Source organism: Lathamus discolor, chromosome Z (assembly GCF_037157495.1).
Source record: "Lathamus discolor isolate bLatDis1 chromosome Z, bLatDis1.hap1, whole genome shotgun sequence".
In the NCBI taxonomy this organism is placed as follows: Eukaryota; Metazoa; Chordata; class Aves; order Psittaciformes; family Psittacidae; genus Lathamus; species Lathamus discolor.
Genome location: NC_088909.1, coordinates 48,186,771 through 48,258,481, shown reverse-complemented (window position 1 = coordinate 48,258,481; position 71,711 = coordinate 48,186,771). Strand labels below are relative to the sequence as shown.

Sequence of the window (71,711 nt, the reverse complement as noted above, 5' to 3'; positions counted from 1 at the left end):
TGTTTCACACAGGTGCTTAGAAGCACTTTTTAAGATGAAGAAACTAACAGAAAACCAGCATGGACACCAACCACAGGAGGGGAGTCTACACTGTTTCAGTGCACCCATCTCATTTCTAGCCATTCCTTCTAATGTTGACCTAGTAATTTTCAGAGACCACCACAGGGAGAAACAACATCTGTCATGACTTATCCTTGCTGCAGTTTAGATGGGCCTTTTCATTTCTCCTCTACCAGGGATTTTCAGCAGTATTCTCTTGTAAGGAGACAATGACTTCATTTATATTTGTTTGGTTAAATTTCTTTTCTAGGTAATTTGAAATTACAGGAGCTTCTTGTATTTACTGCAATTAGAGCTGAACCTTTTTTTAACCTTTATTTTTTTTTCTCTCTTCAGCATGCATACAATTTCAATAATGTTACTTGGGTAAATAAAACCTCCAAACGGTTCTTTAAAATAACAAACTTTTTTATCAGTGGAGCACTTTGATATTTTAATTTGAAAGTCTTTATTTTGAAATTACTTTGAAAAGTTCTAGTAAACCCAGCTTATTTCATGTATCTAAAGGGCATTTTCAGCATATGAAAGTGCGTTTGTTTGTATACCTCTTGTTATTGCCACAAGATGTCTCTGTCCTTGCATCCCTTATGAATGATCATGCTATGCTATGAGGTCACATCTGTAAGAGAGGAAATTCAGTGAAACTTAAGAAAGCAGAAAGAGCTTTCAGGTTTTAGTAATCTCTTGATCAGTTTTGATAAATTAGCAGGAGGTTTATGTAATTTGTGTCTTATTCCCTGAAATTGTTATATAGCTATCTGGGAACCTGATTTTAGTCTGTATTTTCATAATGGTGATTTCTATATTTATGCTGCAACAACAGACTTTTGTTTAAATAAACCAAAATAAAGCAACAAGGGTAAGAAACAGGAAAAAATAGCGAAGGCACTAGAGTAAAAAAAAAAAAATGTCTAAAAAGAGTAGTAAAACTAAGGGGACAAAGAGGGGAAAACTGGTGAGGTGTGTGATCAAATTCTGAGGAGCAGTTTGAAGAAAAAGCATGCTTGCACTTAGTTATACCATGAACTCTCTCCAATAAAGTCTTAAAACCTATGGCCACTGTTACACATCTGTTTTCTCTCTTTTCCCCTTCCCTCTCAAACCTGATACTTCATGACATGCTCCCTCTCTCTCGGCTGTGATGAATACACTGTAATTAATGCTCCCTGTGGGACCATGCTTGGAGAAATATAATTGTGAGCGAAGCAGAAGGTACAGTAGCTCCCACCATCCACACTTAGGGAAGCCCACTTTGCATGCACACCTGTTTCACACTGATTGTTTTCCCAGTTGTGGACATTACAGATTTATGGTTCAACGCCTTTAGTCTCATGAGGTTTAAGTTAACAATACTGTGTAACAATTTGTGAAATTTAAGAGATCTTCTGATTAAGAACTTTCTTTAAACAGTTTTAAACACTTCCTATGCTGCTTAGCTCAATAGCTTAACTTTACATTCACTGAAGAAAAATTAATCTAAGTGCCTGACTATTCCTTTTTGAATGTCAATGTTGTAGGATATATATCTAAAAGATATATAAAAGAAACAAAAAAAAAAAAAAAAGGGGGGGGCTCTATTTAAAGACCTACATGATAACGAGTGGAAAGGACCAGTGCCATTGCTGACATGGGGTCAAGGATACGGCTGTGTACAGCTATCGACAGGACCATACTGGCTGCCAGCGAAATGTATAAAGCCCCAGAACTCAACAACATAAAGAAATGGTAATGACAGAAATGTTTGTCATATCTGTTCTGTTATGTGTGACCATGGGTAATGGGCAAGTACACTGGGCACATTTGTTAAATCCCCATTATTCCGACCGGTTACATGGTGTGTAGGATTCACTGGTATGCCACATGTTATAAAGATTCAAGTGACTTCAAATCAGACTGATCTTACTGAAGTAAAAGGAATTGTAAACTCTTGTCCTGCATGTCAACAGACGGGCTTTGGCCTTGGTGTTGGGATAAATCCTCTAGGCATTTTACCGCTACAACTTTGGCAAACGGATGTCACTCATATTCAGAATTTCACGGCTTTTGCTCGCTTTGGGGTGTGAAACATCTCACCGGAATCCCTAATTCAGCCACTGGACAAGCAATTGTTGAGCGGGCTCACCAGTCCCTTAGAAACCTGTTACTTAAACAAAAAACGGGGGAGAGTGGTGTAGGACCTAGTGAACGCTTGGCAAAAGCATTGTATGTGTTAAATTATTTACGCCTGGCAGCAGAAAGGGAAGAACCTCCCACGGTAATTCACGGTAGTGCCTTAAAATCAGGGTTAACTGGCGTCCCTTACCTGCGCCTGGCGGGCTGGACCAATTGGATAAATAACAGGACGGTTTTAAATAGCCCTTTTATTAATCAGACATGTCATAGAATTTATGATTGCACTGTTCCAGAAGACAAACCAGCCTGCTGTTATGGGGAAGTGAATCAAACAGGAATGGCTGGAGCGATGATCATTAATGCCTTAAACGCCACAATGCCTTGGGACCCTCAGGAGTTAGATCTCCGGGGATCCTTAGCCGGCAATGGGTCCTCTTTTTATTTTGCAGGATCGGCATGTACAGGGGTAAACTTTCATAAGAAATACTTCATAAGAAATACTGCGCATGCTTCAAAGGCTGCCAGAAGTGATGGAGATTGTTGGAAGAAGTAGACGACCCTCAGAGACCACCACCACAATTCTGTACGCGTGCGGGGAGCTTTCTGGAAAATGATGTAATCAATACGTAGCCTCATGAATATGTATGCATGTATGCCCAGTGACTATAAAAGGACAGCGTGTGTGGCAACTAGGGAGACACACGTTAGGTGGAGCTATCCCCTGTGTCTCTCGGCGCCGCAATAAGGAATACCTGCTTGTCAGCTTGAAAACTTTGTTGGCAAGTTTGTTCCTGGAGTTTTCTCCGAATCAATCTGGCGACCCAGGTGGGACCCTCTCTGCTCGGCTGCAGGACCCGCTGAGGACAGGGCTCCCTAGGGCCCTCGGGAATTTTTCCCGGAGGGACCCCTCGACTCATTCGGATCACTGCAGGAGCAGACAAGGACCATCTTCATAAAAGGTATTCTTTTCTTTTGTATGGTCTGTAAGGTGCAGGGGGCATCTTGCGTAAAGACTGCATTGGTAATGGGGTTGGTTTGGTAAGCGTACGCAAGGTTTGGAAGCCTTCCGTAAATCGAGATAGGAAATCTCGTAGGTAAAGGCGTATACCCGGCTGCTAGCGTCCGTTTGGTATACACCCACAAGAAGGAGGGGGCATCTTGTGGTTTGGGTCCTACAAGACGCAGGGGGTGTCTTGTGGAAATGGTTTTGGATGTTGTTGGTATTTTGATTTATTTTGTGGCTTGTTACATTAAGGATTTTGGTTGCGTGATTTGGTATTGGTGACAGGATGCTATAACTGTGTTATTAACTGTTGTTTGTTTGATAGAATTTTAGTCTCTGTCTCCAGTGTTGTAACTGTGTGGAGTGTGTCTGTGGGATCCCGTGTGTGTGTGTGAATGTGAGACTGATAATGGAAAGTCAGCAGAGTGAAGAGATCTTGAAAAAGAGTCTTTTAGGGTGCATTTTGGCACACTGGAAGTAACTTGGAGGGTCTCCTGGGGGCTCGGTAAGTAAGAAAACATTGGTAAAATATTGTAACCGATGGTGGCCTTGGTATATTTTGGAAAATCAGGGAAAATGGCCTGAAAATGGAACTCTGAACTATAATACATTGTTACAATTAATGTTGTTTTGAGGTGGCAAGGAAAATGGGATGAAGTAATGTATGCAGATCTGTTTTTCACTTTAAGAAAGCACGTGGAGTGAGAGACTGAATGCAGAGTTAATATAGCTCCGCCAGATCCCTTAATTTTCGCTTTGGAAAAGGACAGGGAAAAACTGAAAGTTAAGATGGAGATGCTGTTCAGCCTGTGATATTGGGGAAAGATGTTTAAAGTTAAAAAACAGTAATCAGGAAGACAGGTTGGAAAATTATGTGTCACAGGTACCTCTGAGAGGAGCACCCTCTGCACCTGTCCTATCTGATATTGATAAGGAGGAAGAGATTGCTGTCACTGGCAAAAAGCGGCAGATTCACATTCAGGGTTAAGAAAGGGTTAAAGCAGAAGTGCTGTTGCAGAGGCGGGCATCTGCAGCCCCTGCAGGGCAGGGTGAGCAACTGTGAGATAAAAAAACAAAAGGGAAAACCAAGGGGGAAAGGAGGGGAGCTCGAGCAGCTCCTGTGTTTGAGCCTGGGAGGAGGGATGTCGGGCAGAGGTGGGGGAGTGGGCTCTTCTGTGGAAGCGGATCGGTGTGCGTGCTATGGGGAGTTTGGACGCTGGAAGTGAGACTGCCCTGGGTGGGGGGGGCAGTGCCATGGGGTGGCTCCGGTGACTGAATTGCAACTAGACTGACGGGGACCTGGGGAACCTACCCTACCAGATCCACTGGTTAAATTAAAACTAGGGACTAGAGGAAATAAAGTGGAATTTTAGCGGTTACAGGAGCAAGTTATTTGGTATTAAATCAGAGAGAAAAGAATTCGCTACAGATGTGGGAGCTACTGGCCATCCAGAAAGAAAAAAAAAAAAAAAAAAGAAGAGAGGCCTTCTTTCTGAAGCCTTTAAAGTACCTCTTTGGTCAGTTTGGGTCAGGTGTCCTGTCTCTGCTTCCTCCCAGCCTCCCCTCCTCCCTGGCAGAGCACGAGGCTCAGAAAGTCCTTGGCCAGACCAAACATTCGAGCTGCAACTGAAAACATCGGGGTTATCACCACTGTTCCAAGGCCAAAAGATCAAAACACAGCACTACTAGCTCCTAAGAAGGAGAAAAATGACTGCTGCTGCTCAAAACCAGGACAAGTACAAATTGGGAAAATAAAGAGGAATGCATAAATTTTTATGTATGCCAAATTCTCTAAAATGTTTATTAGGGTGAGAAGCAACATTTAAAGAAGGCAAAATGGAGTTTAGAGTTAAAAATAATAAATTAATTGCAGTTTTGAGTTTATCTTTAATTCAGCAGAAAAGCAAACAGGAGGACCTCCCTGAAATAGAAGAAAACCTGAATCAGGTATATCTGGGAGTACGGGCATCTGAAGTTCCAGGCAAGGCGAAAAATGCTTCGCCTCTTAAAGTGGAAATAAGAAAGGAGGGGGCTTGCTCAATTAGAATAAAACAGTATCCCTTAAAATTAGAAGATCAAAGGGAATCAAAAATCATTGATAAATTTTAAAATATAGATTATTAATTGAATGTGAATTGGAATATAACACTCCTACCTGGACAGTAAAGGAATACGATGGGAAAAGTTGCAGATTGGTTCAAGATCTCAGGGCGATCAACAAAACAGCAGAGGGTATTCGTCCAGTAGTAGCTAATTTGTATGACTTACTGACTAAATTGAAGAATAATCAGAAATGGCTTGCCGTCCTGGATTTAAAGGACGCTTTCTTTTGCTTACCATTGGACAAAGAAAGCCAAAGTTATTTGTTTTGAATGGGAAAATCCTGACACAGGAAGGGAAACTCAATTAACTTGGACAGTATTACCTAAAGAGTTTAAAAACAGTCCAACAGTTTTTGGAAATCAGTTGGCACGAGAACTAGAATCCTGGAAGCCACCTACTCAGACAGGGACTCTGTTACACTATGTGGATGACCTATTAATAGCTACAGAAACAAAGGCAGAATGTATCCAGTGGACAGTGGAATTATTAAATTTTCTGGGACTGAATGGTTCTCTGGTATTCAAATGAGAGGCCCAACTAATCCAAACCTGAGTTTCCTACCTAGGATATGAAATAGCAGGAGGACAGACAGAACTTGGAGCTGCTAGTAAAGAAGCCATTTGTCAGACTCCATGACCGCCGACCACCAAGGAGCTCCAGGCATTCCTGGGAATGACCGGATGGGTGCAGACTTTGGATCCATGATTATGGTGTTCTGGTAAGACCACTATATGAACTGTTGAAAGGAAACCCTCCCTCTTTAAAACGGACTGATACAGCAGAGGGGCTTTTAAAAATTTAAAAACGGAGCTAATGAGAGCTGCAACTCTGTGGCTTCCGGATGTGACTAAATCCTTTAGGCTATATTCCTATGAAGAACAGAGAATAGCTCTGGGGGTCCTTGCTCAGAAACTAGGACCATACAGAAGAGCAGGGGCGTATTTTTCAAAACAACTGGATGAAGCGAGCAAAGGATGGCCCGGATGCCTAAGAGCTGTGGCCGCAGTCATCATAAATATTGAAGAGGCTCGCAAATTCACCTTGGGACAGAAGATTACTGTGCTAGTGTCCCATGCGGTATCAGCAGCCCTGGAGCAGAAAGGAGCCCACTGGTTATCTCCTTCACGTTTTTTAAAATACCAGGCCACCCTTGTGGAACAGGATGATACAGAAATTGTGGTCACTAACGTTGTGAATGCAGCATCCTTTTTGCAGGAACAATCAACACAACCACTAACACACGACTGCTTGGCCACCATACAGACTGTATATTCGAGCCGACCAGACTTGAAAGAAAAACCTCTGGAAGGCGCTGATTCTCGGTTCACTGCTGGCAGTAGCTTTGTGAAAAATGGTGAAGGAAAGGCAGGATATGCCGTTACCACCACTTCACAGGTGATAGAAGCTAAACCTTTACCTGCCAACACCTCTGCCCAGAAGGCAGAAATAACAGCATTAACGAGAGCCCTGGAATTGGCTGAAGATCAAAGGATAAATATTTGGACTGATTCTAAGTACGCATTTGGCGTGGTACATGCACGTGGGGCTATCTGGAAAGAACGAGGACTTTTGAACACACAAGGGAAACAGATTAAACATGCTGCAGAAATTCTACAATTACTAGAAGCTGTTCAGCTACCTGAAGAAGTAGCTATTATGTACTGTAAAGGACATCAACAAGGTGACTCTGATCAGGAAACTGGAAATAATTTGGCTGATTTTGAAGCCAAACGAGCAGCTGAACAATCTCAAATCATGTCCTTAATCCCTGACGGCAAATTAATAATTGAGAAATCTAAACCTAGGTATTCGAAAGAGGATAGAAGATTGATTCAAGATCTAAAAGGACAGGAAAATAAAGAGGGTGGGGTTCAGATACCTGATGGGAGAATTGTAACCCCCTATAACCAACTCTGGAAGTTAGTTCAGGAGGAACATAATAAAACTCATTGTGGTAGTAACTCTTTGCATAAACACTTAAACAAATTGTAGGAAGAAATCTATATACTATAGATCAGTTAGAGACAAAACAATGTCAGCTACGACTTAAGAATAATCCTAAAACTGAAAATAGAAATCAAATTGGGACAATTGTGAGAGGAAGTTACCTGGGACAGCAGTGGCAAACAGATTTTTCTGAATTATCAAGAAAAGGAGGTTATCGATATTTGTTGGTGTTAAAGGATACTTTTTCAGGCTGGCCAGAAGCATTCCCTTGTAGGATAAATAATGCAAGACAAGCGATTAAAATATTCTTTAACGAGATCATACCTTGTTTTGGAGTACCAGAGGCAATTTCTTCAGACCGAGTTTTGCACTTTAGTGCAAAATTGTGACAAGAAATTAGCAAACAAATTTGAAATTGATTGGCAACTACGTGTTCCATACAGGCCTCAGGCCAGTGGGCAAGTAGAAAAGATGAACCGCCTGATTAAACAGATTAGTAAAATATGTCAGGAAACAAATTTATATTGGTACCAAGCTTTACCACTGGCTCTATTAGGAATTCGAACTAAACCCCGGTCGAAAGAAGAGGTTAGCCCATTTGAGATTTTGTATGGAAGACCGTATCAGTCCCAGTTTAAAGGGGAAAGTCTTCAGGAAGTGGGAGAAGGCTATCTCCGACAGTTTTTGATTTATTTAGGAAAACAATTGGAAGAGATAAACAAGAGAATAGTAGGGACAAGACCAAGAGGTTTGGATTATCCGACCCACCCTTGCAGATCTGGAGACTGGGCTTATGTTAAGAGTTTTTCAGGAGATCCTCTACAGGAGAAGTGGAGCGGACCGTACCAGAGATCACTGACCACCTTTACAGCAGTGAAGATAAAGGAACAACCTGCTTGAATATATTATTCAAGAGTAAAGAAAGCACCAGAGCCACGGAAAACATGGCAGATCGAACCTTCAGGACTCTTACATATGAAATTGAGTCGATCACGATTTGGACTTATTTGGACTGGCGCACAAGCTTGGGACCAGCATTTGTACCTGAAATTACTGCAGAATGTTACTAATATTTTTAATCGTAGTGACTGTTGGGTATGTGCACAGTTGCCTAAATCAGGAGAAAGCCTGGATCTCCCATTGATTGGAGTTCCAATTCCTAACACTGTCTCATGGACAAATTTGTGGGTGAACACTAGCAATCTGTATTCGAAGGACAGGTTAAAATTTGGTATAGTTAATCCTAATGCAGGTAATAAATATGACACCTGTGCACAAAGATGTATTACACCGGGAACCAGGGTAGGAGATCATGCTTGTTTAAATGCCACAGATATAGATCACCATTCAAATTGCAATCACACTATTAATATAGATGGTATCGTAGTTCAGTGGTGGCCCGTTCCTAAAGGGAAATGATGGTATGGGTTATGTGGAGAAAATGCTTACAAGATTCTAGCCCCCAGCTGGAAAGGAGCATGCACCTTAGCTGCTGTAATACCCAGTTTTACTATTATCGACAGGTGTCCTTCCAGGACCTGGATTAGAAGTTTTGCTAAACGGATTAAGCGAGGATTTAACCCTATTATTGAACGGCACACTGCATTTCATAGTTTTATAAGAGGGCTAATTCCATCTTTAGGAGTAAGTGAATTAGAAAAAGCAATTGTAAATATCTCAGCAACTATACAGGAAATGGAAAATAAAAACACTGATATAATCCAGGCGGAACAACAAGAGATAACCAGCCTGTCTAAAGGGGTATTACAAAACCGAATGGCTCTAGACATGTTATTGGCATCACAAGGAGGGGTTTGTTCCATAATTAATGAAAGCTGTTGTTCCTATATAGACCAAAGTGGCAGAATTGAAACAGATCTGGAGGAAATTTGGAAACGAACGAAGATATTTCATTAAATGGCCATGGATGACACCTCCTGGGGTTTTGAAGAGATATGGAAAAGGTTAACTTCAGGGTTACCCAGTCTCTCCTGGTTACTGTTGCTAAGACTCTCTTTGTGAATCTTGCTGACAATATAGCTAAAGCATTGAATGTAACTAACTGCTATGTTTGTGGGGGAACTAACCAGGGAGAGAGATGGCCCTGGGAAGCAATGGAGAGTAACATAAGTGGTCCTACAATACGGAAAAATAGCAGAGGGAGCAATAGAAAACAACAACGGAGCTTACAAACACGTATAATTGGTAAAGTTGTTGGCAAAACTTAGAAAATGGTGGAAAACCAGGAGGAAATTTGCTTTGTGAAGGAAGTTATGTATGGAACAGAACAAAGACAGACTGGGAAAAAAATGTGGAAATCCTGTAGAAATGAATCACCAATTCTGTAACTGGACTAATGGAACTAATATACCAAATGGTTGGCCCACTCCAGATGGACATTATTGGATCTGTGGTAAAATAGCCTTTGCATTTTTACCTCAAAATTGGACAGCATCATGTATATTAGGAACGATCAGACCTAGTTTCTTTTTATCACCTACAAGCCGAGGGAACGCTTGGGAGTCCAATGATACACAGAAACAGACGAACTAAGGAGGAAACAATATAAAAGAGAACTGCAAATGGGTAATTGGAAAGATAACGAGTGGCCACCTGAACGAATAATCTCTTACTATGATCCGGCAACGTGGGCTGAAGATGGGTCCTGGGGACACAGGACCCCTACATATATGCTGAATAGAATTATAAGGCTACAAGCTGTAGCTTTATAAGAGAATTATAGAGAATTATAATATATAGAGAATAATTAGCCTTATAATAGAGAGAAATATATATATTTCTTATATAGAGAAATATAGAGAATAATTATAGAGAATTATAGCCTTATAATAGAATTATAAGGCTATAAGCTGTAGTAAAAATAGCAGTGAATAAAACAGGAGATGCATTAGGACTAGTTGCCAAACAAACTACTAAGATGAGAACTGCAATATATCAGAATCGCTTGGCTTTAGATTATTTACTAGCTCAGGAAGGAGGCGTTTATGGAAAATTTAATCTTATCAATTGTTCTCTAGAAATAGATGATGAAGGAAAGGCTATAAATGAACTTGTAAGAGAAATGAAGAAGACAGCTCATGTTCCAGTTCAAACATGGAATGGAATTAATTTTGGAGGACTAGGATCTTGGGGACAATTTTTTAATGGGGGTTGGCTCACTAAAATTGGACTAGTGGTAATAGGAATATTAGGAGGACTGTTAATTATCCCACGTATAATCCCGTGTTTTACCAGATTAATGCGTGCAGTTATCCAGAACATGCAACTAACTGCTGTACCAATGGAGTCCGAAAAGACAGACCAAGGAGAAGCTCAACCATTGATGATACCAAAACCAAGGGCGACTCCAGTATTATCTGCGGCTCGGAAAGCAGTGATTAGATTAGAAGCCAAAACACGAATCACTAGGTTACATAAAAACAAATGGGGGAATTGTAAAGAATACGAGAATGATTCGTGTGAGGAACTTGGGAATCGTTGTTACCAATGCGCCTGTGACCAGTGTACCATGTATGGGATGTATAAAAACGACTTTGACTATAATAAATGTTGCTGTCTATATAATGAAGGGAGAGAAGAAGAAACAAAGGAATAGAAGAGTCTTTAATCATTTTTGACTGTTAAAATCATCAGGTTTTGTTTTACTGCTTGAGTGCTCTAAGGAAGGGGTTTGTGAAACCTGTGCTTTGACTAAATAACCATAGAAGGATAGAACTAGGGCTGTGATTAGGCTTGTGATAAACGATTCTTTATTAATCAATTACCAAGGGGTTCAGTACCTCTTCCAAGAAGTTTCTTCACCCAAAAGCAGACCTCGGCAACAAGAAAAGACCAATGAAAAGGGGGCCGCGTTGGCATCCGGGTACAGACGAAGAAGGGACTGGCTGAGACCCAAGACCGAGAAGTGTAAGAGACTGGACCCCAAAGAACCCGGCGTGCGTCTTGGTGGAGCAGAGACTCCCCTACGCACCCAGCGCTGCTTGCTTATTGCCCCTCTGTATTAATCAATTGTAATAAAAGAATTAAATCAGACCATGGCCAAGACGGAATTTTTATAACAAAACTGGTGACCCCGACGTGATCTCTGTGGAGGCTGCCTGGGACTGTAGCTCTTACGAGGAGGCGCCCCACAATCTGTGGCTCGGGACTTCTAGTCCCGGGCAGTCTCAAGAGATCAACGAACAGAGAGGCAATAACCAAGGAATTCGAGCTCCCTGAACACTGCAGTATCAATTACCCGTAATTCTTGTGCACGAAGATCCGGACGGGAACAGCGGACTGTAAGTACCGTTCGGCTGGGTGGGAAGGCCGCTGTGTGTGTCTATGAGACGCAACAAAGTTGTGTGCTTTTCCTCTAACCGTGGTTTCAGTGAAGAACCCGGTCGGTGAAGAGACGGAGTGTACGGTGAGACACGGACCGGGTATTCTGAATCTGTGAAAGCACGGGTCAGGGTCCGTGAAGCGAGTGTGGGCCTCTTCTAAGCGCGTTTCCAATCTCCCGCGAGGGACTTGGCTGCTGAAGGAGGGAAGCGATAGTGGTTGATTGAAAGGAAGCACACATGGTGGGAAATGGGACAGAGTAGGAGTTGTAACTCTAACCCAGGAAGGGGCCCACGGAGAGGTCCCAGAAATAAGGCAGGGAGCAAGTTACTGGAAATAACCCCAGACAGTCCCCTGGGGTTAATGTTTAACCACTGGGGTTCTTGGCCGTCCCAGAAAGGAAAGAATAAAAATGGTCCATTACTGTATGGAAGTGTGGACTGAAGAGGAAATTCGGCCTGACCATTTATACTGGCCAATATTTGGGTCTTTTGATGATTCCGGCTTTAAATTTATATGTAAATGGCACGGAAAATAAAATAACGAATACAAAAGAACCTATCAGGGTTACCCGATTTCTTTGGCAGGAAGACAAGGGCTGAAACCAATAGTAGAGGATTTGATACAGAAGGGAACCCAGCGTTGCTTGCTTATTGCCTCTTCATATTAATCAACTGTAATAAAATAATCAGACCATGGCCAAGACGGAATTTTTATGAGACTTTCACCCATACTGGTTGTTTAGTCTTAATCTGCAGACACGTATAATCATGGAAGCATAGAATAGTTAGGCTTGAAAAGGACCTTAAGATCAACCAGTTCCAACCCCCCTTCCACGGGCAGGGATGCCTCACAAGAGACCATGTCACACAAGGCTCTCTTCAACCTGGCCTTGAACACCGCCAGAGATGGAGCATTCACAACTTTCTTGGGCAACCCGTTCCAGCGCCTCACCACCCTCACAGTAAAGAACTTCCTCCTTATAGCCAATCTAAACTTCCCCTGTTTAAGTTTTAAGCTGTTACCCCTTCTCCTGTCACTACAGTCCCTAATGAAGAGTTGCTCTCCAGTGCCCTTATAGGCCCCCTGTAGATACCAGAAGGCTGCTACAAGGTCTCCACGCAGCCTGCTCTTCTCCTGTCTGAACAACACAACAGGCTTAGCAGCAGGGTGTGGACACTTGCACTTAGGGAGCTGGTGTCTCGGTCACCGGAGTGTGGTGCCTACTCAGGCTTTACAGAGATGGAGAGTGAGGTGGGTAAGCAGCAGAGGATATCCGTGTTGGTGGCACTGTGCCAGAGGGCTCCCTGTGAAGGCCATGTGCAGCTCCTGGTTTCTGTCCTAAGACATTAGGCTCAGAAGCAGGCCCTGGACATCTGCCCTTAGGGGAGCTGATGTCTCCGTCAGAGAAGAGTGGTGGCCAGTGAGGCTTTAGAGAGGCGGAGTCTTACACGTGTTAGGAAGTGAGAATATCCATGTTGGAGGGGCTGCAGGTTCGGGGTTGAACTTCTGGTCACGATTTCCCTCTCGGGGCTGGGACCGGGGAGCGGCCGAGGGGCCCGGCGGGGCTGGGGGCGCGGGGAGCCGCTGCGGGCCCGGCCGTGCCGAGGCGAGGGGGTGGCGGGGCCGGCCCCGGCGGGCAGCGCGGGCTGAAGCCGGGCCCGTGCCGGGCGGCGCACGGGCCGGTGTCGCTCCCCCGGCGCGGGCCGATGGGGCCGGGCCTTGCCCGGCGGCCGGTGGAGCGCGAGCGGCCGGTGCGTCCGTTGGCGGGGAGCGCCATGGAGGGCCTGCGGCTGCCCGGCGCTGTCAACCCCAGGCACTTCCCGGCCAAGCTCTGGCAGCTGGTGAACAGCCCGCGCTGCGGCTCCGTGCGCTGGGATGCCCGTGGCGAGGGGCTGGTCGTGGACCGGCGGCTCTTCGAGCGGGAGCTGCTGGGCGCCGAGCCGGCCGGCGAGGGGGCGGCGCTGGGCCCGGAGCTCTTCAAGAGCAGGAGCTTCGCCAACTTCCTCCGGCAGCTGAACCTGTACGGGTTCCGCAGGCTGGGGCCGGGGCCGGGGCCGGGGCCGGGGCCCGGGCCCCTGCAGGACCCGGCGGGGGACATTGGCGGCAGCTCCGCCGGGCCCCTGCTCCACTTCCAGAGCCCCCATTTCCGCCGCGGCCGCCCCGAGCTCCTCGTGCGCCTCAAGCGCCTGACGAGCGCCAAGAAGGCGAAGCTGGCGGCCGGCCCGGAGCTGCCCAGCCGCCCGCCCCAGCGCCCCCAGCGCCCGCCCTCGACGCTCGGCGAGGCTGCCAGGCCCGGTGAGCTGGGGTGGCCCGGGCTGCGGGCCGAGAAGCACTGGGGGCTGTGGGGGTTGGAGATCGGCCCCCCCGCAGGGAGCAGGGTTGCCCGAGCTTGCTGGCGGCCGCTCAGCTCCGCCGGTGCGGGAAAGCCGCTGTTGTTCGTGCGGGGAGATGCGCTGCCAGCAGGCAGGGGGAGCGAGGTTCGCGCGTGGCTCAGTGACTGGGAGAAAACCCCAGGACAAACTTGCCCACAGAGTTTTCAAGCTGACAAGCAGGTATCCTTTATTGCGGCGCCGGGAGACGCGGGGGATAGCTCCCCCTAACGCGTGTCTCCCCGTTGCTCCCCAGGCCGGCCTTACATAGTCCCTGGGCATACGTACATGACGTCATTTTCCAGAAAGTTCCCCGCGTGCGTACAGAGTTGTGGTGGTGGTCTCTGAGGGTCGTTCACTTCTTCCAACAGTCTTCATCGCTTCTGGCAGCCTTTGGAGCACGCGCAGTAGATGCTCAGACCAGTTTAATTGGTTCGTTAGCGCCAGAGACATAAGAATCCTCCTGTCCTCCTGCTTATCAGTTAGGTTAGCTGTAGCCCATCCTGGACACCTGCCCTTCCCAGGTACTCCTTGCCCCTGTGCCCTGTTCTTCTAGACTGGTTCTCTTAAAACCCTGTCAACTATAACAATTTCCCTTGTACAAGAAGGCTCAATGTGTTCTCTAGCAGCACTCTTTTTTTTTCTATGTATCATGCACTTTAGTAATTTTCCATTGCTACTGTTACAAAGCCATCAAACTTAACATTACTTAAAACTGATTCTAAAGGTTCGTGTATTCCATTTGTGATTTTGTGTCCCCCCTGCCTCATCAGTCAGTAAGAGCGCCCTCACCCTGCCTCTGTGGAGCGGGCACAGCCCTACCAGATAGGTGAACGCTACTTCTCCTTGAGGGGTTGCTCCATAAGCTGTCGTTAAATCCGTGTGAAGCGATGGGTAACCGTATGAGGGCAAGTACCATTTCATGAAACCGTAACTGACTGAGAGAGGAAACCACAGAAGGTTAAAGGGAGTATCTTGGAAGTAACAAAACGGCAAAGCCTGAGCTTTTTTAGACTCAACCGAACCGGCTGAGCTGCCTGGAAAAAAGCTGGCTTTGGTTTTGTTTTCCTTGACAAACCGAATGGCTTGTGATGGAGTGCTCTCAGAGTCACGTTTAGGATTTGGACGTTGCCCTTGCCTTGGCTGCCCGTGTGCTGTCAGCGCTGGAGTTCGGTAGAGCCGTGCTTCACGATTCCCCCTTTATTTTACCTTGCTGCCTGATGTAACGTGCAGCACTCCCTCAATGGCTTGTGCCGGTTTAGTCAGCTCCTGCCCATTTGGATTTATAGTAGCACATTTCTAAGTAGCGGCCACTTGCTCCTGAGGGTTTCAGGAGACTGAATGCTCCAGAGGTGACTGTGCGTTGGCACAGCACTGATGTTCCTGTGTGTTCAGGTGTTAGTGCTGCAGCAGCTAGCGTGTGTTTAGGTGTAAGAACAGAGGCTGTTTCTGGATGAAGAGCATTGGAGCAAATCCCTTAATCCTTGTTTGCCGTTGTTTTGCAGGACTGGTGACTGTAGGACAGGCTCCCCAACCTTGTCATCCAGGCAGCTTCTTTCCTTCCTCCGACAGAGCGGCCTCATGCCAGGACCCCCCTGCCTTCCAGGCGACGACATCCCAGCAGCCGCCGGTCCCTTCCAGACCATGGCAGGGTTCCGTTGGGTCGCTGCCAGGGCACGGGGCTTCCCCAGCTCTCCCAGGCCAGGGGGCTCCTTTTCCCGTCCTCCACAAGTGTTCCACGGCGGTCACGTACACTCTCCGGACCGTGTGCTCGCTTCTGCCGCTTCAGCGAGGGGCTCCAGCCGGTGCTTCCGTTCCAGACCCCGCCAGCTGCGCGTCTCCAGGGCAGTGCTTGCAAGCCCCGGATCCAACACGTACGGCAAAAGTTCTTCACTTGCTGCTCGAGAACTTACTGCAAAGTGATGCATGAAATGTTTTTCCCCGGTGCTCCGTCACTGTGTGTGTGTCTGACGTGTGTGCTTCCAGTGAGATGTGTGTGCCGGGTCCGTTACTTGCTAACAGCCGGTGACAGAATGGGCTTTAGCTGCTCATTTCTTCTGGCTCTGATGAGATGAACTGTATGAGAGACAGAGGAGCTCAGAAGTGCCTTCTCTGCAACGAGCAGGGGAGGACAAAGTGTGTGGGTGAAGCGGGTGTGTGTGGAATCTTGATTCAGCTGGAAGACCTGAAGTATTACAAATGAATTGGCCCCTTTGCTCCTGCCGGCCGAGCCCATCAGTGGGATTTCCACAGGTGCAGTTTTTCTTGCTGTTCCATCAGGAACTGCTGCAGCTGGCAAAAAACCCCAAGAAAAGGTGTTGTGAGTGCAAACCATTCTTTTTGTGCACCATTCTGCACTTCGCGCCCATTCAGAATTGGTCTACCTGTCCCCAGAAGCTGAGGCCTGCAGAAAGTGCTTCATCTACAGAGCTGCTTTTTGGAATAAGATGACATTTTCATTCCAGTGTGTGTGTGTGTGTGTGTGTTTGATCTGTGTCTACATACCTTAGACGAAATATGTTTTAAGGTGGAGAACTGAGTCTTACAGTCAGTGGGGAGGTCATAATACATTCCGGGGAGTTAGCTTACTGAGTGGTTACTGCAGTGTTTAATGCAAGTAAGCAATAGAACTGTGCACATTGGGCCCCAGTTCTGGCAGTCTGATCCCCGTGTCTGAATTTTGCAGGCATCCCGCAGTGTTCACCCCCTGGCCAGGGAGGTCCTCTGACTGTCAGCACCAGTGCTGCGGCGTCCACCGACTGCGCCTTTGTGCAGGTGAGTGCAGCGCACAGAGAGCAGGGGGAAGGGAGGAGACCCCATGCACGGACCGCAGGTTTCTGGGCTTGCGGCAGGAAGGAGAGAAGTCTGGGACGGGATCTTATTGGGTGGCCTGGCTTATCGAATAGCAAAAGAACCTCAGTAAAAATGCCAGGGCTTCCTTTCGCATTCCAGCAGCATGGAGATGCTTTTTTTCCTCAGAGGGGGTAAGCAAAGCATGCTCTGCTGGTGTGTGCTGAAAAAGGGTTGACCTGTGCAAGCCTGATCGTCCAGTTTCTTGTCTTGCAAAAACCAACCTTTTGCCCTTTTTGCCCGTTTTTCTGTTTTAATATGAGCTTACCCGGATCAAAAGGGCTTGAGATTTCCGAGCCTTAGTGTAGCCTCGATCGTTTCTCCTGGAGCAGGGTGGCAGGGGCTGTGCAGGTGGTAGAGCAGACCGTGCTTTTTGCCTGTGGATCTCACTGAGCTGTGGCCAATAATCAGCTCTACCTTGTGTGTGCTCTGGGGCAGACGCTTCCCTGAGGTCCTGCTGAGGGATGCAGCTAGCTAGAGCATTGATCATCCTGCCGTGCTTGTGTACTGATCATCAGTAAGCACTTGCACGGTCCTCAGAAGCAGTAAAATCCGTCAGCCCTGACTGAAAATGGTTGTGATTTTTTCACCTAGACATTCCCTGTGTTTTGTTTCTCGCAGAGTCCTGAAGTGCAGCCACCTTCTGCAGCTGAGTGCCTGCCCTCTGATGGGGCACATCATGCATCAGAGGACGTGGAGAAGTTGCCAGAACTGAGTTATGAAGATGTGTTTCAGTTTTTCAAGGAGATGCGTGATTCACGAGGCGCTGATGTAGTGACACCGGAACCTGCGGAAAGCTGGGATGGAGAACTGTTTGAAAGCTGCGTCCGTGCGGCCATAGAAAGCGCTGCTGCTGCTGAAAGCGTGCAAGACGCTGTGACCACGCAGGGGGGCCGTGAAGGGCAGGGAGAACAACTGGATCACAACCCAGCTCAACCCTCCAAAATGTTTCGTGTGGAAGGACTGTTTAGTGCTGCTCAAGTAAGTGCTAAATGGAGGTAAAACTCCCCAGGAATGAGCAGGTTTAGCTCCTCACTCGTGAAATGTGGGCTCTGGCTGGCGAAGGTAGTGAGCTAGAGTCCTCCTTCCTCCTCTTATTTTTTATGCCTAGGAGTTGTGTTTTGGATGTTAGACAAGGGCATTGCTGGCCAAAGGGTTTTCAAAAGCCCTTGTTAGCAATCCTCATGCCATACACAGAGAGAGCACGTTTCCAAGAGCAAATAGCACAGAGCAGTGGGTTTCCTGCGGGAGCAGGAGGCGTGTTGGGCGGTACTTGCTGTCCCCGGAGAGTTCAGTTTCTGTATTTGAACAGGCCTTTTGGACTGTTAAGACACAACTTTGTCAAAGAACGTGCTTGTACTTCTCTTCATGCGCACAGGCTTCGCCTTTCATATGTATAACAGCGAGTACCAGCGAGACTCAAGGTGGAGACTGTGAGTTTTGGAATCACTGATACCTCATTAGCAAGCGATTCCCACCCAGAAATGTGTGGCTGCGTGCACAGTTTTGCATGGCACAGCTCTGTCAAGTTGTTTGAGCTGGATCTGCCGTTACTAATACACGTGTTGGGAAGAAGGAGTGCTCCTGGATTTCTTTTGGCTTATTTCTTGTCGGTGGTTTGATAACTGAGGGCAAAGTTAAGGCGGTGAGGACATGTCCCCTAACTTTGCGGATTCTGATTTTTGGATTCCTTGTTTTGCTTAGCCTGACATTTTGTAAGAGCCTGAATTTCAGTTTGGCAACCTTAATTCTGGGTTCAAAACATTCCTCGTGTGCTCAGCACTTCTCAGGTGCCCTTTTGGAGTGGAGAAGGGCAGTTCTTGTTTTATGCCTGCAGTGAAAAGAAGAAGCTATTGAGCGATCTTTGGGTTTATTTCATTTTTTGGTGTGTTTATTTAAAGGAGAATGTGAGCGTGAGATGTGAATCGGTGACGGAAGAGAGAGGGCTGACTTCAGGACCCGAGGCAGTGAACAAACCTTGTCTTGCAAAGACCAACCTTTTGCCCTTTTTGCCCGTTTTTCTGTTTTAATATGAGCTTACCCGGATCAAAAGGGCTTGAGATTTCCGAGCCTTAGTGTAGCCTCGATCGTTTCTCCTGGAGCAGGGTGGCAGGGGCTGTGCAGGTGGTAGAGAAGACCGTGCTTTTTGCCTGTGGATCTCACTGAGCTGTGGCCAATAATCAGCTCTACCTTGTGTGTGCTCTGGGGCAGACGCTTCCCTGAGGTCCTGCTGAGGGATGCAGCTAGCTACAGCATTGATCATCCTGCCGTGCTTGTGTACTGATCATCAGTAAGCACTTGCACGGTCCTCAGAAGCAGTAAAATCCGTCAGCCCTGACTGAAAATGGTTGTGATTTTTTCACCTAGACATTCCCTGTGTTTTGTTTCTCGCAGAGTCCTGAAGTGCAGCCACCTTCTGCAGCTGAGTGCCTGCCCTCTGATGGGGCACATCATGCATCAGAGGACGTGGAGAAGTTGCCAGAACTGAGTTATGAAGATGTGTTTCAGTTTTTCAAGGAGATGCGTGATTCACGAGGCGCTGATGTAGTGACACCGGAACCTGCGGAAAGCTGGGATGGAGAACTGTTTGAAAGCTACATCCGTGCGGCCATAGAAAGCGCTGCTGCTGCTGAAAGCGTGCAAGACGCTGTGACCACGCAGGGGGCCCGTGAAGGGCAGGGAGAACAACTGGATCACAACCCAGCTCGACCCTCCAAAATGTTTCTTGTGGAAGGACTGTTTAGTGCTGCTCAAGTAAGTGCTAAATGGAGGTAAAACTCCCCAGGAATGGGCAGGTTTAGCTCCTCAGAGCCTGAATTTCAGTTTGGCAACCTTAATTCTGGGTTCAAAACATTCCTCGTGTGCTCAGCACTTCTCAGGTGCCCTTTTGGAGTGGAGAAGAGCAGTTCTTGTTTTGTGCCTGCATTGATAACAAGAAGCTATTGAGTGATCTTTGGGTTTATTTCATTTTTTGGTGTGTTTATTTAAAGGAGAATGCGAATGTGAGACGTGAATCAGTGACGGAGGAGAGAGAGCTGACTTCAGGACCTGAGGCAGTGAACAAACCTGCTGCAGAAGAGGCAGGGTCGTCTGTAAAGCCGCGGTGCAGGAAGAGGAGACAGAGCTCACGGCAGGGTAAGTCCCTGGTAAGAGATCCTGCATTTTTTAGAGGTGGCCAAGACAGCTGCTCTGAAACTCTTCCAGGAAGGGGAGATCACAGGAGTTGAGTTACTGTCTGCAGTGTAAGTACCTCACTGGGCCTTCAGTTCAACTATTACACTGGTCCGAGCTCTTAGCGTGCTTCGCGACACGCTTCTATAGCTAAGCTGGTGCTGAGGACTCCTAGGTGGACAAGGGACTAAATTCTCTCAGTCAATAAAAGCCGAAGTTGTGGGAGTTGTGCCAGACCCCTGCATGTCACAGTACACAGCACTGAGATGCAGGCTGGAGACATGTTTGCTGGAGGGTGACAGTGCCACAAAGGGAACACTGACTAGCGAAGTGACTGTTGAAGTAAGCGGGGAAAAACCCACCACGGTGCCGAAGTTAGTGCACGAGTCCAACCTTTCTGGCTCAGATGACTAAATAAATTTCATACCAGCCTGCTGATAACGTGTGCTGAAACACAGGAGAAAAACACCCTCAGACTTTCGAGTCGCAGGCCGCCTTTGGCCAGACTTGACTGTCCCTGATGGCAGCACAGTTGCTGTGCGTGCTGCCAGGTGAGCCAGAGCCAAGGCCTGATACTTCCTCGGTGTTGTTTGCTCCCTAGATCCCCAGGAGCCGGAAGGTGGAGCCTGTAAGCGGGGCTGCTTCTGGAGGAAGACAGCAGAGTGAGGAGCGTGTGAACACGTGGAGCAGCTGCCGGCTGGCTCCATCCTGCGAGTCCGGCAGCAGCGCTCCGCACACAACCGGGACCTGGGTTCAGGGTCACACCTCTTCTGTTCCGTTTCCTGACTTTGAACTTCTAGAGAGCTTTATTTGTGAATTTGTGTGTTACTTATAGCTTTCTTCATAAATGCGTATGTTATTTATAGGTTTCTTCATAAATTTGTATGTTATAGACTTACTTATAAATTTATATGTCATGTACACCTTTCTTCATAAATTTGTATGTTTTTTATACCTATATTTATAAATTTATAGGTCATGTATAGCTTTTTTATGAATTTGTATGTTATTTATAGCTATATTTATAAATTTATAGGTCATGTATAGCTTTTTTCGTTAATTTGTATGTTATTTATAGCTATATTTATAAATTTATAGGTCATGTATAGCGTTTTTCATGAATTTGTATGTTATTTATAGCTATGTTATTTATAGCTATATTTATAAATTTATAGGTCATGTATAGCTTTTTTCGTTAATTTGTATGTTATTTATAGCTATATTTATAAATTTATAGGTCATGTATAGCTTTTTTCATTAATTTGTAGGTTATTTATAGCAATATTTATAAATTTATAGGTCATGTATAGCGTTTTTCATGAATTTGTATGTTATTTATAGCTATGTTATTTATAGCTATATTTATAAATTTATAGGTCATGTATAGCTTTTTTCATTAATTTGTATGTTATTTCTAGCTATATTTATAAATTTATAGGTCATGTATAGCTTTTTTCGTTAATTTGTATGTTATTTATAGCTATATTTATAAATTTATAGGTCATGTATAGCGTTTTTCATGAATTTGTATGTTATTTATAGCTATGTTATTTATAGCTATATTTATAAATTTATAGGTCATGTATAGCTTTTTTCGTTAATTTGTATGTTATTTATAGCTATATTTATAAATTTATAGGTCATGTATAGCTTTTTTCATTAATTTGTAGGTTATTTATAGCAATATTTATAAATTTATAGGTCATGTATAGCGTTTTTCATGAATTTGTATGTTATTTATAGCTATGTTATTTATAGCTATATTTATAAATTTATAGGTCATGTATAGCTTTTTTCATTAATTTGTATGTTATTTCTAGCTATATTTATAAATTTATAGGTCATGTATAGCTTTTTTCATTAATTTGTTTGGTATTTATAGCTATATCTATAAATTTATAGGTCATGTATAGCTTTTTTCATTAATTCGTGTGTTAGTTATAGATATATTTTTTAATTTATAGGTTATGTATACCTTTCTTCATAAAATTGTATGTTGTTTATAGCTATATTTATAAATTTATAGGTCATGTATAGCTTTTTTCATTAACTTGTATCTTATTAATAGCTATATTTATAAAATTGTATAGGTTATGTATAGCTTTCTTCATAAATTTGTATGGTATTTATAGCTATATTTATAAATTTTTAGGTCATGTATGGCATTTTTCATGAATTTGTATGTTATTTATAGCTATATTTATAAATTTATAGGTCATGTATAGCTTTTTTCATTAATTTGTATGGTATTTATAGCTGTATTTATAAATTTATAGGTCATGAATAGCTTTTTTCATTAATTTGTATGTTATTTATAGCTATATTTATAAATTTATAGGTAATGTATAGCATTTTTTATGACTTTGTATGTTATTTATAGCTATATTTATAAATTTATAGGTCATGTATAGCTTTTTTATGAATTTGTATGTTATTTATAGCTATATTTATAAATTTATAGGTCATGTATAGCTTTTTTCATTAATTTGTATGTTATTTATAGCTATATTTATAAATTTATAGGTCATGTATAGCGTTTTTCATGAATTTGTATTTTATTTATAGCTATGTTATTTATAGCTATATTTATAAATTTATAGGTCATGTATAGCTTTTTTCGTTAATTTGTATATTATTTATAGCTATATTTATAAATTTATAGGTCATGTATAGCGTTTTTCATGAATTTGTATGTTATTTATAGCTATATTTATGAATTTATAGGTCATGTATAGCTTTTTTCATTAATTTGTATGTTATTTATAGCTATATTTATAAATTTATAGGTCATGTATAGCTTTTGTTATGAATTTGTATGTTATTTATAGCTATATTTATAAATGTATAGGTCATGTATAGCTTTTTTCGTTAATTTGTATGTTATTTATAGCTGTATTTATAAATGTATAGGCTATGTATAGCTTTCTTCATAAATTTGTATGGTATTTATAGCTATATTTATAAATTTATAGGTCATGTATGGCGTTTTTCATGAATTTGTATGTTATTTATAGCTATATTTATAAATTTATAGGTCATGTATTGCTTTTTTCATTAATTTGTTTGGTGTTTATAGCTATATCTATAAATTTATAGGTCATGTATAGCTTTTTTCATTAATTTGTATGTTATTTATAGATGTATTTTTTAATTTATAGGTTATGTATACCTTTCTTCATAAAATTGTATGTTGTTTATAGCTATATTTATAAATTTATAGGTCATGTATAGCTTTTTTCATTAATTTGTATGTTATTTATAGCTATATTTATAAATTTATGTCACGTATAGCTTCATAAATTGGTGTATCTGTATTTATAGCTTTATTAATAAATGTGTACTTTATAGATTTATTTAGAAATTAATAGATTTCTTAATAAGTTTGTATGTTATTTATTGATATATTTATAAATTTATAGGTCATGTATGGCGTTTCTCATGAATTTGTATGTTATTTATAGCTATATTTAGAAATTTATAGGTCATATACAGCTTTTTTCATTAATTTGTATGTTATTTATAGCTATATTTGTAAATGTATAGGCTATGTATAGCTTTCTTCATAAATTTGTATGGTATTTATAGCTATATTTATAAATTTATAGGTCATGTATGGCGTTTTTCATGAATTTGTATGTTATTTATAGCTATATTTATAAATTTATAGGTCATGTATAGCCTTTTTCATTAATTTGAATGGTATTTATAGCTATATTTATAAATTTATAGGTCATGTATAGCTTTTTTCATTAATTTGTATGTTATTTATAGCTATATTTATAAATTTATGGGTCATGTATAGACTTTTTCATTAATTTGTATGATATTTATAGCTATATTTATAAATTTATAGGTCATGTATAGCTTTTTTCATTAATTTGTATGTTATTTATAGCTATATTTATAAATTTATAGGTCATGTATAGCTTTTTTCATTAATTTGTTTGTTAGTCATAGATATAGTTATAAATTTATAGGTCATGTATACCTTTCTTCATAAAATTGTATGTTGTTTATAGCTATATTTATAAACTTATAGGTCATGTATAGCTTTTTTCATTAATTTGTATGCTATTTATAGCTATATTTATAAATTTATAGGTAATGTATAGCGTTTTTAATGAATTTGTATGTTATTTATATCTATATTTATAAATTTTTAGGTCGTGTATGGCTTTTTTCATTAATTTGTATGTTATTTATAGATATATTTATAAATTTATAGGTTATGTATATCTTTCTTCATTAAATTGTATGTTATTTATAGCTATATTTATAAATTTATGTCACGTATAGCTTCATAAATTGGTGTATTTGTATTTATAGCTTTATTAATAAATGTGTACTTTATAGATTTATTTAGAAATTTATAGATTTCTTAATAAATTTGTTTGTTATTTATAGATTTATTTATAAATTTAAATGTCATTTAGAGCTTTCTTCATAAATTTGTGTTATTTATAGCTTTATTAGTTAATTTGTATGTTATATCTAGCTTTCTTCATAAATTTGTATTTTATAGCTTTATGAATAAATTTGTATGTTATTTATAGCTTTCTTAATAAATTTATATGTTACTTATAGCATTCTTCAGAAATTGTATGTTATAGCTTTATTATTTGTTATTTATAGGTTTCTTAATAAATTTATGTTAGAGCTTTCTTCATAGATTTTTATGTTATTGATAGCTTTCTTAATAAATCTATATGTTATTTATAGCTTTCTTCATAATTTTGTATGTTACTTATAGCTTTATAAATTTCTCATTTATGGCATTCTTTATAAATTCGGTTGTTATTTATAGCTTTATCAATATATTTGTTATTTATAGTTTTCTTAATAAACTTACATGTTGTTTATATATTTCATCATAAATTTGTATGTTATTTATAGCTTTCTTCATAAATTTGTGTTATTTATGGCTTTTTTAATAAATTTATATGTTACTTATAGCATTCTTTATAAATTTGTATGTTATTTATAGCTTTATTAATATATTTGTTATTTATAGGTTTCTTAATTTATGCTATAGCTTTCTGAATAAATTTTTATGTTATTTATAGCTTTCTTAATAAATTTGTATGTTACTTATAGCTTTATAAATTTGTCATTTATGGCTTTCTTAGTAAATTTGTACGTTATTTATAGCTTTCTTAAGAAAGTTGTATGTTATTTATACATTTCTTCATAAATTTGTATTTTATAGCTTTATTAATGAATATGTTTGTTATTTATAGCTTCATAATTTTGTCATTTATGGCTTTCTTAATAAATTTGTATGTTGTTTATATATTTCTTCATAAATTTGTATTTTATTTATAGCTTTCTTAATATATTTGTTATTTATAGTTTTCTTAATTTATGTTATAGCTTTCTGAATAAATTTGTATGTTATAGCTTTCTGAATAAATTTGTATGTTACTTATAGCTTTAAAAATGTTGTCATTTATGGCTTTCTTAATAAATTTGTATGTTATTTATAGCTTTATTAATGTGTATGTTCTTTATAGATTTCTTAATAAATGTATATTTATAGATTTATTTATAAATTTAAATGTCATTTATAGTTTTCTTCATAAATGTGTTATTTATAGCTTTATTAATAAATTTGTATGTTATGTATAGCTTTCTTCATAAATTTGTGTGTTTTTTATAGCTTTCTGAATACATTTTAATGTTATTTATAGCTTTCTTCATAAATCCGTATGTTATTTATAGCCTTCTTAATAAATTTATATGTTACTTATAGCATTCTTCATAAATTTGTATGTTATAGCTTTATTAATATATTTGTTATTTGTAGGTTTCTTAATAAATTTATGTTAGAGCTTTCTTCATAGATTTTTATGTTATTGATAGCTTTCTTAATAAATCTATATGTAATTTATAGCTTCGTAAATGTGTATGTTACTTATAGCTTTATAATTTCTCATTTATGGCTTTCTTAATATATTCCTATGTTATTGATAGCTTCATCAATATATTTGTTACTTATAGCCTTCTTAATAAATTTGTGTGTTATTTATAGCTTTCTTAATATGTTATTTATAGTTTTCTTAATTTATGTTATAGCTTTCTGAATAAATTTGTATGTTATAGCTTTCTGAATAAATTTGTATGTTACTTATATCTTTAAAAATGTTGTCATTTATAGCTTTCTTAATATATTTGTATGTTATGTATAGCTTTCTTAATAAAGTTGTATGTTATTTATACCTTCATAAATTTGTATTTTATAGCTTTATGAATAAATGTGTGTGTTACTTATAGCTTTATAATTTTGTCATTTATGGCTTTTTTAATAAATTTGTATACTACTTATAGCTTTCTTCATAAATTTGTATGTCATTTATGGCTTTCTGAATAAATGTGTATGTTACTTATGGCTTTCTTCATAAATTTGTGTGTTATTTCTAGCTTTCTTCATAAATGTGTATGTTATTTTTAGCTTTCTTCATAAATTTGTATGTTATTTGTATCTTTCTCAATAAATGTATTGTTATTTATAGCATGATAGGTGTTTGTAGCGATAATAAATCTTACGGTTTAAATCGCCGTGTTTGTGTCTTGATGTTAAGAATAGTGCTGACATCTTTGTACTAGAAACTGTTAATCTGGTCTGTGCTCTCAGCATTGCCATCCCCCCTGTCCTTTGGAATCCATGTTGTGGGAACTATTAATAGTTGTACCTCTTGCTTTTTCTCCTGGGAGGACCAACCTATGGGGGAGACGTCCCCCCACATCTTCCTCCTCCCCACCAGGCTGTTTACGGTAGCATTTGAGAATTTCAGAGATTTTAAATGTCCTGTGAATGCCCACGAAACCAACCTGCTCCTTTGCGGGGAGCCAGCATGTTGCTGCGTACGGTTCAGGTCTTGCTTAAGGGTAAACAACGATGTGAGCATACCCCCAAGACATCTTCCCCGAGGCTGTAGAGTTACGAGTGGCAGGGTGTGTGGGATTGTACGGGCAAGTACCTAGGCCAGTGGCCCCTGCAATGCTGTGGAACTTCACCCCTGCACAAGTGCAAATCCAGGAAAACTACCCCATTAAATTGGAAAAAGCATCGTCCTGGCAGTACCAGAGAGGCGAAATCACCACAACGTGCTGGGCCCTGTCCTGTGCCCACCGAGCCCTGCTCAGCACTATCCAGTACCCTCAAAGAGAAAAAGACCCTGGATCTCATGGCAAAGCAGCAGGCAGTGCTTCTACTCCAGCCCCAGCAACGAGCACTGCGGCTGCTGCAACCTCAGCAACAGGCACTCTAGCCATTCCAGCCGTGGTGACAGGTACTGCTGCTACTCCAACCCTGACAGCAGAGCTTCACCCTGTTTCAGTACCTTCTGGATGTTCCTAGCCGCCGGTTGAGTTTTGAATTGTTGAGGCGCTTTCTTCTTAGCATCAGGTTCTGGACGTTCGCACTTGGGGAGCTGGTTTCTGGGTAAGCAAAGAGCGCTATCCAAGGAGGATTTATAGAGATGGAGTTATGGACAGGTAATTGAGTGGGGATATCCATGCCCCTGGCACTGTTTCAGAGGACACCTTGTGTAAAATAAGTCCAGCTCTTGGGCTCTGTCCTAACACATGAGGCTTAGGAGCAGGGTCTGCCCATTCACACGTAGGGAGCTGGTGTCTCAGTCACGGGATAGTGGTGTAGGGTGATGCTTTAGAGGGAGGAAGTTTGAGGTGGGTAAATAAGCGAGGATATCCGTGTTGGAGGCACTGGTCCGGCAGGCTCCCTGCATAGAACGTGTCCAGCTACCTTTTTTCGGTCCTAGCACATTAGGCTTAGGAGCAGGGTCTGGACACTTGCACTTAGGGAGCTGGTGTCTCGGTCACTGGAGTGTGGTGCCTACTCAGGCCTTACAGAGATGGAGAGTGAGGTGGGTAAGTAAGTGAGGATATAGATGTTGGTACCACTGTTCTGGAGGGATCCCTCTGTACAAGATGCCCAGCTATACCTTTCTGTTCTAACTCGTTAGGCTCATTACTCTGCTAATGTAAATCTGTATGTGCTTTACTGGATGAAGCGGGTGAAAGTCTGCATTGACAACAAGGTGCAAGGACTGAGGTTGGCCTAATGCCCGCTACCACAGTCAAGGGCAAGACTGGGCTGGCCTCTGTGTTTGCCACCAAGAAGAACCTTTTGCTCCACTGTTGGCTGCAGCCCAGCAGGTGTCGAGCGGTGGGGACACATGCCATGCCAGACCTTGATGTGAGGGATGGCCTCCCCTGTTATCAGAGAGCCATCCAGGAGAAAAAGGGCAGGCCCAGCAGCCTGTGGCTGGCATATGCTGGAGGTACGATCTAGTCCAAATCCCCTGCTCAAGTAGGGTCATCTAAAAGATATATAAAAGAAACAAAAAAAAGTAAAAGGGGGGGGGGGGGCTCTATTTAAAGACCTACATGATAACGAGTGGAAAGGACCAGTGCCATTGCTGACATGGGGTCAAGGATACGGCTGTGTACAGCTATCGACAGGACCATACTGGCTGCCAGCGAAATGTATAAAGCCCCAGAACTCAACAACATAAAGAAATGGTAATGACAGAAATGTTTGTCATATCTGTTCTGTTATGTGTGACCATGGGTAATGGGCAAGTACACTGGGCACATTTGTTAAATCCCCATTATTCCGACCGGTTACATGGTGTGTAGGATTCACTGGTATGCCACATGTTATAAAGATTCAAGTGACTTCAAATCAGACTGATCTTACTGAAGTAAAAGGAATTGTAAACTCTTGTCCTGCATGTCAACAGACGGGCTTTGGCCTTGGTGTTGGAATAAATCCTCTAGGCATTTTACCGCTACAACTTTGGCAAACGGATGTCACTCATATTCAGAATTTCACGGCTTTTGCTCGCTTTGGGGTGTGAAACATCTCACCGGAATCCCTAATTCAGCCACTGGACAAGCAATTGCTGAGCGGGCTCACCAGTCCCTTAGAAACCTGTTACTTAAACAAAAAACGGGGGAGAGTGGTGTAGGACCTAGTGAACGCTTGGCAAAAGCATTGTATGTGTTAAATTATTTACGCCTGGCAGCAGAAAGGGAAGAACCTCCCACGGTAATTCACGGTAGTGCCTTAAAATCAGGGTTAACTGGCGTCCCTTACCTGCGCCTGGCGGGCTGGACCAATTGGATAAATAACAGGACGGTTTTAAATAGCCCTTTTATTAATCAGACATGTCATAGAATTTATGATTGCACTGTTCCAGAAGACAAACCAGCCTGCTGTTATGGGGAAGTGAATCAAACAGGAATGGCTGGAGCGATGATCATTAATGCCTTAAACGCCACAATGCCTTGGGACCCTCAGGAGTTAGATCTCCGGGGATCCTTAGCCGGCAATGGGTCCTCTTTTTATTTTGCAGGATCGGCATGTACAGGGGTAAACTTTCATAAGAAATATGTTTGGACACAATGGACCAATATGTCGAGTAATTATGATTAGAAAAATTATAGAAAACACGGATATTGTAATGGAGCAATAGGTGCTGAGACCCTAGGTAGTAAATTTTCTATTCGGAATAATAATTCGGCAAAACAATTTCCTAAAGGATATTTTTAATCTGTGGACATAGAGCTTGGCAAGGGGTACCAAAAACTGTTCGGGGAGGGCCATGTTATATAGGGAAGTTGACTATGTTTGTTCCCAGCATGAGGGATATGCTATCATGTTAAAAAGAGTAAACCCGAGCAACGGAAAAGAAGATCAGTAGAACAACAAGGGTATGAATCTATCTGACCATTCTAGTTCGATTCATCAACAACGATCCCAATTAAAAGATAACATGAAGAAATTAATGATCAATCGTGGTTTGGACGGTTGGCTCCAAAGTTTAGGTATTACTGGGTGGTGTGCAGATTTGTTTAGATCAGGCATTACGATATTATTAAGCACTACGTTAATCAGTGTGCTGTCCGTTGATCTTCCGCAGCAGGGTCTGGATATTCGCTCACAGGGAGCTGGTATCTCAGTCACGGGATAGTGGTGTAGGGTGATGCTTTAGAGGGTGGGTAAGTAAGTGAGGATATCCACGTTGGAGGCACGGTTCCGGCAGGCTCCCTGCATAGAACGTGTCCCGCTACCTAGCATGTCCTAGCATATTAGGCTTAGGAGCAGGGTCTGGACACTCGCTCTTAGGGAGCTGGTGTCTCGGTCACCGGAGTGGGGTGCCTACTCAGGCTTTACTGAGACAAGGGGGGCACAAAATTACAAAATGGAATATAGAAACCTTTCGAATTAGTTTGGAGTAATGTTAAGTTTGATGGCTTTGTAACAGTAGCAGTGGAAAATTACTGAGGTGCAGGATACATGGAGAAAAAAATAGAGTACAGCTCGAGAACATACTGAGAATTCTCACACGAGATACATTGTTATGGTTGACACAGTTTTAAGAAAAACAGTCTAGAAAAACAGGACATAGGGATAAGGAGTATCTGGGAAGGGCAGGTGTCCAGGATGGGCTACAGCTAACCTAACTGATAAGTAGGAGGATAGGAGTCTCTGGTGCTAACGAACCAATTAAACTGGGATAAACGTCTACTGCGCATGCTTCAAAGGCTGCCAGAAGTGATGAAGATTGTTGGAAGAAGTAGACGACCCTCAGAGACCACCACCACAATTCTGTACGCGTGCGGGGAGCTTTCTGGAAAATGATGTAATCAATACGTAGCCTCATGAATATGTATGCATGTATGCCCAGTGACTATAAAAGGACAGCGTGTGTGGCAACTAGGGAGACACACGTTAGGTGGAGCTATCCCCTGTGTCTCTCGGCGCCGCAATAAGGAATACCTGCTTGTCAGCTTGAAAACTTTGTTGGCAAGTTTGTTCCTGGAGTTTTCTCCGAATCAATCTGGCGACCCAGGTGGGACCCTCTCTGCTCGGCTGCAGGACCCGCTGAGGACAGGGCTCCCTAGGGCCCTCGGGAATTTTTCCCGGAGGGACCCCTCGACTCATTCGGATCACTGCAGGAGCAGACAAGGACCATCTTCATAAAAGGTATTCTTTTCTTTTGTATGGTCTGTAAGGTGCAGGGGGCATCTTGCGTAAAGACTGCATTGGTAATGGGGTTGGTTTGGTAAGCGTACGCAAGGTTTGGAAGCCTTCCGTAAATCGAGATAGGAAATCTCGTAGGTAAAGGCGTATACCCGGCTGCTAGCGTCCGTTTGGTATACACCCACAAGAAGGAGGGGGCATCTTGTGGTTTGGGTCCTACAAGACGCAGGGGGTGTCTTGTGGAAATGGTTTTGGATGTTGTTGGTATTTTGATTTATTTTGTGGCTTGTTACATTAAGGATTTTGGTTGCGTGATTTGGTATTGGTGACAGGATGCTATAACTGTGTTATTAACTGTTGTTTGTTTGATAGAATTTTAGTCTCTGTCTCCAGTGTTGTAACTGTGTGGAGTGTGTCTGTGGGATCCCGTGTGTGTGTGTGAATGTGAGACCGATAATGGAAAGTCAGCAGAGTGAAGAGATCTTGAAAAAGAGTCTTTTAGGGTGCATTTTGGCACACTGGAAGTAACTTGGAGGGTCTCCTGGGGGCTCGGTAAGTAAGAAAACATTGGTAAAATATTGTAACCGATGGTGGCCTTGGTATATTTTGGAAAATCAGGGAAAATGGCCTGAAAATGGAACTCTGAACTATTGTTACAATTAATGTTGTTTTGAGGTGGCAAGGAAAATGGGATGAAGTAATGTATGCAGATCTGTTTTTCACTTTAAGAAAGCACGTGGAGTGAGAGACTGAATGCAGAGTTAATATAGCTCCGCCAGATCCCTTAATTTTCGCTTTGGAAAAGGACAGGGAAAAACTGAAAGTTAAGATGGAGATGCTGTTCAGCCTGTGATATTGGGGAAAGATGTTTACAGTTAAAAAACAGTAATCAGGAAGACAGGTTGGAAAATTATGTGTCACAGGTACCTCTGAGAGGAGCACCCTCTGCACCTGTCCTATCTGATATTGATAAGGAGGAAGAGATTGCTGTCACTGGCAAAAAGCGGCAGATTCACATTCAGGGTTGTTATAAATTGAGACCACAACGGATCATAATCCAATTGAAATTTTATTAATTATAGCAAGTAGAATATGAGCAAAGACAGCGCTGGACGACAGGGGAGTCTGCGCTCCGCCAACTGCCGTGTTAAATATTTCAAACAGCCCCTTTTTATACATCTTTACTTCTTTGTTCATGAAATAGTGGAAGTACTCTGCGCATGCTTCAGTTGTTGTTAGGGGGTAGTTTCCTGCCTCCTGGTGATTGATGAGACCAAGGTGAGAAGTCTTCCTCCTTTGATCCTTCATCCCTATGTCTTTGCAGGGAGTTGTTAGTCTTATCTCTGCCAGTTCCTGGGACATCTTGCGGCTATCTTATCTTTGCCAGCTGTGTTTTATCTCTGTCAGTTCCTTTACATTTGGCTTAACATATATCTTAATAAACAATACACTAGTCTATAGTTTCTCACATGGAACATCTTATAGCTATTTTTAGGCAACATCTACTATGTTTGCATAAGCGATAAGCGATTGCGGTTGGCGACTGTTAGTCTATGTAAGCTGTGTCCGGTGACTGTTTGAGTAAGCAATTTCATACTTTTTATTGCCTAACCTTTACATTGGGCTTAACATAAATCCTAATAAACAATATCCTAATTTATAGTTTCTCACAATCCCCCCTTTTTCTTTTATCCTATTATTGTTTATTAGATGCTGCTTTCATTTTCAGAATTGTAAGCCAACCTTTTTCCACACTCCCAACATTTATCATAGCACTCACAAGGTAATTCCTTACAATCACAGGTATATTTTTTACGTGGCATGACACATTCACAACAATCTTCATCCTCATCAATAGATACACTCTTATATTTTACCCCAGATCCCGTAGCTAAAATAAGCAGTTTAGCTATGTCAAACCGTTCTCTAATAAAGCGTAAAATATAGCGTAATATACAAGGCCCAAATATAAGTCCCAAAATCAATATAATAAGCGGCCCTGCTAAAGCAGATAACAAAGTAGTTAGCCAAGGTGAAATATTAAACCAGTTTTCATACCATGACCTGCCCGCCTCACGATCTTTCTTACGTTGATCTAACCTTTTCCGGAGTTCTACATTAAGGTTGTACAGGGAATTCAGGTTGTCCCGTCCCAGTGAAAGTGGTTATCACTTTGGATGTTTCCCACGATATTAATTCCCACTTTAATGGTTCATGCGGGTTTCCATTTGCTTGGGTTATTATCAATAACAAAACTAACGGTATACCAGGAAAAAGGGTGTCTGTCAATTTTGCCAATTTAAGTATATTTTTACCAGTCCTGGGGAAGTTCGGCCATTGCTGTTTTTGCATCCCATTGTTCTGGTTCTTTTCTCCACAGTTTATTCCTCCTCTGCCTCGCCTGTCGACTCGGTTGCTTCGAGCCACGGGGTGTACCATCTTCTCGGCAGCAAGGGAATTCTTCAGGAGAATAGCTGTTTCGGGCTTTCTGCCTGTTTACATAGGCTTCCCACTTTGCAGCCTTAACTAATGGGGCAAAGCAAGATACAGTTAGTACTTCCCTTCTACACTTTATAATCAAAATTTCGGCTATAAAGGGGACTGGTTCATTGGAGTGGTAACAATAATATTGAGGGTTTATTCCTTTGGCAAAAATCTCCCAACACTCATGGGATTCCCAAATAATTTCTTGTTTAGACTCTAATTGTTTTAGTTTCCACTCAGTGAGAGTTCTTTGGATTTTCCAACACTGTGTGCAAACTCCTATTGGAGGGCATCCACATTCACAGTGTGTCCACCATTTATCCTGACATACCTTACACCTAAAACGAGCAAATGGATAACAATTGCAATTCAAATTATTACACCTAATTCGTATATCTAGAGTACATACATTATTTACATCAGTATATCTTCTATATTCACTATTGTGTGGTTGCATAAGTTTAGCAATTTCCTTCAGCACACTTTGTACGCTTCCATATATAATAGAAAAGAGGAGAAATAATTATAGCAAATATAAACAGCAATACACACTTTATACCAAAAGATAATGCGGCAAAATAATTAAATAAAGTTTCTATCATTACGTTATCTTTTCAGGGTTATCTTGGTGTCCCCTGGAGTACTGATTACTTTCCAGTGGGGTCTCGTCACTGGGCCTTTAATGCGACTGGCTCCAATATTTTCTGGCCATTAAACAAATAATGTCCCAAATATTTCACTTTTTCCTCCACAAATTGTAACTTTTCTTGTGATACCCGTAGGCCTTTTTGTGCAAGAAAGTTTAGAAATCGAATGCTTTCTTTTCTTACATCCTCCTTATTATTCCCTGCTATGAGCAGATCATCTACATACTGTAACAGCATGTTCCCCGTTTGTACCTGGTATTCTTTTAGGAGCTCTTCCAGGTACGTTTGTAGCCTATATCCCTGGGAATACCTGATCCAGTATGTCTTCAATCTGACTTCTCCCTCGACATGATTAGTGATCAAAATTAAGCTTTTAACATCTCTATATACTGTTGGTCCCTTACTTTTAAAGTGATCTCGCCTCCTTTGAAAGTAATGGTTGCTCCCAAGTGTTCTAACAAATCTCTCCCCAAAAGAGCTTTTGCGGAGTTAGGCATATACAAAAACTTATGGATGCCCCATTGTTTTCCCAATTGATATTTTAGTAGTTTACAAAAATAAGCCTTTTCACCTTGGCCAGTCGCCCCTTTTATCATCATATAATCATCCCCAAAGGTATTAAAGCTTTGTTTAAAACTGAATACATTGCACCTGTATCAACCAAAAATTCCATTATAACCAGTGGATCTGCTAGGGAAGATTCCCCTGGTCCCGTCAGCCTAGTTCCAATTCAGTCACCCGAGCCACCCCATGGCACTCCCACTAGGGTAGTCTCACTCCCAGCGTCCAAACTCCTCATAGCACTCACACCGATCCGGTTCCACAGAAGAGGAGGTTACTCCCCCACTTCTGTCCGACATTCGTCCTCCACCAGTTTCAAAGCAACCAGCGCAGCCGTGGCTGTAGCACGACCCAGCTTTTTCTTTTCTACCTATTTCCAATTCCTATACACTCTCCATGCTCAAACACAGGAACTGCGGCAGCTTCCCTCCTTTCCCCTTTGGTTTTCCCTTTTTTATTTATTTATTTATGATTTTTCACAGGTGCTCACCCTGCTCTGCAGGGGTTACAGATGCCTGCCTCTGCAACAGCACTTCTGGTTTAACCCCTTCTTAACCCTGAATGTGAATGTGCTGCTTGTTGCCAGTGACAGCAATTTCCTCCTCCTTATCAATACCTGATAGGACAGAGGCAGAGGGTGCTCCTTTCGGAGGTACCTGTGATATATAATTTTCTTGATGACTGTCCCAATATCACAGGCTGAACAACATCTCTTCATCTTAGCTTTCTGTTTTTCCTTGTCCTTTTCCAAAACCAAAATTAGGGATCTGGCAGAGTTATATTAATTTCACATTCTGTCTGCCACTCCAGGTGCTTTCTTAAAGTGAAACATATCTGCATACATTACTTCATTGCATTTTCTTGGCCACCTCAAAACCAACATAAATTGTAAAAAAATTCATTAGAATTCAGAGTTCCATTCTTAGGCCATTTTTCCTGATTTTCCAAAGTTTATAAAGGCCACCATTGATTACAATATTTTACCAATGTTTTCTTGTTTACCGAGCCCCCAGAAGAACCTCCCAGTTCTTTCCAATGTGCCAAAATGTAACCCAATGGGCTTTTCTTCAGAATTCCCTTGTTTTGACCGGCTCCCATTTCAAACAATCTCTTACAAATCTCTATAGCTTCTCTTTCCCAGTGCTCTGCAAATGCACTTAAAATATGAGAGCACCTACACACAAGTTTTATAATATTCTCAGGGGATTCAGTAAGATAGTATCTCTGGGTTCTGCAGATCAACTCCCCTGTCATTAGAACATAGTTTCAGTTCCAGCAAAATTTACACTGCCCTAGTATCCACAGCAGGTTCCACTGTTCAAAACTTATTATGCACTCATATGTCAGGTTACGAAGGTTTTCCTAATATCCACCGTTGATTGTCCCAAAAAGAGAGACATTAATTGTTGTATTCCCATTTTTTATTTTTTTTTTCTTTTGTAACCACATCTTCTCAAATTTTCTTTGATACCTTTTATAAACCCTTTCTCAGTTTTCCATTCTAACTTCTCGGAAGTCCGCCAGGATTTTGTGGCTTTTCTCCACAAAGTAATCTTTTATTTCTGGTCACCGATTAGATAATTATAATTTTCTACCTGGCAGTGTTTTGTAAGACACCCCGAGCAGTATCTGCCCCACCGCTGTCCTGAGTGGCAATATCCACGTGAAATGCCACCCGTCCCATACAGTTACACTCCTACAAGGCATACTCTCACAGGGCATATAGGAAATTCCCTTGCCCTTGCATTTCGTAAAATTATCCACTGCGGGAGGGGTAGCCGGACCTTCCCCCGCTTTCTAAGCTGCTTGACGGTTATACACAGACAAGACACAGGACAGAAAAACATAAACGCTTCGTCCGTCTCCGGCCGCTCCCCTCGCGGAGACACGGAACCGCGGATTAGGACTCCACACTCGCTTCGTAGCTACGCTACGTCTCAGTCACACAGAAACACATGGGATCCCACACACTCACGCTATGGTTCCGCTTACCCTTCTCCTGCTTCCTACATGGTCATTAGCAGGTCCGCCCTTTCTCCAAAACTTGGGGTGCAGCGAAAACCCGGGCTCGCCCGATCCGCCTCCAGGATCGCTTGCAGCCGCGTTATCGGTCGACGAGACCCCCCAGCTTGCAAGCCCTACCTGCCACGGGGAACTCCGCTGTGCGCCAGACGTCTCTGCACGCCTTACCAGCAGCCCCGGGCCACGCGTATGCCCTACAGGCCCCCCAAAGTACCTAAATTCCAAGCATACCGCCTCTCCGCAGCCGGCGCAGGTCGCTGTCTGTCCCCGCAGTGAGCGGATGAGAAGCGGAGCTCCCCCAGGCAAGCGGCCTGGGGGGGGCTTAGGATATCCGCTCCTCACCCGATCCTGCAGCCGAACAGAGGCCTCCTGGCTGGCTCGCCAAATTGATATGCAGATTGACTCCACAACTCGTTAAAGTTGTAAAGTAGGTGTGCTTTATTCAGCGCTGAGGTGCATGGGGATCGTTCCTCCAAAGTACGCACACCCAGGGTCGTTTTGCCTTTACATTTATTCCCTTACGCCTATACATATTTAGTATCTGTCCCCGCTTCATGTTATACCTTCTTTTTCTTTTGTTTAGTTTTTGTTTTTTTTATCTCATTCAGCGGGTAAAGTCTAGCTCCCGGTCTTTTTAGCCACACTTCCGCATATTGACTCTCCTCAGGGTTAAGGGGTTTTTTATTATTAACCCAGAGGTTTAATTGCTGTCTTACCCAATCTTTTTCTGACCCATATACTGGCCAAAAAAAAAAAAAAAAAAAAAAAAATTTTAAAAAATCTTCTTCCCTCCCCATATCTTAGTACAATATTCTATCATTTTTTGCTTATCTTTCCCTAAGGTTCCAGGGAGACATCTCCAATTGTCTAAGATATATGCCAGAGGGGTATTCTTAGGTACAGTGGGTACCCATCCCATGGGAGTCGAAGGCTTGCTGCCCTTCGCCCCCATCTTCTGGAATATCTCCGAACACGCACTCACTCGCTCCCCCTTGTTCCTGGCCCAGTCCCTCGCGGGAGATGGGAACCGCAGTACTTAAGGGTCCACACTCGCTTGGTTCAGTATATCGAACCTCTCATTCGTTATATTCCAGGAAACCCAATCCCGCCCGAACGGCAAACCTGCGAACTGCTCTGCCGTGAACAATCACTCTGCAGTCCTCCGCCGCGAACAATTTCGCTCTGCGGAAAATTTCGCAATATACTTACGCGTCCTGCGTCTTCGTCCGGACTCCCGTGCACAGAATTTTTATGGGATTTTACCGGTTCCTTCTTTGCTCATATTCTAGCATTTAGGTTCGTCGGTAAGGATGAGGTAAGCTGTTGGTCGCGGGGCCGCGAAATGTCGCGGGGCGCCCCCCCGGAGGACCAAAGCCCACCGCTCCTTATCCGAGTCACGGCACCAGAAATTGTTATAAATTGAGACCACAACGGATCATAATCCAATTGAAATTTTATTAATTATAGCAAGTAGAATATGAGCAAAGACAGCGCTGGACGACAGGGGAGTCTGCGCTCCGCCAACTGCCGTGTTAAATATTTCAAACAGCCCCTTTTTATACATCTTTACTTCTTTGTTCATGAAATAGTGGAAGTACTCTGCGCATGCTTCAGTTGTTGTTAGGGGGTAGTTTCCTGCCTCCTGGTGATTGATGAGACCAAGGTGAGAAGTCTTCCTCCTTTGATCCTTCATCCATATGTCTTTGCAGGGAGTTGTTAGTCTTATCTCTGCCAGTTCCTGGGACATCTTGCGGCTATCTTATCTTTGCCAGCTGTGTTTTATCTCTGTCAGTTCCTTTACATTTGGCTTAACATATATCTTAATAAACAATACACTAGTCTATAGTTTCTCACATGGAACATCTTATAGCTATTTTTAGGCAACATCTACTATGTTTGCATAAGCGATAAGCGATTGCGGTTGGCGACTGTTAGTCTATGTAAGCTGTGTCCGGTGACTGTTTGAGTAAGCAATTTCATACTTTTTATTGCCTAACCTTTACATTGGGCTTAACATAAATCCTAATAAACAATATCCTAATTTATAGTTTCTCACAAGGGTTAAGAAAGGGTTAAAGCAGAAGTGCTGTTGCAGAGGCGGGCATCTGCAGCCCCTGCAGGGCAGGGTGAGCAACTGTGAGATAAAAAAACAAAAGGGAAAACCAAGGGGGAAAGGAGGGGAGCTCGAGCAGCTCCTGTGTTTGAGCCTGGGAGGAGGGATGTCGGGCAGAGGTGGGGGAGTGGGCTCTTCTGTGGAAGCGGATCGGTGTGCGTGCTATGGGGAGTTTGGACGCTGGAAGTGAGACTGCCCTGGGTGGGGGGGGCAGTGCCATGGGGTGGCTCCGGTGACTGAATTGCAACTAGACTGACGGGGACCTGGGGAACCTACCCTACCAGATCCACTGGTTAAATTAAAACTAGGGACTAGAGGAAATAAAGTGGAATTTTAGCGGTTACAGGAGCAAGTTATTTGGTATTAAATCAGAGAGAAAAGAATTCGCTACAGATGTGGGAGCTACTGGCCATCCAGAAAGAAAAAAAAAAAAAAAAAAAAGAAGAGAGGCCTTCTTTCTGAAGCCTTTAAAGTACCTCTTTGGTCAGTTTGGGTCAGGTGTCCTGTCTCTGCTTCCTCCCAGCCTCCCCTCCTCCCTGGCAGAGCACGAGGCTCAGAAAGTCCTTGGCCAGACCAAACATTCGAGCTGCAACTGAAAACATCGGGGTTATCACCACTGTTCCAAGGCCAAAAGATCAAAACACAGCACTACTAGCTCCTAAGAAGGAGAAAAATGACTGCTGCTGCTCAAAACCAGGACAAGTACAAATTGGGAAAATAAATAGGAATGCATAAATTTTTATGTATGCCAAATTCTCTAAAATGTTTATTAGGGTGAGAAGCAACATTTAAAGAAGGCAAAATGGAGTTTAGAGTTAAAAATAATAAATTAATTGCAGTTTTGAGTTTATCTTTAATTCAGCAGAAAAGCAAACAGGAGGACCTCCCTGAAATAGAAGAAAACCTGAATCAGGTATATCTGGGAGTACGGGCATCTGAAGTTCCAGGCAAGGCGAAAAATGCTTCGCCTCTTAAAGTGGAAATAAGAAAGGAGGGGGCTTGCTCAATTAGAATAAAACAGTATCCCTTAAAATTAGAAGATCAAAGGGAATCAAAAATCATTGATAAATTTTAAAATATAGATTATTAATTGAATGTGAATTGGAATATAACACTCCTACCTGGACAGTAAAGGAATACGATGGGAAAAGTTGCAGATTGGTTCAAGATCTCAGGGCGATCAACAAAACAGCAGAGGGTATTCGTCCAGTAGTAGCTAATTTGTATGACTTACTGACTAAATTGAAGAATAATCAGAAATGGCTTGCCGTCCTGGATTTAAAGGACGCTTTCTTTTGCTTACCATTGGCCAAAGAAAGCCAAAGTTATTTGTTTTGAATGGGAAAATCCTGACACAGGAAGGGAAACTCAATTAACTTGGACAGTATTACCTAAAGAGTTTAAAAACAGTCCAACAGTTTTTGGAAATCAGTTGGCACGAGAACTAGAATCCTGGAAGCCACCTACTCAGACAGGGACTCTGTTACACTATGTGGATGACCTATTAATAGCTACAGAAACAAAGGCAGAATGTATCCAGTGGACAGTGGAATTATTAAATTTTCTGGGACTGAATGGTTCTCTGGTATTCAAATGAGAGGCCCAACTAATCCAAACCTGAGTTTCCTACCTAGGATATGAAATAGCAGGAGGACAGACAGAACTTGGAGCTGCTAGTAAAGAAGCCATTTGTCAGACTCCATGACCGCCGACCAAAAAGGAGCTCCGGTGCAGACTTTGGATCCATGATTATGGTGTTCTGGTAAGACCACTATATGAACTGTTGAAAGGAAACCCTCCCTCTTTAAAACGGACTGATACAGCAGAGGGGCTTTTAAAAATTTAAAACCAGAGCTAATGAGAGCTGCAACTCTGTGGCTTCCGGATGTGACTAAATCCTTTAGGCTATATTCCTATGAAGAACAGAGAATAGCTCTGGGGGTCCTTGCTCAGAAACTAGGACCATACAGAAGAGCAGGGGCGTATTTTTCAAAACAACTGGATGAAGCGAGCAAAGGATGGCCCGGATGCCTAAGAGCTGTGGCTGCAGTCATCATAAATATTGAAGAGACTCGCAAATTCACCTTGGGACAGAAGATTACTGTGCTAGTGTCCCATGCGGTATCAGCAGCCCTGGAGCAGAAAGGAGCCCACTGGTTATCTCCTTCACGTTTTTTAAAATACCAGGCCACCCTTGTGGAACAGGATGATACAGAAATTGTGGTCACTAACGTTGTGAATGCAGCATCCTTTTTGCAGGAACAATCAACACAACCACTAACACACGACTGCTTGGCCACCATAGAGACTGTATATTCGAGCCGACCAGACTTGAAAGAAAAACCTCTGGAAGGCGCTGATTCTCGGTTCACTGCTGGCAGTAGCTTTGTGAAAAATGGTGAACAAAAGGCAGGATATGCCGTTACCACCACTTCACAGGTGATAGAAGCTAAACCTTTACCTGCCAACACCTCTGCCCAGAAGGCAGAAATAACAGCATTAACGAGAGCCCTGGAATTGGCTGAAGATCAAAGGATAAATATTTGGACTGATTCTAAGTACGCATTTGGCGTGGTACATGCACGTGGGGCTATCTGGAAAGAACGAGGACTTTTGAACACACAAGGGAAACAGATTAAACATGCTGCAGAAATTCTACAATTACTAGAAGCTGTTCAGCTACCTGAAGAAGTAGCTATTATGTACTGTAAAGGACATCAACAAGGTGACTCTGATCAGGAAACTGGAAATAATTTGGCTGATTTTGAAGCCAAACGAGCAGCTGAACAATCTCAAATCATGTCCTTAATCCCTGACGGCAAATTAATAATTGAGAAATCTAAACCTAGGTATTCGAAAGAGGATAGAAGATTGATTCAAGATCTAAAAGGACAGGAAAATAAAGAGGGTGGGGTTCAGATACCTGATGGGAGAATTGTAACCCCCTATAACCAACTCTGGAAGTTAGTTCAGGAGGAACATAATAAAACTCATTGTGGTAGTAACTCTTTGCATAAACACTTAAACAAATTGTAGGAAGAAATCTATATACTATAGTTCAGTTAGAGACAAAACAATGTCAGCTACGACTTAAGAATAATCCTAAAACTGAAAATAGAAATCAAATTGGGACAATTGTGAGAGGAAGTTACCTGGGACAGCAGTGGCAAACAGATTTTTCTGAATTATCAAGAAAAGGAGGTTATCGATATTTGTTGGTGTTAAAGGATACTTTTTCAGGCTGGCCAGAAGCATTCCCTTGTAGGATAAATAATGCAAGACAAGCGATTAAAATATTCTTTAACGAGATCATACCTTGTTTTGGAGTACCAGAGGCAATTTCTTCAGACCGAGGTTAACACCTTAGTGCAAAATTGTGACAAGAAATTAGCAAACAAATTTGAAATTGATTGGCAACTACGTATTCCATACAGGCCTCAGGCCAGTGGGCAAGTAGAAAAGATGAACCGCCTGATTAAACAGATTAGTAAAATATGTCAGGAAACAAATTTATATTGGTACCAAGCTTTACCACTGGCTCTATTAGGAATTCGAAGTAAACCCCGGTCGAAAGAAGAGGTTAGCCCATTTGAGATTTTGTATGGAAGACCGTATCAGTCCCAGTTTAAAGGGGAAAGTCTTCAGGAAGTGGGAGAAGGCTATCTCCGACAGTTTTTGCTTTATTTAGGAAAACAATTGGAAGAGATAAACAAGAGAATAGTAGGGACAAGACCAAGAGGTTTGGATTATCCGACCCACCCTTGCAGATCTGGAGACTGGGCTTATGTTAAGAGTTTTTCAGGAGATCCTCTACAGGAGAAGTGGAGCGGACCGTACCAGAGATCACTGACCACCTTTACAGCAGTGAAGATAAAGGAACAACCTGCTTGAATATATTATTCAAGAGTAAAGAAAGCACCAGAGCCACGGAAAACATGGCAGATCGAACCTTCAGGACTCTTACATATGAAATTGAGTCGATCACGATTTGGACTTATGTGATAACTGGCGCACAAGCTTGGGACCAGCATTTGTACCTGAAATTACTGCAGAATGTTACTAATATTTTTAATCGTAGTGACTGTTGGGTATGTGCACAGTTGCCTAAATCAGGAGAAAGCCTGGATCTCCCATTGATTGGAGTTCCAATTCCTAACACTGTCTCATGGACAAATTTGTGGGTGAACACTAGCAATCTGTATTCGAAGGACTGGTTAAAATTTGGTATAGTTAATCCTAATGCAGGTAATAAATATGACACCTGTGCACAAAGATGTATTACACCGGGAACCAGGGTAGGAGATCATGCTTGTTTAAATGCCACAGATGTAGATCACCATTCAAATTGCAATCACACTATTAATATAGATGGTATCGTAGTTCAGTGGTGGCCCGTTCCTAAAGGGAAATGATGGTATTGGTTATGTGGAGAAAATGCTTACAAGATTCTACCCCCCAGCTGGAAAGGAGCATGCACCTTAGCTGCTGTAATACCCAGTTTTACTATTATCGACAGGTGTCCTTCCAGGACCTGGATTAGAAGTTTTGCTGAACGGATTAAGCGAGGATTTAACCCTATTATTGAACGGCACACTGCATTTCATAGTTTTATAAGAGGGCTAATTCCATCTTTAGGAGTAAGTGAATTAGAAAAAGCAATTGTAAATATCTCAGCAACTATAGAGGAAATGGAAAATAAAAACACTGATATAATCCAGGCGGAACAACAAGAGATAACCAGCCTGTCTAAAGGGTATTACAAAACCGAATGGCTCTAGACATGTTATTGGCATCACAAGGAGGGGTTTGTTCCATAATCAATGAAAGCTGTTGTTCCTATATAGACCGAAGTGGCCGAATTGAAACAGATCTGGAGGAAATTTGGAAACGAACGAAGATATTTCATGAAATGGCCATGGATGACACCTCCTGGGGTTTTGAAGAGATGTGGAAAAGGTTAACTTCAGGGTTACCCAGTCTCTCCTGGTTACTGTTGCTAAGAATCTCTTTGTGAATCTTGCTGACAATATAGCTAAAGCATTGAATGTAACTAACTGCTATGTTTGTGGGGGAACTAACCAGGGAGAGAGATGGCCCTGGGAAGCAATGGAGAGTAACATAAGTGGTCCTACAATACGGAAAAATAGCAGAGGGAGCAATAGGAAACAACAATGGAGCTTACAAACACGTATAATTGGTAAAAGTTGTTGGCAAAACGTAGAAAATGGTGGAAAACCAGTAGGAAATTTGCTTTGGGAAGGAAGTTATGTATGGAACAGAACAAAGACAGACTGGGAAAAAGATGTGGAAATCCTGTAGAAATGAATCACCAATTCTGTAACTGGACTAATGGAACTAATATACCAAATGGTTGGCCCACTCCAGATGGACATTATTGGATCTGTGGTAAAATAGCCTTTGCATTTTTACCTCAAAATTGGACAGCATCATGTATATTAGGAACGATCAGACCTAGTTTCTTTTTATCACCTGTAAGCCGAGGGAACGCTTGGGAGTCCAATGATACACAGAAACAGACGAACTAAGGAGGAAACAATATAAAAGAGAACTGCAAATGGGTAATTGGAAAGATAACGAGTGGCCACCAGAACGAATAATCTCTTACTATGATCCGGCAACGTGGGCTGAAGATGGGTCCTGGACCCCTATATATATGCTGAATAGAATTATAAGGCTACAAGCTGTAGTAAAAATAGCAGTGAATAAAACAGGAGATGCATTAGGACTAGTTGCCAAACAAACTACTAAGATGAGAACTGCAATATATCAGAATCGCTTGGCTTTAGATTATTTACTAGCTCAGGAAGGAGGCGTTTATGGAAAATTGAATCTTATCAATTGTTCTCTAGAAATAGATGATGAAGGAAAGGCTATAAATGAACTTGTAAGAGAAATGAAGAAGACAGCTCATGTTCCAGTTCAAACATGGAATGGAATTAATTTTGGAGGACTAGGATCTTGGGGACAATTTTTTAATGGGGGTTGGCTCACTAAAATTGGACTAGTGGTATTAGGAATATTAGGAGGACTGTTAATTATCCCACGTATAATCCCGTGTTTTACCAGATTAATGCGTACAGTTATCCAGAACATGCAACTAACTGCTGTACCAATGGAGTCCGAAAAGACAGACCAAGGAGAAGCTCAACCATTGATGATACCAAAACCAAGGGCGACTCCAGTATTATCTGCGGCTCGGAAAGCAGTCATTAGATTAGAAGCCAAAACACGAATCACTAGGTTACATAAAAACAAATGGGGGAATTGTAAAGAATACGAGAATGATTCGTGTGAGGAACTTGGGAATCGTTGTTACCAATGCGCCTGTGACCAGTGTACCATGTATGGGATGTATAAAAACGACTTTGACTATAATAAATGTTGCTGTCTATATAATGAAGGGAGAGAAGAAGAAACAAAGGAATAGAAGAGTCTTTAATCATTTTTGACTGTTAAAATCATCAGGTTTTGTTTTACTGCTTGAGTGCTCTAAGGAAGGGGTTTGTGAAACCTGTGCTTTGACTAAATAACCATAGAAGGATAGAACTAGGGCTGTGATTAGGCTTGTGATAAACGATTCTTTATTAATCAATTACCAAGGGGTTCAGTACCTCTTCCAAGAAGTTTCTTCACCCAAAAGCAGACCTCGGCAACAAGAAAAGACCAATGAAAAGGGGGCCGCGTTGGCATCCGGGTACAGACGAAGAAGGGACTGGCTGAGACCCAAGACCGAGAAGTGTAAGAGACTGGACCCCAAAGAACCCGGCGTGCGTCTTGGTGGAGCAGAGACTCCCATACGCACCCAGCGCTGCTTGCTTATTGCCCCTCTGTACTAATCAATTGTAATAAAAGAATTAAATCAGACCATGGCCAAGACGGAATTTTTATAACAAAACTGGTGACCCCGACGTGATCTCTGTGGAGGCTGCCTGGGACTGTAGCTCTTACGAGGAGGCGCCCCACAATTTGTGGCTCGGGACTTCTAGTCCCGGGCAGTCTCACGAGATCAACGAACAGAGAGGCAATAACCAAGGAATTCGAGCTCCCTGAACACTGCAGTATCAATTACCCGTAATTCTTGTGCACGAAGATCCGGACGGGAACAGCGGACTGTAAGTACCGTTCGGCTGGGTGGGAAGGCCGCTGTGTGTGTCTATGAGACGCAACAAAGTTGTGTGCTTTTCCTCTAACCGTGGTTTCAGTGAAGAACCCGGTCGGTGAAGAGACGGAGTGTACGGTGAGACACGGACCGGGTATTCTGAATCTGTGAAAGCACGGGTCAGGGTCCGTGAAGCGAGTGTGGGCCTCTTCTAAGCGCGTTTCCAATCTCCCGCGAGGGACTTGGCTGCTGAAGGAGGGAAGCGATAGTGGTTGATTGAAAGGAAGCACACATGGTGGGAAATGGGACAGAGTAGGAGTTGTAACTCTAACCCAGGAAGGGGCCCACGGAGAGGTCCCAGAAATAAGGCAGGGAGCAAGTTACTGGAAATAACCCCAGACAGTCCCCTGGGGTTAATGTTTAACCACTGGGGTTCTTGGCCGTCCCAGAAAGGAAAGAATAAAAATGGTCCATTACTGTATGGAAGTGTGGACTGAAGAGGAAATTCGGCCTGACCATTTATACTGGCCGATATTTGGGTCTTTTGATGATTCCGGCTTTAAATTTATATGTAAATGGCACGGAAAATAAAATAACGAATACAAAAGAACCTATCAGGGTTACCCGATTTCTTTGGCAGGAAGACAAGGGCTGAAACCAATAGTAGAGGATTTGATACAGAAGGGAACCCAGCGTTGCTTGCTTATTGCCTCTTCATATTAATCAACTGTAATAAAATAATCAGACCATGGCCAAGACGGAATTTTTATGAGACTTTCACCCATACTGGTTGTTTAGTCTTAATCTGCAGACACGTATAATCATGGAAGCATAGAATAGTTAGGCTTGAAAAGGACCTTAAGATCAACCAGTTCCAACCCCCCTTCCACGGGCAGGGATGCCTCACAAGAGACCATGTCACACAAGGCTCTCTTCAACCTGGCCTTGAACACCGCCAGAGTTGGAGCATTCACAACTTTCTTGGGCAACCCGTTCCAGCGCCTCACCACCCTCACAGTAAAGAACTTCCTCCTTATAGCCAATCTAAACTTCCCCTGTTTAAGTTTTAAGCTGTTACCCCTTCTCCTGTCACTACAGTCCCTAATGAAGAGTTGCTCTCCAGTGTCCTTATAGGCCCCCTGTAGATACCAGAAGGCTGCTACAAGGTCTCCACGCAGCCTGCTCTTCTCCTGTCTGAACAACACAACAGGCTTAGGAGCAGGGTGTGGACACTTGCACTTAGGGAGCTGGTGTCTCGGTCACCGGAGTGTGGTGCCTACTCAGGCTTTACAGAGATGGAGAGTGAGGTGGGTAAGCAGCAGAGGATATCCGTGTTGGTGGCACTGTGCCAGAGGGCTCCCTGTGAAGGCCATGTGCAGCTCCTGGTTTCTGTCCTAAGACATTAGGCTCAGAAGCAGGCCCTGGACATCTGCCCTTAGGGGAGCTGATGTCTCCGTCAGAGAAGAGTGGTGGCCAGTGAGGCTTCAGAGAGGCGGAGTCTTACACGTGTAAGTAAGTGAGAATATCCATGTTGGAGGGGCTGCAGGTTCGGGGTTGAACTTCTGGTCACGATTTCCCTCTCGGGGCTGGGACCGGGGAGCGGCCGAGGGGCCCGGCGGGGCTGGGGGCGCGGGGAGCCGCTGCGGGCCCGGCCGTGCCGAGGCGAGGGGGTGGCGGGGCCGGCCCCGGCGGGCAGCGCGGGCTGAAGCCGGGCCCGTGCCGGGCGGCGCACGGGCCGGTGTCGCTCCCCCGGCGCGGGCCGATGGGGCCGGGCCTTGCCCGGCGGCCGGTGGAGCGCGAGCGGCCGGTGCGTCCGTTGGCGGGGAGCGCCATGGAGGGCCTGCGGCTGCCCGGCGCTGTCAACCCCAGGCACTTCCCGGCCAAGCTCTGGCAGCTGGTGAACAGCCCGCGCTGCGGCTCCGTGCGCTGGGATGCCCGTGGCGAGGGGCTGGTCGTGGACCGGCGGCTCTTCGAGCGGGAGCTGCTGGGCGCGGAGCCGGCCGGCGAGGGGGCGGCGCTGGGCCCGGAGCTCTTCAAGACCAGGAGCTTCGCCAACTTCCTCCGGCAGCTGAACCTGTACGGGTTCCGCAGGCTGGGGCCGGGGCCGGGGCCGGGGCCGGGGCCCGGGCCCCTGCAGGACCCGGCGGGGGACATTGGCGGCAGCTCCGCCGGGCCCCTGCTCCACTTCCAGAGCCCCCATTTCCGCCGCGGCCGCCCCGAGCTCCTCGTGCGCCTCAAGCGCCTGACGAGCGCCAAGAAGGCGAAGCTGGCGGCCGGCCCGGAGCTGCCCAGCCGCCCGCCCCAGCGCCCCCAGCGCCCGCCCTCGACGCTCGGCGAGGCTGCCAGGCCCGGTGAGCTGGGGTGGCCCGGGCTGCGGGCCGAGAAGCACTGGGGGCTGTGGGGGTTGGAGATCGGCCCCCCCGCAGGGAGCAGGGTTGCCCGAGCTTGCTGGCGGCCGCTCAGCTCCGCCGGTGCGGGAAAGCCGCTGTTGTTCGTGCGGGGAGATGCGCTGCCAGCAGGCAGGGGGAGCGAGGTTCGCGCGTGGCTCAGTGACTGGGAGAAAACCCCAGGACAAACTTGCCCACAGAGTTTTCAAGCTGACAAGCAGGTATCCTTTATTGCGGCGCCGGGAGACGCGGGGGATAGCTCCCCCTAACGCGTGTCTCCCCGTTGCTCCCCAGGCCGGCCTTACATAGTCCCTGGGCATACGTACATGACGTCATTTTCCAGAAAGTTCCCCGCGTGCGTACAGAGTTGTGGTGGTGGTCTCTGAGGGTCGTTCACTTCTTCCAACAGTCTTCATCGCTTCTGGCAGCCTTTGGAGCACGCGCAGTAGATGCTCAGACCAGTTTAATTGGTTCGTTAGCGCCAGAGACATAAGAATCCTCCTGTCCTCCTGCTTATCAGTTAGGTTAGCTGTAGCCCATCCTGGACACCTGCCCTTCCCAGATACTCCTTGCCCCTGTGCCCTGTTCTTCTAGACTGGTTCTCTTAAAACCGTGTCAACTATAACAATTTCCCTTGTACAAGAAGGCTCAATGTGTTCTCTAGCAGCACTCTTTTTTTTTCTATGTATCATGCACTTTAGTAATTTTCCATTGCTACTGTTACAAAGCCATCAAACTTAACATTACTTAAAACTGATTCTAAAGGTTCGTGTATTCCATTTGTGATTTTGTGTCCCCCCTGCCTCATCAGTCAGTAAGAGCGCCCTCACCCTGCCTCTGTGGAGCGGGCACAGCCCTACCAGATAGGTGAACGCTACTTCTCCTTGAGGGGTTGCTCCATAAGCTGTCGTTAAATCCGTGTGAAGCGATGGGTAACCGTATGAGGGCAAGTACCATTTCATGAAACCGTAACTGACTGAGAGAGGAAACCACAGAAGGTTAAAGGGAGTATCTTGGAAGTAACAAAACGGCAAAGCCTGAGCTTTTTTAGACTCAACCGAACCGGCTGAGCTGCCTGGAAAAAAGCTGGCTTTGGTTTTGTTTTCCTTGACAAACCGAATGGCTTGTGATGGAGTGCTCTCAGAGTCACGTTTAGGGTTTGGACGTTGCCCTTGCCTTGGCTGCCCGTGTGCTGTCAGCGCTGGAGTTCGGTAGAGCCGTGCTTCACGATTCCCCCTTTATTTTACCTTGCTGCCTGATGTAACGCGCAGCACTCCCTCAATGGCTTGTGCCGGTTTAGTCAGCTCCTGCCCATTTGGATTTATAGTAGCACATTTCTAAGTAGCGGCCACTTGCTCCTGAGGGTTTCAGGAGACTGAATGCTCCAGAGGTGACTGTGCGTTGGCACAGCACTGATGTTCCTGTGTGTTCAGGTGTTAGTGCTGCAGCAGCTAGCGTGTGTTTAGGTGTAAGAACAGAGGCTGTTTCTGGATGAAGAGCATTGGAGCAAATCCCTTAATCCTTGTTTGCCGTTGTTTTGCAGGACTGGTGACTGTAGGACAGGCTCCCCAACCTTGTCATCCAGGCAGCTTCTTTCCTTCCTCCGACAGAGCGGCCTCATGCCAGGACCCCCCTGCCTTCCAGGCGACGACATCCCAGCAGCCGCCGGTCCCTTCCAGACCATGGCAGGGTTCCGTTGGGTCGCTGCCAGGGCACGGGGCTTCCCCAGCTCTCCCAGGCCAGGGGGCTCCTTTTCCCGTCCTCCACAAGTGTTCCACGGCGGTCACGTACACTCTCCGGACCGTGTGCTCGCTTCTGCCGCTTCAGCGAGGGGCTCCAGCCGGTGCTTCCGTTCCAGACCCCGCCAGCTGCGCGTCTCCAGGGCAGTGCTTGCAAGCCCCGGATCCAACACGTACGGCAAAAGTTCTTCACTTGCTGCTCGAGAACTTACTGCAAAGTGATGCATGAAATGTTTTTCCCCGGTGCTCCGTCACTGTGTGTGTGTCTGACGTGTGTGCTTCCAGTGAGATGTGTGTGCCGGGTCCGTTACTTGCTAACAGCCGGTGACAGAATGGGCTTTAGCTGCTCATTTCTTCTGGCTCTGATGAGATGAACTGTATGAGAGACAGAGGAGCTCAGAAGTGCCTTCTCTGCAACGAGCAGGGGAGGACAAAGTGTGTGGGTGAAGCGGGTGTGTGTGGAATCTTGATTCAGCTGGAAGACCTGAAGTATTACAAATGAATTGGCCCCTTTGCTCCTGCCGGCCGAGCCCATCAGTGGGATTTCCACAGGTGCAGTTTTTCTTGCTGTTCCATCAGGAACTGCTGCAGCTGGCAAAAAACCCCAAGAAAAGGTGTTGTGAGTGCAAACCATTCTTTTTGTGCACCATTCTGCACTTCGCGCCCATTCAGAATTGGTCACCGGTCTGGGCTTCTGCACGGTTATGTTTGTTCTCCTCCCCTTGATGTACAGGCATTACAGTGCGCTTGAGTCACGAGCTGCTTTCACTATAAGCTCTGCTGAGTGCAAGAGTTGTGCAGTTTCTACTTTACTCGTAGCTTCTTATAGCCTGTGATCTGGACTTTCTGTTTTACACTTGCCTCCTGCTTCACAAGCACTTTTCCCCTTTGGGTTCTTCCTTTTCTTCTCTTTAGAAACTAGGCTCTTTGTACCAGGTGTTTGTTTCCTTAGGATTCCTCCAGCAGGTTACAGCCAATCTCTCCTTCGCTCTGTTGCACTGAAGGGCAGTAGCCCTTTAGGTTTCTTTGGTGGTTTTCTTGTGTTTGTCGACATCCTTTGGAGTTCCCAGGGAGTGAAGCCCAGGTACCATTAGATTTCTGGCACTGTCCAGAACTGTAATATGTTTGCAAGTCACAGAGTGTTCTTCTGAAAGATGTCCAGACTTCATCGTAAGGTTGCTCAGAATGAGCTTTTGAGGTAACAGGCGTCAGACACGAGTCTTGTGCTGCTGTGGAAGGATGTCCGCTAGCTCGCTCCATGTTGTTTAGCTCTTGCGTTTGTTGCTCCCAGATGGGCAAAAGTTGATCGATTTCCTATGAAAAAGGGCAATAGGTATAGGTATTAAACCCCGTATTGGTTATCATAGCAGCTGTCTCGTGAGGAATCCCACGTAGGTGTCAGGCATTGCAAAGAAATGGGTCTGATCACGTGGCTGTCTCAAGTCACACTTGTACCGTTTAATTACTGTGAACGTTGGCCTAGATTTGATTTCATCAAGGATTTCTCCCTCGCCCAGAAGGACTGCAGATTTTGAAGATTGTCTGTCCTGCCAGTAGTGCCTTTCCTTGTAGGTTCTCTCTGCCTGTCCCCAGAAGCTGAGGCCTGCAGAAACTGCTTCATCTACAGAGCTGCTTTTTGGAATAAGATGACATTTTCATTCCAGTGTGTGTGTGTGTGTGTGTGTGTTTGATCTGTGTCTACATACCTTAGACGAAATATGTTTTAAGGTGGAGAACTGAGTCTTACAGTCAGTGGGGAGGTCATAATACATTCCGGGGAGTTAGCTTACTGAGTGGTTACTGCAGTGTTTAATGCATGTAAGCAATAGAACTGTGCACACTGGGCCCCAGTTCTGGCAGTCTGATCCCCGTGTCTGAATTTTGCAGGCATCCCGCAGTGTTCACCCCCTGGCCAGGGAGGTCCTCTGACTGTCAGCACCAGTGCTGCGGCGTCCACCGACTGCGCCTTTGTGCAGGTGAGTGCAGCGCACAGAGAGCAGGGGGAAGGGAGGAGACCCCATGCACGGACCGCAGGTTTCTGGGCTTGCGGCAGGAAGGAGAGAAGTCTGGGACGGGATCTTATTGGGTGGCCTGGCTTATCGAATACCAAAAGAACCTCAGTAAAAATGCCAGGGCTTCCTTTCGCATTCCAGCAGAATGGAGATGCTTTTTTTCCTCAGAGGGGGTAAGCAAAGCAAGCTCTGCTGGTGTGTGCTGAAAAAGGGTTGACCTGTGCAAGCCTGATCGTCCAGTTTCTTGTCTTGCAAAAACCAACTTTTTGCCCTTTTTGCCCGTTTTTCTGTTTTAATATGAGCTTACCCGGATCAAACGGGCTTGAGATTTCCGAGCCTTAGTGTAGCCTCGATCGTTTCTCCTAGAGCAGGGTGGCAGGGGCTGTGCAGGTGGTAGAGAAGACCATGCTTTTTGCCTGTGGATCTCACTGAGCTGTGGCCAATAATCAGCTCTACCTTGTGTGTGCTCTGGGGCAGACGCTTCCCTGAGGTCCTGCTGAGGGATGCAGCTAGCTAGAGCATTGATCATCCTGCCGTGCTTGTGTACTGATCATCAGTAAGCACTTGCACGGTCCTCAGAAGCAGTAAAATCCGTCAGCCCTGACTGAAAATGGTTGTGATTTTTTCACCTAGACATTCCCTGTGTTTTGTTTCTCGCAGAGTCCTGAAGTGCAGCCACCTTCTGCAGCTGAGTGCCTGCCCTCTGATGGGGCACATCATGCATCAGAGGACGTGGAGAAGTTGCCAGAACTGAGTTATGAAGATGTGTTTCAGTTTTTCAAGGAGATGCGTGATTCACGAGGCGCTGATGTAGTGACACCGGAACCTGCAGAAAGCTGGGATGGAGAACTGTTTGAAAGCTACATCCGTGCGGCCATAGAAAGCGCTGCTGCTGCTGAAAGCGTGCAAGACGCTGTGACCACGCAGGGGGCCCGTGAAGAGCAGGGAGAACAACTGGATCACAACCCAGCTCGACCCTCCAAAATGTTTCGTGTGGAAGGACTGTTTAGTGCTGCTCAAGTAAGTGCTAAATGGAGGTAAAACTCCCCAGGAATGGGCAGGTTCAGCTCCTCACTCGTGAAATGTGGGCTCTGGCTGGCGAAGGTAGTGAGCTAGAGTCCTCCTTCCTCCTCTTATTTTTTATGCCTAGGAGTTGTGTTTCGGATGTTAGACAAGGGCATTGCTGGCCAAAGGGTTTTCAAAAGCCCTTGTTAGCAATCCTCATGCCATACACAGAGAGAGCACGTTTCCAAGAGCAAATAGCACAGAGCAGTGGGTTTCCTGCGGGAGCAGGAGGCGTGTTGGGCGGTACTTGCTGTCCCCGGAGAGTTCAGTTTCTGTATTTGAACAGGCCTTTTGGACTGTTAAGACACAACTTTGTCAAAGAACATGCTTGTACTTCTCTTCATGCGCACAGGCTTCGCCTTTCATATGTATAACAGCGAGTACCAGCGAGACTCAAGGTGGAGACTGTGAGTTTTGGAATCACTGATACCTCATTAGCAAGCGATTCCCACCCAGAAATGTGTGGCTGCGTGCACAGTTTTGCATGGCACAGCTCTGTCAGGTTGTTTGAGCTGGATCTGCCGTTACTAATACACGTGTTGGGAAGAAGGAGTGCTCCTGGATTTCTTTTGGCTTATTTCTTGTCGGTGGTTTGATAACTGAGGGCAAAGTTAAGGCGGTGAGGACATGTCCCCTAAGTTTGCGGATTCTGATTTTTGGATTCCTTGTTTTGCTTAGTCTGACATTTTGTAAGAGCCTGAATTTCAGTTTGGCAACCTTAATTCTGGTTTCAAAACATTCCTCGTGTGCTCAGCACTTCTCAGGTGCCCTTTTGGAGTGGAGAAGGGCAGTTCTTGTTTTGTGCCTGCAGTGAAAAGAAGAAGCTATTGAGCGATCTTTGGGTTTATTTCATTTTTTGGTGTGTTTATTTAAAGGAGAATGCGAGCGTGAGATGTGAATCGGTGACGGAAGAGAGAGGGCTGACTTCAGGACCCGAGGCAGTGAACAAACCTTGTCTTGCAAAGACCAACCTTTTGCCCTTTTTGCCCGTTTTTCTGTTTTAATATGAGCTTACCCGGATCAAAAGGGCTTGAGATTTCCGAGCCTTAGTGTAGCCTCGATTGTTTCTCCTGGAGCAGGGTGGCAGGGGCTGTGCAGGTGGTAGAGCAGACCGTGCTTTTTGCCTGTGGATCTCACTGAGCTCTGGCCAATAATCAGCTCTACCTTGTGTGTGCTCTGGGGCAGACGCTTCCCTGAGGTCCTGCTGAGGGATGCAGCTAGCTAGAGCATTGATCATCCTGCCGTGCTTGTGTACTGATCATCAGTAAGCACTTGCACGGTCCTCAGAAGCAGTAAAATCCGTCAGCCCTGACTGAAAATGGTTGTGATTTTTTCACCTAGACATTCCCTGTGTTTTGTTTCTCGCAGAGTCCTGAAGTGCAGCCACCTTCTGCAGCTGAGTGCCTGCCCTCTGATGGGGCACATCATGCATCAGAGGACGTGGAGAAGTTGCCAGAACTGAGTTATGAAGATGTGTTTCAGTTTTTCAAGGAGATGCGTGATTCACGAGGCGCTGATGTAGTGACACCGGAACCTGCAGAAAGCTGGGATGGAGAACTGTTTGAAAGCTACATCCGTGCAGCCATAGAAAGCGCTGCTGCTGCTGAAAGCATGCAAGACGCTGTGACCACGCAGGGGGCCCGTGAAGAGCAGGGTGAACAACTGGATCACAACCCAGCTCGACCCTCCAAAATGTTTCGTGTGGAAGGACTGTTTAGTGCTGCTCAAGTAAGTGCTAAATGGAGGTAAAACTCCCCAGGAATGGGCAGGTTCAGCTCCTCAGAGCCTGAATTTCAGTTTGGCAACCTTAATTCTGGGTTCAAAACATTCCTCGTGTGCTCAGCACTTCTCAGGTGCCCTTTTGGAGTGGAGAAGAGCAGTTCTTGTTTTGTGCCTGCAGTGATAACAAGAAGCTATTGAGCGATCTTTGGGTTTATTTCATTTTTTGGTGTGTTTATTTAAAGGAGAATGCGAATGTGAGATGTGAATCGGTGACGGAGGAGAGAGAGCTGACTTCAGGACCTGAGGCAGTGAACAAACCTGCTGCAGAAGAGGCAGGGTCGTCTGTAAAGCCGCGGTGCAGGAAGAGGAGACAGAGCTCACGGCAGGGTAAGTCCCTGGTAAGAGATCCTGCATTTTTTAGAGGTGGCCAAGACAGCTGCTCTGAAACTCTTCCAGGAAGGGGAGATCACAGGAGTTGAGTTACTGTCTGCAGTGTAAGTACCTCACTGGGCCTTCAGTTCAACTATTACACTGGTCCGAGCTCTTAGCGTGCTTCGCGACACGCTTCTATAGCTAAGCTGGTGCTGAGGACTCCTAGGTGGACAAGGGACTAAATTCTCTCAGTCAATAAAAGCCGAAGTTGTGGGAGTTGTGCCAGACCCCTGCATGTCACAGTACACAGCACTGAGATGCAGGCTGGAGACATGTTTGCTGGAGGGTGACAGTGCCACAAAGGGAACACTGACTAGTGAAGTGACTGTTGAAGTAAGCGGGGAAAAACCCACCACGGTGCCGAAGTTAGTGCACGAGTCCAACCTTTCTGGCTCAGATGACTAAATAAATTTCATACCAGCCTGCTGATAACGTGTGCTGAAACACAGGAGAAAAACACCCTCAGACTTTCGAGTCGCAGGCCGCCTTTGGCCAGACTTGACTGTCGCTGATGGCAGCACAGTTGCTGTGCGTGCTGCCAGGTGAGCCAGAGCCAAGGCCTGATACTTCCTCGGTGTTGTTTGCTCCCTAGATCGCCAGGAGCCGGAAGGTGGAGCCTGTAAGCGGGGCTGCTTCTGGAGGAAGACAGCAGAGTGAGGAGCGTGTGAACACGTGGAGCAGCTGCCGGCTGGCTCCGTCCTGCGAGTCCGGCAGCAGCGCTCCGCACACAACCGGGACCTGGGTTCAGGGTCACACCTCTTCTGTTCCGTTTCCTGACTTTGAACTTCTAGAGAGCTTTATTTGTGAATTTGTGTGTTACTTATAGCTTTCTTCATAAATGCGTATGTTATTTATAGGTTTCTTCATAAATTTGTATGTTACTTATAGACTTACTTATAAATTTATGTCATGTACACCTTTCTTCATAAATTTGTATGTTGTTTATAGCTATATTTATAAATTTATAGGTAATGTATAGCTTTTTTCATTAATTTGTAGGTTATTTATAGCTATATTTATAAATTTATAGGTTATGTATAGCTTTCTTCATAAAATTGTATGTTATTTACAGATATATTTATAGGTTATGTATAGCTTTCTTCATAAATTTGTATGTTATTTATAGCTATATTTATAAATTTATGTCATGTATAGCTTCATAAATTTGTATGTTATTTCTAGCTATATTTATAAACTTATAGGTCATGTATAGCTTTTTTCATTAATTTGTATGTTATTTCTAGCTATATTTATAAATTTATAGGTCATGTATAGCGTTTTTCATGAATTTGTATGTTATTTATAGCTATGTTATTTATAGCTATATTTATAAATTTATAGGTCATGTATAGCTTTTTTCATTAATTTGTTTGGTATTTATAGCTATATTTATAAATTTATAGGTCATGTATGGCGTTTTTCATGAATTTGTATGTTATTTATAGCTATATTTATAAATTTATAAGTCATGTATAGCCTTTTTCAATAATTTGTATGGTATTTATAGCTATATTTATAAATTTATAGGTCATGTATAGCTTTTTTCATTAATTTGTATGGTATTTATAGCTATATTTATAAATTTATAGGTCATGTATAGCTTTTTTCATTAATTTGCATGTTATTTATAGCTATATTTATAAATTTATAGGTCATGTATAGCTTTTTATGAATTTGTATGTTATTTATAGCTATATTTATAAATTTATTGATCATGTATAGCTTTTTTCGTTAATTTGTATGTTATTTATAGCTATATTTATAAATTTATAGGTCATGTATAGCTTTTTTATGAATTTGTATGTTATTTATAGCTATATTTATAAATTTATAGGTCATGTATAGCTTTTTTCGTTAATTTGTATGTTTTCTATAGCTATATTTATAAATGTATAGGTCATGTATAGCATTTTTCATGAATTTGTTATTTATAGCTATATTATTTATAGCTATATTTATAAATTTATAGGTCATGTATAGCTTTTGTTATTTATTTGTTTGGTATTTATAGCTATATCTATAAATTTATAGGTCATGTATAGCTTTTGTCATTAATTTGTATGTTATTTATAGATTTTTTTTTAATTTATAGGTTATGTATACCTTTCTTCATAAAATTGTATGTTGTTTATAGCTATATTTATAAATTTATAGGTCATGTATAGTTTTTTTCATTAATTTGTATGGTATTTATAGCTGTATTTATAAATTTATAGGTCATGTATAGCTTTTTTCATTAATTTGTATGTTATTTATAGATATATTTTTAAATTTATAGGTAATGTATAGCATTTTTTATGACTTTGTATGTTATTTATAGCTATATTTATAAATTTATAGGTCATGTATAGCTTTTTTCGTTAATTTGTATGTTATTTATAGCTATATTTATAAATTTATAGGTCATGTATAGCTTTTTTCATTAATTTGTTTGGTATTTATAGCTATATCTATAAATTTATAGGTCATGTATAGCTTTTTTCATTGATTTGTATGTTATTTTTAGATATATTTTTAAATTTATAGGTTATGTATACCTTTCTTCATAAAATTGTATGTTGTTTATAACTATATTTATAAATTTGTAGGTCATGTATAGCTTTTTTCATTAATTTGTATGTTATTTATAGCTATATTTATAAATTTACGTCACGTATAGCTTCATAAATTGGTGTATCTGTATTTATAGCTTTATTAATAAATGTGTACTTTATAGATTTATTTATAAATTTATAGATTTCTTAATAAGTTTGTATGTCATTTATTGATATATTTATAAATTTATAGGTCATGTATGGCGTTTCTCATGAATTTGTATGTTATTTATAGCTATATTTAGAAATTTATAGGTCATATATAGCTTTTTTCATTAATTTGTATGTTATTTATAGCTATATTTGTAAATGTATAGGCTATGTATAGCTTTCTTCATAAATTTGTATGGTATTTATAGCTATATTTATAAATTTATAGGTCATGTATGGCGTTTTTCATGAATTAGTATGTTATTTATAGCTATATTTTTAAATTTATAAGTCATGTATAGCCTTTTTCAATAATTTGTATGGTATTTATAGCTATATTTATAAATTTATAGGTCATGTATAGCTTTTTTCATTAATTTGTATGTTATTTATAGCTATATTTATAAATTTATAGGTCATGTATAGCGTTTTTCATGAATTTGTATGTTATTTATAGCTATATTTATAAACGTATAGGTCATGTATAGCTTTTTTCGTTAATTTGTATGTTATTTATAGACATATTTATAAATTTATAGGTCATGTATAGCTTTTTTCATTAATTTGTTTGTTATTTATAGTTGTAGTTATAAATTTATAGGTCATGTATACCTTTCTTCCTAAAATTGTATGTTGTTTATAGCTATATTTATAAACTTATAGGTCATGTATAGCTTTTTTCATTAATTTGTATGCTATTTATAGCTATATTTATAAATTTATAGGTTATGTATATCTTTCTTCATTAAATTGTATGTTATTTATAGCTATATTTATAAATTTATGTCACGTATAGCTTCATAAACTGGTGTATTTGTATTTATAGCTTTATTAATAAATGTGTACTTTATAGATTTATTTATAAATTTATAGATTTCTTAATAAATTTGTTTGTTATTTATAGATTTATTTATAAATTTAAATGTCATTTATAGCTTTCTTCATAAATTAGTGTTATTTATAGCTTTATTAATAAATTTGTATGTTATGTCTAGCTTTCTTCATAAATTTGTATTTTATAGCTTTATGAATAAATTTGTATGTTATTTATAGCTTTCTTAATAAATTTATATGTTACTTACAGCATTCTTCATAATTTGTATGTTATAGCTTTATTATTTGTTATTTATAGGTTTCTTAATAAATTTATGTTAGAGCTTTCTTCATAGATTTTTATGTTATTGATAGCTTTCTTAATAAATCTATATCTTATTTATAGCTTTCTTCATTATTTTGTATGTTACTTATAGCTTTATAAATTTTTCATTTATGGCATTCTTAATAAATTCGGATGTTATTTATAGCTTTATCAATATATTTGTTATTTATAGTTTTCTTTATAAACTTATATGTTGTTTATATATTTCATCATAAATTTGTATGTTATTTATAGCTTAATAAATTTGTATGTTATTTATAGCTTTCTTCATAAATTTGTGTTATTTATGTCTTTTTTAATAAATTTATATGTTACTTATAGCATTCTTTATAAATTTGTATGTTATTTATAGCTTTATTAATATATTTGTTATTTATAGGTTTCTTAATTTATGCTATAGCTTTCTGAATAAATTTTTATGTTATTTATAGCTTTCTTAATAAATTTGTATGTTACTTATAGCTTTATAAATTTGTCATTTATGGCTTTCTTAGTAAATTTGTATGTTATTTATAGCTTTCTTAATAAAGTTGTATGTTATTTATACATTTCTTCATAAATTTGTATTTTATAGCTTTATTAATAAATATGTTTGTTATTTATAGCTTCATAATTTTGTCATTTATGGCTTTCTTAATAAATTTGTATGTTGTTTATATATTTCTTCATAAATTTGTATTTTATTTATAGCTTTCTTAATATATTTGTTATTTATAGTTTTCTTAATTTATGTTATAGCTTTCTGAATAAATTTGTATGTTATAGCTTTCTGAATAAATTTGTATGTTACTTATAGCTTTAAAAATGTTGTCATTTATGGCTTTCTTAATAAATTTGTATGTTATTTATAGCTTTATTAATGTGTATGTTCTTTATAGATTTCTTAATAAATGTATATTTATAGATTTATTTATAAATTTAAATGTCATTTATAGCTTTCTTCATAAATGTGTTATTTATAGCTTTATTAATAAATTTGTATGTTATGTATAGCTTTCTTCATAAATTTGTGTGTTTTTTATAGCTTTCTGAATACATTTTAATGTTATTTATAGCTTTCTTCATAAATCCGTATGTTATTTATAGCCTTCTTAATAAATTTATGTTACTTATAGCATTCTTCATAAATTTGTATGTTATAGCTTTATTAATATATTTGTTATTTATAGGTTTCTTAATAAATTTATGTTAGAGCTTTCTTCATAGATTTTTATGTTATTGATAGCTTTCTTAATAAATCTATATGTAATTTATAGCTTCGTAAATGTGTATGTTACTTATAGCTTTATAATTTCTCATTTATGGCTTTCTTAATATATTCCTATGTTATTGATAGCTTCATCAATATATTTGTTACTTATAGCCTTCTTAATAAATTTGTGTGTTATTTATAGCTTTCTTAATATGTTATTTATAGTTTTCTTAATTTATGTTATAGCTTTCTGAATAAATTTGTATGTTATAGCTTTCTGAATAAATTTGTATGTTACTTATATCTTTAAAAATGTTGTCATTTATAGCTTTCTTAATATATTTGTTATTTATAGCTTTCTTAATAAAGTTGTATGTTATTTATACCTTCATAAATTTGTATTTTATAGCTTTATGAATAAATGTGTGTGTTACTTATAGCTTTATAATTTTGTCATTTATGGCTTTTTTAATAAATTTGTATGCTACTTATAGCTTTCTTCATAAATTTGTATGTCATTTATGGCTTTCTGAATAAATGTGTATGTTACTTATGGCTTTCTTCATAAATTTGTGTGTTATTTATAGCTTTATTTTTAAATGTGTATGTCATTTATAGCTTTCTTCATAAATTTGTATGTTATTTATGGCTTTCTCAAATAAATGTGTATGTTACTTATGGCTTTCTTCTCAAATTTGTATGTTATTTATAGCTTTATTAATATATTTGTTATTTATTGGTTTCTCAATAAATTTCTGTTACAGCTTTCTTCATAAATGTGTGTTATTTTTAGCTTTCTTCATAAATTTGTATGTTATTTGTATCTTTCTCAATAAATGTATTGTTATTTATAACATGATAGGTGTTTGTAGCGATAATAAATCTTACGGTTTAAATCGCCGTGTTTGTGTCTTGATGTTAAGAATAGTGCTGACATCTTTGTACTAGAAACTGTTAATCTGGTCTGTGCTCTCAGCATTGCCATCCCCCCTGTCCTTTGGAATCCATGTTGTGGGAACTATTAATAGTTGTACCTCTTGCTTTTTCTCCTGGGAGGACCAACCTATGGGGGAGACGTCCCCCCACATCTTCCTCCTCCCCACCAGGCTGTTTACGGTAGCATTTGAGAATTTCAGAGATTTTAAATGTCCTGTGAATGCCCACGAAACCAACCTGCTCCTTTGCGGGGAGCCAGCATGTTGCTGCGTACGGTTCAGGTCTTGCTTAAGGGTAAACAACGATGTGAGCATACCCCCAAGACATCTTCCCCGAGGCTGTAGAGTTACGAGTGGCAGGGTGTGTGGGATTGTACGGGCAAGTACCTAGGCCAGTGGCCCCTGCAATGCTGTGGAACTTCACCCCTGCACAAGTGCAAAATCCAGGAAAACTACCCCATTAAATTGGAAAAAGCATCGTCCTGGCAGTACCAGAGAGGCGAAATCACCACAACGTGCTGGGCCCTGTCCTGTGCCCACCGAGCCCTGCTCAGCACTATCCAGTACCCTCAAAGAGAAAAAGACCCTGGATCTCATGGCAAAGCAGCAGGCAGTGCTTCTACTCCAGCCCCAGCAATGAGCACTGCGGCTGCTGCAACCTCAGCAACAGGCACTCTAGCCATTCCAGCCGTGGTGACAGGTACTGCTGCTACTCCAACCCTGACAGCAGAGCTTCACCCTGTTTCAGTACCTTCTGGATGTTCCTAGCCGCCGGTTGAGTTTTGAATTGTTGAGGCGCTTTCTTCTTAGCATCAGGTTCTGGACGTTCGCACTTTGGGAGCTGGTTTCTGGGTAAGCAAAGAGCGCTATCCAAGGAGGATTTATAGAGATGGAGTTATGGACAGGTAATTGAGTGGGGATATCCATGCCCCTGGCACTGTTTCAGAGGACACCTTGTGTAAAATAAGTCCAGCTCCTGGGCTCTGTCCTAACACATGAGGCTTAGGAGCAGGGTCTGCCCATTCACACGTAGGGAGCTGGTGTCTCAGTCACGGGATAGTGGTGTAGGGTGATGCTTTAGAGGGAGGAAGTTTGAGGTGGGTAAATAAGCGAGGATATCCGTGTTGGAGGCACTGGTCCGGCAGGCTCCCTGCATAGAACGTGTCCAGCTACCTTTTTTCGGTCCTAGCACATTAGGCTTAGGAGCAGGGTCTGGACACTTGCACTTAGGGAGCTGGTGTCTCGGTCACTGGAGTGTGGTGCCTACTCAGGCCTTACAGAGATGGAGAGTGAGGTGGGTAAGTAAGTGAGGATATAGATGTTGGTACCACTGTTCTGGAGGGATCCCTCTGTACAAGATGCCCAGCTATACCTTTCTGTTCTAACTCGTTAGGCTCATTACTCTGCTAATGTAAATCTGTATGTGCTTTACTGGATGAAGCGGGTGAAAGTCTGCATTGACAACAAGGTGCAAGGACTGAGGTTGGCCTAATGCCCGCTACCACAGTCAAGGGCAAGACTGGGTTGGCCTCTGTGTTTGCCACCAAGAAGAACCTTTTGCTCCACTGTTGGCTGCAGCCCAGCAGGTGTCGAGCGGTGGGGACACATGCCATGCCAGACCTTGATGTGAGGGATGGCCTCCCCTGTTATCAGAGAGCCATCCAGGAGAAAAAGGGCAGGCCCAGCAGCCTGTGGCTGGCATATGCTGGAGGTACGATCTAGTCCAAATCCCCTGTCCAAGTAGGGTCATCTAAAATATATATAATGGCTATATCCCATGGAACCTTACTAAGCAGGTTCCTGAAGAGGCCAAAGTCTGCTCTCCTTAAGTGCAGAGCAGTGAGCTTGCTGCACGCTCTTCTCACTGTCCTGAGGACCTTGAACTCTATCATCTCATGATGGCTACAACCAAGGCTGCCCTGGAGCATCACATTTCCAACCAGTCCTTCCCTGACCCATGTACTCTTGTTAACAGACCACCTGCCCCCAGACAGAGTTCCATACTCTCTAGACTATCCCTAACATAAAGGGCAACTCCCCCTCCCCATCTGCTGGGCCTTTCTTGTCTAAAGAGCCTGTAACCTTCCATTCCAACAGTCCAGTCATAGGAGGCATCCCAACATGTTTCTGTGATAAAATGCTTTTCTCTCTCATGCTGATTTCTGAAGTCGCACTGCACTGCCAGGGAGCTGTGTTGTTGATATTTACATCAAAGATGACAAAGATGAATTACTTCAGGCTTGCTTAGCTCACTGGATAGGAGGGAACCATGGAATCTGGGTTAGGGAATTTGTAGAAAATCGCTTTGAAATTTTGATGCTATTTGATACTGGGAGATTGGTGTTGGCAGCCCCGGACCTTCTCATGTCTTTTGAAATCTTTCATTCAGAGTAACCTTTTTTTTCTGCATTTTCTGTTTGAACTAGTAGGCTTGCAGGAAATCCAGTTTCCATTTCAGCAGGTGAAGCTGCAGAGCTGCCAGGCAGAAGTACTTCCAGGGACTTCAGAGCCTTTAGGAAACAGAACTCAGAGTGAGTCATGCAGCTCATGTAGTACCTCTATACTTCTGCTATCACCTGCGGCAGCTCAGTTAAACCTGGTGTTTTTTGCTGTGCTGTGGTTGCTATACTGGCTTCGGTGGAAGCTCATTCTGAAAATGCACAAAGCTTTTCTCTGTGGAGATCAGATTTACATGTGTTAGGTGTGTGTTTTGGTGCTGCCCTTATGTTTGACTACGATAACTGCAGTTTGATTCATTCAGCATTAATACATGTGAGTCTGAGTTACTACACATGTATCTGCGAACACAAGGCTTTAACCTGATAACTGTGCTAAGCTTCCTACTTGTTACTTGGAGGACAGAATGGTCAACCTGACATCTGACAGTCAGGGATTTGTTCAGAGACCTGGAAATGGGAAGAACATGGTGCTAATTTTGTTACTTGTCATTACATTTAACTTTCAAATTTTCTTATTTGTGATTTCCTTGATATTAACCATTAAGGAGGAAGCCTTTGGTAGGACTGTTCTACTGAGTGGAATTCCCTACCTGCATTTTTGTAACCAGGTGAATGTAAAGGTCTCATTTTGTCTTCTGATCTTCAAATGGTGGATTTGAAAACACCACTTCTTAAAGAAGCTTAGGTGTAAAATGTTCCAGCAGCGTTGCTGCTGAGGTAAGTTGTACAAACCTTGAACAGTGCCAAGAAAGGAAGAGGCTAACCTTGGCATTGTACTCTGGGAAATGTTGATATAATTGTCAAAACACTGGGGCAGACCCAATAAACATAATAACTAGCTCACATTGGTCACATTGTGGGCATTGGCCCTTGAATATTACTTGGATTATTGCAGTTTGGTGACAAGTATGTTGGTAGTATTTTTCCTCTAAATTAAAAGAGCGGTAGCACGTTGAGTTCAATGTAATTATAGGTACTTAATAATAACATATAGCTTGTATTATTGTTGCCTTATTGCAAACCTAGGCAATGTCTTTTGATTTAGAAACAGCAGTAGCATATTTGATTTCATATGGCAGTGGCAAGAATACACAGCATATTTTCCTGTGGTTAATTGATCTGCATCATCAGCAAACTGAGCCACATTATTCTTCTCAGGTAGCCAAAGAGTAAACTAAGAGTCAAAGTAGTATCTTAATTTATGGGCAGACGGCTGTCCTGAGAATGTACACTGCTTGAAAAGCTTTGCTCCTTCTACCCTGGTGAAAGAGAGTAGGGTGCTGGCAGCTGCAGCTTGTGCCACCCCTCCTCCTCACAAGGACTGCCAGCTCCTTTTCACTTGCTTTTCCCGGATCTGTTACCCAGGTCTGTGTCATCCCACCTTACTTCCAGGTTAGTCCAGCTAAACTAAGCCCAGCTATGACTAAGCACTAGGTGTGGCTATGGTACTAGGTCTTTTCTGCCTGCTTCCTGTTCATTTGGCTTCAGGCTTGTGTTGCAGGGGTATCTGTACATCTCTGCATAAAGCAACAGCCACCCATGCCTGGGTGTTGAGTCAAGCCAAACATAATCCAAAATGAATAAAATTAAAGGCATCCATGCTGGAATTTTTACTCTGATTAGTTGCTTTTTTTTCTGTCCTCCAAAACAGTTTTCTCCAAAAATGTCTGTCTTTTTTTTTAATTATTATTATTTGGGGACAGAAGGTACGGATACTTTAGAGCAGAGACCTTTGCTCCTGAGTACATCAAAATTGTTGTTGTGGTTTAAATCCAGCCACGCAGCTCGTCCACTCACTCCCCCACTTCTTTCACTCCCTCTACTCCTGGAGGGACGGAGGACAGAATCGAAAAGAATGCAAGTCCCACGGGTTGAGATAAGAACAGTTTAGTAACTAAGGTATAACACAAATCACTGCTGCTACCACCAAAAATAATAATAATAATAATAATAATAATAATGATAAAGGAAATAACAAGAGGAAAGAATACAACACCTCAACACCAGCCGACTAGTAACTCGCCCCACTCCCCACCCCCCCACCCAACAGAGAACCAACCGATACCTCGTCCAACCCTGCAGTCCCTAGACATTCCGGGTAACTCTCCGTTACATCCTGGGCATGATGTGCTGTGGTATTGAATACCTCTTTGGCAACCTTGGGTCAGGTGTCCTGTCTCTGCTTCCTCCTGGCTTTCCCTCGTCCCTGGTAGAGCATGAGGCTCAGAAAGTCCTTGGTCAGACTAAAATATTTGTGTTATCAGCTCTGTTCCCAGGCCAAAAGTCAAAACATAGTGCTGCACCAGCTACTAAGAAGGAGAAAAATGACTGCTACTGCTGAACCCAGAACGATTGTTTAGAATAATACATGAAAATTCAAGTCTTGTGAATTAACTGCATTTGTTTGAGTAGTCCTGTGCAACTGTTTACCTCATGAAATTAAGTGTAACATTATGTAGCAGCTCTGTCAATGGCACATGTAGAACAATTTGAATAGCTTCTGAGAGAGGAAGTGAGAAGGAATAAATCATTTATCTAGTATATGTGACTGAGATAAATTAAATGCATTTGTGCAGGGATTGTAATTCATTGTATATCTGTCCCATGCCTACCACAGTGAGCTCATGCTTTTTGACAGCCTAAGCTTTAAACAGCAGTTAAACATAGGTTCTTGATTACAACGAGTCTGTAAAAGCGTGTAGATTGATACAGATATTTTGCTGCTCTGGCTGTCAGAAATACTTAGAAATTACTCAGACTGTGGTAAGTGTTTACAAAGCAGAAGCACATGTTAAACAATTGAAGGTTTCAAAACACTTTAAAAAGGAGTTCGGTGTGATAGATACTAAAAACCGGTATTTAAGCGATGCTGGGTAACGTGAACTGCTCAACAACAACTTAAATGCTTAGGAAAAATTGTGCTGGGATCCTTAAATTTCTTTAAAATGTTGTTCTTACAATGAGATAGGCAGTTTTTATAGTTGTGGCTATCTGTAGATTATAATTTTTTTAATGAGCAGTACTTCAGTAGTCAATGTGAAAGACTCGGTGTCTGGTGGCAGGAAAAACGTGTGGGTACTCTGACCTATTGGTGGAGCAAAGTCTGCTTACTAAGTGTGCATGGCTGTATTTCACTTTATTCACAACAGAGGTGGTGCTAGTTCAGTTCTATGCCAAATCTTGCGTGGTTTGTCCAGCCAGCAGTGAAACAGAATGTTTCAGCCTGGAGGAAGGATCTGAGCGCAGGGCTGGATAAGAGATGTTTTCCTGAGGCACCACTTCACCTTTTCTGGTACTTGGAACGACTCATACAAGGTTCACACAGTGTATCTTCTGTAAAAGCTTGGGGTTAAGCACTTTTTTCTGAGCACTCTTATGCAATTACGGGGGCTGTACAAGCGATTCTCCATGGATGGTAACCGTGCCAGCTGCTGCATTCACTGTTGTCTCCAGTTGCACATCTCATGCAAATGAAAGCCTTTAAAATATTTGTGGATAATTTTTCAGCCTTTAATATACTTCTGGATGGCTAGGGTTGATTTTGTATACGAATAGTCATCCTAAATCCCTGTTCTACCTGGGAGCATTGGAACATGCAGTCATCCTTTCCTTTGCAAGGCAACCCAGGCAACAGAAGGTCAGAGGAGCTATTTCATCATCCCTAGCACAGAGACACAGCCATCAGTCCTTTGCTTTGTTTTTTTCTAAACTCAGCATCAGAAAGCCGTATGGTAGTAAAGGAGTTGAATATGATAGGCCGTTAACCAAATACCAGCCAACAAGATGCTGCTGTAGAAAGGTGATTAGGTACCTGGGATGGGTAAGCAGGACTGCTAGCCAATGCACAGTTGTCTTATTTCAACCTTTGTAAGACCTCAATAGGGGTGATGTGTAGGTTTTTCTCATGATAGAATTACTGTGATAGCTGTAATACAAAATTTACTTACAACTCATTCCACCCAGATGGGACAGTATTTTATTAAAAAGCTTAACAGATTAGACAAATCACACAATATTTGCAACAATATTTGCAGAAATTATATTAATGATAAAATACTGCTTTGAGGACAAAAAGGTATTAGTAGAGGTTAATTTTAATATTGATATATAGCCTGAAGGCCAATAGCCATGAGTACATTTGCAGGGAGGTATTTTCTCTTGTTGTGGTTGTTTTTTTAGCCTCTATATTTTTCTTCGTATCTCCTGCTTTTCCCTCTTGTCTGAACCATTTTTTCCCCTCAATTTTTATTTCTTCCCTCTAGCCTTGACAATGCTATGATGTTCTTCCATGCATACATCTGTTGAAATGCTAGTAGCTTTGTTTTTCTGAACACACCTGGTTACCAGTTGTGAGAGAGTGAGCACTATTAGCACTTACGTATGCATTTCACTGTTGAGGTCTGCAATAAGATTTCAAATATTTGCAAATGTTTTATTGGGTATACTTAAGGAAGATGACAACACGGAATAATATCTGTACTTTCTGTTAAAATATTTTTTTAGCAGAATGTCTGTGACAGCAGAAAATATCAGTATCGAAAGCTTTTTTTTTAATATATGTGTAACTGTAGATTTTCAAGGGTAAATCTGTGGAAGTGTATGGATAACCCTATTTCATTCTTTCAGTGTTTTGTTGTTGGTTTTTTTTTTTTTCACTTATTCTTCAGTTATTCCTGAGAGATTGCATAAAAGGTGGTTTTTCTTATCTACTGTAAAATGTAAATATAATCAATTGATAGAACGGTCTGCTGTCTGAAGTTGGCTGCCTTCTGAATCATGGGCAAGTCCAGTTCTTGCAGCACAATACTGTTCTGGAAAATATGCAGGGTAGCTGGACTGTTACTATGAACATTATTTCTTTTGAACGGAGCAGTGAAATGACACAGATCATCCATTCTTTAACCTGTGTTCAAGAAGGAGCAAGAAGCAAGTCCCTCTGGATTTCTCCTGGTGCAAGGGCAAGAGAGAGACTGATGATCTGAGACACAGCCATTGAAGAAGGTGATTCCCAAGCAAAGTCAGACCCAACATTTCCATGAGGCAGAGGAAGAAAGCGCTTGAGGGACTATGGTGTTTTGAACGTGACATGCAGCACAGGCAGTAACAAGAAACTAGTCTAAAGAACAGTAAATGGGCATCTATTCCTTGGGTTGTTTTCTGCCATCCTAAGAAAGATGTTTTTTTTTGTTGAAGGAAAAGACATCAGCTATTTCAGTGAGCAAGGTGGGACAAGAGAGACTGTTCCACACCTTACATGCTGTCATGCTGCCAGTTAAAGGTCATAGTCACATATGACTGAAAAGAGTGACCAGCTGGGTGTGTATCCTCATGTGCAGTGTGCACATCAGGATCTCATTGGTGGTATGAGTTATGCTATCTTGCACTATGTATACTGTGTGTATTGTGTTTCAGTTACATAAATAAATAATTCTGTCACCTTGAAAGACTGGAAGAGTGGTGAATTAGCTTTCTTGTTTTGATTATCTTTGTAGTAGAAAAATAGAAAACCTGAAACCCCCAATTTCATCCATTTTACAGCATGTAAATGTGGCTGATTTACTAGTCACTATTTTAAATCCCTTGCAGGAGATGTATACTATATTCTGAGTTTTCAAACTTGCAGGTGTGTAATGTTTCTATCTGTATCAGCAGCATCATTATTTTTACCCCCTTAAACTGAAACTTTGCATTTACTCATGCTAGGTGAGAAGCTCATTATTGCCATCCGTCCCTGCAATGCTTCTTGGATAAACCTTTGAATTCTTCTAGCTTCCTTGGCTGCAGACAGCGCTGGCAGTCAAAGCTCCTCAGGAACTTTTGACTTCCCTAACCCCTTCATTAATCAGTTATTTTCCTTCTTATTCTATACCCATTATTTTTTCTAGGCAGTATTCTTCTGGTTTATGATTAATGTGAAATATGATTAATGTGAGAGCTGTAGTTTAGCTGCAGACAATTGAGAAAGAGGACATGACTCCAAAACCTGCTTGTGTCACAAGCGCAGTGTTTAACTTGGCTTTGTTTCCTCTCGATGGTGGATCTCAGAACTTTTTGTTATGTTTCATTCTTCCATGCTATCATAGTTTACAGCCTGAAGTAGGTGACAGAATGACTGCCACCTCTTTACAAAGTTCTATCTTTTCTAAAGCCTGTTATATCTGATTTTAAAATAATCAATATGCATGTTATGACTTGAAGCTGTACTCATAATTGGGAATTGGTCAAACGGTCAAGCTATCGATATGAAAAATGACTGTCTCCTGGTTAAAGGTGAACTGAAATGTTTCCATTAACAGTATTTAAAAAAATACGAATAGCTGTGGTAAAACTTCATGAAAACAGAAATGAGTGATCTTGACCATATATCTGTTTTCTACCTCCTCTACAACCTTTGAAAAGATGCATTAGGCTAAAATTTTTGGTCTTCAGAAGACAGAAAATAATAGAAAATAATGGCAACAGGAGCTGCACCCTTCCTGTTCCATAAATGTCTGACTCTCTAGACCTCTGGCAGAACAGCCTGTGATGTCTTTCCAGGTCAGTTAACAGCAATCTCCTCCCTCACTACTCGGCAACCTCATGCAGCATTTCAGAGCCGATATTGCTCTTTAATCTGATGTCATGCTGGAGATCTTGTTTTCATAAGGTGGTAAATTCACTCACAGGAATTTAGTGCTCTATTTTAAAATACTAAAGGGTTTTTGGTTTTGGTGTTAGTTTTTTCTTTCTCATGTTCCAGAGGGCAATATAGTCCTATGTCACACATTGCTCTCAACATCTGTTTCAGATATTTTTTGAGATAGTCCTGTCTATTTTTGTAGTAACTTGTAACAATTAACATCTCATGCATGGATGCTCTTATATCAGTAAACTAAGGGATAATATGCCTATACAAGACTATCTCAGCTGCTCTTAAAATCTGCAGCTTGGGCTATGGGATGTTTTTCCAAAGGTGGTGTCTGACCTTGATCTGTGATCATAGCTGAAGTGTTTAACCTCCATGAACCTCATGACCCCTCAGTCATTCAGCACTGAGCAATGTTTTGTAGCACTCAAATATTTTCCTGTAATACTCAAAATTTATTATATTTTTTTCACTTCAATGAATATTGATCAATAGTATTTATTTGCCAACATCACAGGCTCATGGAGATTCCTGGAGATTTACAGATGCTGTAACCATTCCTGTTTCTATGTTATTCAGTTTTGTCATGGATCAGTATAAATAATGCCTTTCTTAATTTATCCATTTTCACCTGATAAACCTCACTGGAACCTCTTAACAATGAAAAGGTATTTTTCATAGTGCTCTGGATCCCATTTGTGATGAAAGGAGAGGGTAATGCTGCTGCTAGAAACACCAGGTGTTTCACACAGGTGCTTAGAAGCACTTTTTAAGATGAAGAAACTAACAGAAAACCAGCATGGACACCAACCACAGGAGGGGAGTCTACACTGTTTCAGTGCACCCATCTCATTTCTAGCCATTCCTTCTAATGTTGACCTAGTAATTTTCAGAGACCACCACAGGGAGAAACAACATCTGTCATGACTTATCCTTGCTGCAGTTTAGATGGGCCTTTTCATTTCTCCTCTACCAGGGATTTTCAGCAGTATTCTCTTGTAAGGAGACAATGACTTCATTTATATTTGTTCGGTTAAATTTCTTTTCTAGGTAATTTGAAATTACAGGAGCTTCTTGTATTTACTGCAATTAGAGCTGAACCTTTTTTTAACCTTTATTTTTTTTTCTCTCTTCAGCATGCATACAATTTCAATAATGTTACTTGGGTAAATAAAACCTCCAAACGGTTCTTTAAAATAACAAACTTTTTTATCAGTGGAGCACTTTGATATTTTAATTTGAAAGTCTTTATTTTGAAATTACTTTGAAAAGTTCTAGTAAACCCAGCTTATTTCATGTATCTAAAGGGCATTTTCAGCATATGAA

General features: G+C 42.0%; 2 protein-coding genes and 1 long non-coding RNA gene across 3 annotated transcripts; 2 read left to right on the top strand and 1 right to left on the bottom strand.

Moving 5' to 3' along the window:
* Positions 1–13,275: 13,275 nt before the first annotated feature.
* LOC136005951 (heat shock factor protein 5-like) lies at positions 13,276–20,625 on the top strand. The gene is made up of 8 exons (XM_065663848.1): positions 13,276–13,864; positions 15,444–15,823; positions 16,076–16,078; positions 16,636–16,713; positions 17,410–17,769; positions 19,183–19,542; positions 19,779–19,923; positions 20,561–20,625. Exons 1-8 carry the CDS (start codon positions 13,276–13,278, stop codon positions 20,623–20,625), a joined length of 1,980 nt encoding a protein of 659 aa, XP_065519920.1.
* Positions 20,626–32,754: 12,129 nt separating this feature from the next.
* Positions 32,755–37,862, bottom strand: LOC136004851 (uncharacterized). The gene is made up of 2 exons (XR_010608602.1): positions 37,804–37,862; positions 32,755–33,493 (listed from the first exon to the last, which is right to left on the bottom strand). It is a non-coding gene; the product is annotated as an uncharacterized LOC136004851 (long non-coding RNA).
* A 9,814-nt stretch (positions 37,863–47,676) lies between these two features.
* On the top strand, positions 47,677–55,928 carry LOC136005950 (heat shock factor protein 5-like). The gene is made up of 8 exons (XM_065663847.1): positions 47,677–48,265; positions 49,845–50,224; positions 50,477–50,479; positions 51,939–52,016; positions 52,713–53,072; positions 54,486–54,845; positions 55,082–55,226; positions 55,864–55,928. Exons 1-8 carry the CDS (start codon positions 47,677–47,679, stop codon positions 55,926–55,928), a joined length of 1,980 nt encoding a protein of 659 aa, XP_065519919.1.
* The last annotated feature ends 15,783 nt before the right edge of the window (positions 55,929–71,711 follow it).

Excerpts from the sequence above, each read along its gene's own strand:
- LOC136005951 (XM_065663848.1), top strand. The coding sequence starts at position 13,276 with ATGGGGCCGGGCCTTGCCCGGCGGCCGGTGGAGCGCGAGCGGCCGGTG. Across the intron at positions 13,865-15,443 it reads CGGCGAGGCTGCCAGGCCCG|GACTGGTGACTGTAGGACAG; the intron begins GTGAGCTGGGGT and ends GTTGTTTTGCAG. Across the intron at positions 16,714-17,409 it reads CCGACTGCGCCTTTGTGCAG|AGTCCTGAAGTGCAGCCACC; the intron begins GTGAGTGCAGCG and ends TGTTTCTCGCAG.
- LOC136005950 (XM_065663847.1), top strand. The coding sequence starts at position 47,677 with ATGGGGCCGGGCCTTGCCCGGCGGCCGGTGGAGCGCGAGCGGCCGGTG. Across the intron at positions 52,017-52,712 it reads CCGACTGCGCCTTTGTGCAG|AGTCCTGAAGTGCAGCCACC; the intron begins GTGAGTGCAGCG and ends TGTTTCTCGCAG. Across the intron at positions 53,073-54,485 it reads GACTGTTTAGTGCTGCTCAA|AGTCCTGAAGTGCAGCCACC; the intron begins GTAAGTGCTAAA and ends TGTTTCTCGCAG.